The sequence below is a fragment of the Dermacentor andersoni genome, chromosome 2 (genome assembly GCF_023375885.2).
Source record: "Dermacentor andersoni chromosome 2, qqDerAnde1_hic_scaffold, whole genome shotgun sequence".
Lineage (NCBI taxonomy): Eukaryota > Metazoa > Arthropoda > Arachnida > Ixodida > Ixodidae > Dermacentor > Dermacentor andersoni.
Genome location: NC_092815.1, coordinates 250,859,428 through 250,920,375, shown reverse-complemented (window position 1 = coordinate 250,920,375; position 60,948 = coordinate 250,859,428). Strand labels below are relative to the sequence as shown.

At 45.4% G+C, this 60,948-nt stretch overlaps 1 protein-coding gene and 3 long non-coding RNA genes across 6 annotated transcripts; 3 read left to right on the top strand and 1 right to left on the bottom strand.

The window, feature by feature from the left end:
* The first annotated feature begins 430 nt into the window (after window positions 1-430).
* Window positions 431-15,985, top strand: LOC140216244 (uncharacterized). Its single transcript, XR_011892940.1, has 2 exons — window positions 431-1,588; window positions 15,640-15,985. It is a non-coding gene; the product is annotated as an uncharacterized lncRNA (long non-coding RNA).
* A 5,633-nt stretch (window positions 15,986-21,618) lies between these two features.
* On the top strand, window positions 21,619-26,891 carry LOC140212780 (uncharacterized). Of its 3 annotated transcripts, XM_072286646.1 has the most exons (4): window positions 21,619-21,885; window positions 23,460-23,645; window positions 25,073-25,158; window positions 26,681-26,891. In XM_072286646.1, exons 1-4 carry the CDS (start codon window positions 21,627-21,629, stop codon window positions 26,768-26,770), a joined length of 621 nt encoding a protein of 206 aa, XP_072142747.1. In that variant the 5' UTR covers window positions 21,619-21,626; the 3' UTR covers window positions 26,771-26,891. The 3 variants fall into 3 exon arrangements, 2 of the variants coding, with proteins under 2 accessions (XP_072142747.1, XP_072142746.1); XR_011892937.1 differs by having other exon boundaries at window positions 21,622-21,885; window positions 23,460-25,158; XM_072286645.1 differs by having other exon boundaries at window positions 21,622-21,885; window positions 23,460-26,891.
* A 2,013-nt stretch (window positions 26,892-28,904) lies between these two features.
* Window positions 28,905-32,160, top strand: LOC126519642 (uncharacterized). The gene is made up of 2 exons (XR_011892939.1): window positions 28,905-28,939; window positions 31,594-32,160. It is a non-coding gene; the product is annotated as an uncharacterized lncRNA (long non-coding RNA).
* Window positions 32,161-32,505: 345 nt separating this feature from the next.
* On the bottom strand, window positions 32,506-37,765 carry LOC140216243 (uncharacterized). The gene is made up of 3 exons (XR_011892938.1): window positions 37,303-37,765; window positions 37,068-37,236; window positions 32,506-32,671 (listed from the first exon to the last, which is right to left on the bottom strand). It is a non-coding gene; the product is annotated as an uncharacterized lncRNA (long non-coding RNA).
* Between the last annotated feature and the right edge of the window lie 23,183 nt (window positions 37,766-60,948).

Sequence of the window (60,948 nt, the reverse complement as noted above, 5' to 3'; positions counted from 1 at the left end):
GCTGCCACTTGAAAGTGCGTTTAGCTAGCAAGCCAGCAGTAGTGTCTGCGCTTTCAAGCATACACTTGATAATACGAAGATAATGAGACAAAGTGTAAACACATGAATGACAGATTCAATATTTCTTGACACTCGTAAATCTTCAAACCTGCCAGTTGTTCGTTAGTGCGTGAAAAAGTGGAATTTTGTGATGTTTAAAAGCAGACATTGGGTCATCCAAACGTGGCTTTGCCTAGGCCGTCGCATTGTATGAATGAATTATCAAATGCATGGGCATTGGAGCAATGAGGTGATGTAGCTGAAAAATGCACCTTTGTTCTCTTTTCACTTTGCCTCATGGTATTCTGTCTCAAGTTTAGCTATTGTCAAAGCAGCAATTTCGACTGACACAGCAACGCTCATCTGAATGGCATCTGTCAATGTCGTAAGTTGTCATTGCTCCTTTCAGCACATATGTTACATGGTCTTTTACATCTTCAGTACGACCTAAATGTGTTTCACAGCTGTGATTGCCTCAGTGCATATAGAAGCAACGAAGTGATCCCAAATACTTTTGCAGAATAACTGAAATGTGGGCAAGTTCATTCGGATTCATGATTATGGCAGATTTGAACCCAACACTGTGTAACACTACTACACAGACTGGCGTTTCGGGTAGTGGAGACAAGATTCCTATTAAAACCTCGTTGAGATTTGACAAACTGTTAGCTAGGTGGGATAAAGTAATTGTGATTCAGAATGGTAGCCTCAACATTGAGCACAAGGCAAGAGGTGAGTTTTTTATTGTGATCATTTTCTACAAGCATGCACATTAGCGTTACAGTAGTACGAGCATCTTTGTAGCACATCCTTCCCTGTATAGAAAGGGTCATGTTGCTTACTGCTTAGCTGATGTTATGCATTGTCCACTTCTATGGTGTTGATGTCCAGGATCTCTACAAAACGGAACCTCTTTGCTACAGTCGTGTGGCTGCTTGTGTTCTTCTCCCCTAGCCAGAGGCATGAAGGGGGGTTCACGGTCACTGACCAAGTCTCATGTATAACCCGACGTTTCGGAACTACACACGGGTTCCTCGTTCACTGAGTTGGACAGGAAATCGTCGTCACCTATGTAGCCAGCATGTGACGTAATGAACATGCGTAAATGGCAGGCATAGTCCCTGGTGTCTGGTTCATCGTAGCTGACGTCAATTGAACGATTAGCGATTCTAGCAGCCGCCGGGATGACATGTTCTTTTCTTTGGCAACAACAGTGGCATTGTCTCAGTCACTCTTGTGACTATGTTCCTGCGCATGCTCGGCAAATAATAGTCGTGTGACTATTATTTCTTAGATCATGTTTTTTTTTTTTTTCGTTTCCATGCCTGACCAGCCGAACTTTCATCGAATCCTAGATTATGCAGCCAGAGGCAGTGGCACTCGTTGTGTCCTGTTTGAGATGACTGGTCTTTTTGTCCGTGTCTATCCACTATCACCTGGGCTTATCTCCTGGCTGCTGAAGTGTGCCTGCATTTTCCAGGTCAACTACTCGGACATTAATGTCTGGATACAAATTGGGTAGATCTTGTATGCCATGCCCAACATCAGAGTAAGTTTTCTGTTTCTGCCAGCACTTTTGCTCATGCACTTACATTTCCCTCCGGTCCGGGAGTTGTGGAAAGAAGCTGTCTGCAGTAGCTGGAAGTGTAGTCCTAAGCCTTTGGCTCGTAAGCATTTGCACTAGCGAGGAGCTATTTTTCAGAAGGCTCAGTCTATAATCGTGTGTCTTGTAGGCATCACCTGACGCCTCAAGGGAGTTCTTGGATAAGTTTACGGTGGCTTCTGTGAGACCATTGCGCTGTTGGTAGCGTGGACTGCACGCCATTTGTTGGAATTCTTATGAATTGTGCAAACAGCGAGCTGCGCCCTTTTGCAAGCTACAGTTTGTTGCGGTTCACGACCACTACACTATTGCACGCCTTGTGAAAACAAAGAGGCATTAAGTCGCAACCACAGGTCCTGTCAAACTAGCCAGTACTAGCTCAGGATACCCTTACTAGTATTTTGTGACGATGAGCCACCACACCCCTCCAATAGAAAATATGTCCATAGTGAACTTCTGTAACAGCTTTTCTCAGAATCCTAATTGCAGGAGTGTCACCCTTCTCTTAGCCCTGTGGTGCTAGCATGTACGACATGACTTGAAGACATTTGCTGTTTGTATGTATTTATGATGCAGTACTTTGACGTCTTGCTAGGCATTTATTGATTCCAAAGTGGCCTTCAAGTGAGAAGTGCTGGGTGGGTAAGCTCCTGTAGCTTCTTGGGCGCGATGGTTTTATTGCCAAAATATCAACATGTCTTGGACTACATTGTCCTTGTAAAGCCAGAATTCTTTCAGAGTTTGCAACACCTTGTCCAGCTCTTTCGAGTGAAAATGCAAAGTTGGCAGCAGCATTAATCTAGCACTTGTTCTTTCTTCAGTTCTTGTAAAGAAGGTGGGGAGAGGCAGCATGCATAGCCTTCAATCTTGGTAGGCCCTTGTGGTGCCTGTTATTCTCCTTCACATGAGAACTTCACAGTGTATCAGCTGCGGGAAAGTCTTTGCCTAAGATGTACATTATGCCTCATAATGTATCAATCATGTGCACACTTATAAATTGGGAAACAGATTGTTGCCCCATTTATAGAATTTATCTGGAGCTTGCAAGAAAGAAAGCACTTCTTTCTATATCTGGGCATAGCCAGGCATTCTGTCTCTGCTAAATATCTTGAGGCGTATCTAGTAACCATGGTAGAGTGTATAAGCGCGACTGGACGAGGACGAAGAAAGAAACAGATACACAGACACAGCGCTTCACTTTCAACTATAGATTTTATTTTCGCACGCGTCGATAAATATATACCGTGCAAGCGGAAACAAACGTGACAGCAAAAAAAAGAACATTGAGTGGTACATTTCGTTGAACCGGACACGTGTGCAAGACAATGGAAAAAAAGAAAAAACATGTACTACAATCGTCACAAAGACAGACCAAGGAATCGTATCTCCTTTTCCGATAGTGACACCGAAGGCTTGCTTACGCACTTTTGCTCTAATTTTGCTATCTCTTAGGCCTCTACAATCTCCCTCGTCATCCTGCTATGAGCCTTATACAGAACGGAAGTGCTTTCAAACATGGGCTTGCAGGAACAATCTCGGCAGTGAATACCCAAATGGCCCGAGATTACCTTAGTGACGTTGTATTGATGCTCCTTTAATCTCTCGTTGATGCATCTGCCGGTTTGACCAATGTACGTACTTCCGCATGAAAGTGGGATGGCATAGACAACGTTATGAGTACAGGTTACAAATTGTTTGCGATGTTGGGTAGAACATGAGTGCCTTTTGTTATTTTCTGTGTTAACCTGTTTGCACAGCTTCTGTAGACGCTCAGGGGCAGAGAAAACCACGTCCACTCCCGATTTCGCCGCTATTCTTCTGAGATTATGTGAAATGTACCACTCAACGAAATGTACCACTCAATGTTCTTTTTTTGCTGTTACGTTTGTTTCCGCTCGCACTGTATACATTTATCGATGCGTGCGAAAATAAAATCTATAGTTGAAAGTGAAGTGCTGTGTCTGTGTATCTGTTTCTTTCTTCGTCCTCGTCCAGTCGCGCTTATACACTCTACCATGGATTCTAACCAACTAGCCCGCCAACGTGTTTGACACGTCACTTGCGGAAGGCCGAGTCCCTGATGACTGGCTTACGGCAAAGGTTATACCTGTGCACAAATCTGGAGATAAACAGATCATTGAAAATTATCGTCCGATATCGTTGACCTGCGTTTGCTGCAAGCTCCTAGAACATGTTGTAGCGAAGTCAATTTACACGTACATCGAAAATGCGAACTCATTTTTTCCCAAACAACACGGATTCCGACAGCGCCTTTCCACAACAACACAGCTTCTTGAAACAATCCATGACTTTGCCAGCACATTAAACAATAAGAAACAGATAGATGCCATCTGTCTTGATCTGTCGAAAGCATTCGACAGAGTGGCACATGCAGAATTGATTGTGAAATTGACTTATATGGGAATAAACGCGAAAATAGTAAAATGGATAAGCGCGTACCTCCGGGGCAGAACCCAATACGTAGAAGTGGAACACATTAAATCAAAGCCGTTGAACGTAACGTCTGGTGTCCCACAAGGGTCTGTGTTAGGTCCTGTACTATTTTTAGTTTATATTAATGACATTTCCTCTGCAATTGACGAAGGTATCACGGTGCGACTTTTTGCCAATGATTGCTTACTATACAAAGAAATTAATAGCACAGAAGATCAGACATTACTCAGTGACGCTCTTAGGGCTATAGAAGAATGGTGTGACAAATGGAAAATGAAAATAAATGAGAGTAAAACTGTTGTATTGCGCATGACGAATAAAATACATCATATTTTTGATTTTAATTACACAGTGAATTCTTCGGCGCTTTCCTCAGTTGACGTGCTCAAATACTCAGGCATACATATATCCGCAAACTTAAGCTGGTCGAACCATGTTACAAAAATATGCCAAACTGCGGAAAAGAAGCTTTGGTTCTTGCGACGAAAATTGCAGTTAGCCTCACAGTCAGTAAAACTAACAGCTTATTTAACGTACGTTCGACCCACGTTAGAATAGGCCAGCATAATCTGGGACCCTTATCAGTCGGGGTTAATTGAGAGACTGGAAAGAGTTCGACGAGCAGCAAGGTTTATTCTATCGCGTTATGCTCGCACAGATTCAGTCTCCGAAATGCTCGGTTTGCTGAACTTGCCTACGCTCGCGGAACGCAGGCGCATAGCTAGGTTAAAATTCTTTTTTCTTCTCACTAAAAACGCATTCAACATCAACAGTGAACAATATTTGATAGCACGACAAGGTAGAACACTACGGAAAAGCAAATATAATACTTTTCAAATACCTCAGATGCACATTAACACTTACGCATTTTCCTTCTTTCCAAGAACCATTAAAGAATGAAATGTATTACCGGTGTCCACGCGAGAAAGCATCAATGCGGAAGAATTTGAGAAAAACTTAAAGCAACATTGAAAGATTCACGCACGTATACGTGCTTTTTCTCTTTTTTTTTTGGAGGGAGGGGGTGTATGACCTCGTTTATTAACACTGCATTTATAATCATATCAATAGGAGTATCTGTAGAATATTTCGCTTATCTATATTCTTTGTTCACTTATGTTCACCTATTAAAACACTATTCATGTACTGCCTTCATGTACTGTACTAATTGCCGAAATACTGCTATTTACTTGTTTTATTTTTGTGCTATATGTATTATTTCAATACCATGTATTGTACTAATTGTTGAAGTGCTGCTTTGACCCACCCGGTAACGGCCGACAGGCCAACAGTATGAGTAAATAAAAAAAAAAAAACACGTATCTAGTAACATGTTGCCCATCGTCTTGCTTTTGGCTGAGCACTGCAACTAGACCACAGCACAAAGCATCAGCTGTGATTAGCAGCTGGTCTCTCATTTTGAGGAGCACCAGCCAAGCACTGGATCTGAAGAAAGTATTTCTTTCCATTTTGAGAATTCTGGAACCTGTGTGGGTTCCAGACAAACCATGCTTTGAAAACAGCATGCTGGACAATGGCTGTAGTGTTTGTCATGTTAGGAGCAAATGAACCTAGATAGGTGGTCATGCCCATTAGCAGCAGTAGTTCTGGAGGATGGTCTTGGCATGTCTGTGACGGCTTTGAGCTTGTTTTCGTTCATGTGCCCCAAGTAGGATATTATTGCGATGCCAAACTTACATTTCTCTTTGTGGATGGCAGCTCTTGCACAGTGGGTGCCCTCAAATGTACTGCAGAGTTCGTTGTGTTGCTGTTTAGTTGAGCACCAACTGATAACCTCGACCATATGGCAAGCAACACATATAAGTTCTGGATGAATATCATTCATATACCATTGTGTTTGATCTGGGGCACACCAGATACCAAATCGCATGAGCAGTTATAGCGAAACCAACGGAACGGTGCTGTATAGGTGGTCAAGAACTTCCTGTAATTTCTCAGGGATTTGCCAAAACCCTGAATTTGGGCATCAATTTTTCATACACCAAGCTGTGACTCGTAGTATCTGAAGGGTATGCTCTACTGCAGGAATTGGATATGATGCTCATAGGGCTTGCTTGTTCAGTTTTTGTGTAATCCATAAAAGTGTGGAGTGCTCCTGATGGCTTCGTCACCACTACCATAAACGTGCACCAAGGAGTTGGCTCTGTCATAGCTGTCGTAAAACCAGTCTTAAACCTGGAGAAGTTTGGCTTTCGTCTTCTATAAAGGTAGCCATACAAAACAGTGAAATATTAGTGCACAGGACACAGGCTCCAGTTTCAACATTGTCATGCAAGCTGCGCAAAGTATTTGAGGATGCGGCTTTGAATCTGCACAACCATTAACATTCTCAATCTGTCTAAGCACTCGACTTCAGCTTCACCATCACCTCTGTGACCTATTTAGCAAATTTATTTGGAAATAGCAGCATTCTGCCTGATGCACGAGATGGAACTTTATGTTGTGCTAGTCGCCTTACACACTGACCACTGTAACTTGGAGGTCACCACCTTCTCGAAATATCACGAACCACATTGTTTTCAGGGTGAGACGAGAAATCGTGTCTAATTATCATGTGACAAAAAGAAATAACTGATGCCTGTGGCAAGGTGCCATTCAAGTGGTTGAGTTCCTCCAGGAGGTAGGGGGTGATACGAGTGAGAACCCTCAAAAGCCAATTATGGCCTTAGCCAAGCAGCCCCAGGTGACATAGTAAAGCTTTTTGGGCACAATGTCATTAGGCACCACCCTATATAATTTATTTGCTTCCACAACATCTTCATGGCTCACGAGTGTCCGGTGGTAAATTTCTGAAGCCACATCAACCTCGATGTAGCATCCCTAATTCCAAATACTTCAATCTGCATGCCACTATGTATGGTGGGGGTTACTGGGAAGGAGAATAACGAACAGCTACACATAGATAAAAACTCCCTAAAGGCTGTTATTGTGGAAGCACTGCCCAACATCAACACACGCTATATGATACAATGTTGCTGCTATCAAAGATGAATTCAGTCAGTAATTGAGGATGAAGATGGTTTTACTCAATAGCCTTATAAAAAATCGTAAAAGAAAGCTAATAAATTTGGAACTCATGTTTCGAATCTTGTCTGAAAAAAAAAAATCATTAGTATGTCTTCAAATATCTCACGCAGCCGGTAATACTGTTCTACTTCTTCATGACCTTCAGGTATGCTAGAGAACTCTTTCTCATCATTGGGCTAAAAAATGTAGTTGAGCAAAAGGAGTAGACCTAGGTGGCTGACAGGATGGCTCTTCTTTAAGTGCTTTGCGTAGAAGAAAAAAGCATGCAAACATGGGCACTAACATGGGCATGCACTGTAATGGGCACTAACTGTTAGGGATGAAACATGAAAAACCCTAAGGAAAACATTTAGGTTTGGTGGATATGTAGAAAATACACAGAGACTAAAGACAGTGAAGGACAACGAAAAATGTTGGTGTAAGCTTCTTCACCAATGCGTTTGTTGCTTGTAGACAACACCAGGCAGAACTCGGAAAGCGACCTTCACCCCAAGTCGACGTCAATTCTGCGTGCAATTTGTGCATATTGACACAAAGGTGCGGGGCTCCTGCATTGTAGAACAGCGCGCGCAAAGGTCGGCGCCACGAAAGATGATGAAGTGCGTAAGTTGCACGCTCTTGTTCTGCCCCGCTATTAAAGAGAAGCATACATTTTGCAAGACTCCGTCTCCAATCTACGTTAAATTTTTCTGGTGAAGGTGTGGGGTACGTGCTACCACTCCCAGATCGAACACCGTCTACAAGCCCAGTACAAAGTCCGGTCGAGCTGACTCCTGTGCAGGTACGGAAAGCTGCCGACTTCAAGGACTGCCGCCTGAGCACGAGCCTCTACGCAGTCAAGTCGGATGGATGAATACGTTGGTTCCACCTTCTTTCTCGACCGCCCCGACCGAGGTCGTCCTGAACCAGCCGCGAATCCCCACGTCCTTCCATGGGGACACCTTTGAGGATGTAGAGGACTGGCTCGATCACTTTGAGCGTGTCGCAGAATTCAACGGCTGGACTACAGAGCGCAAGCTACGCAACGCCTACTTTGCCCTCAAGGACTATGCACGGACCTAGTTTGAGAACCGTGAGGCAGGGCCCTATCGACATGGGACGAATTCCGACGGCAGCTAATCGGCACATACGCCAGCCTCGATCGCAAGGAGCGAGCTGAATCTGCAATTCAGGCGAGAGTACAGAGGCCGAACGAAAGCATCGCAATGTTTCTCAAAGATATGTGCCGACTTTTCCGACGCACGGATCCGTCCATGCCGGAAGAAAAGAAGCAAAGGAATTTGATGCACAGTGTCGAGCAAGAGTTATTCGGTGCCCTAATACGCAACCCACCAAATATTGTTGCAGAGTTTCTCGCGGAAGCCGTATCGATGGAAAAGGCACTGCAGCGGCAAACAAGGCAGAACCGCGACGTGTCGACCCTATCGCGTGACTCTCGCTATATCCCTGGACAATATCAATGCCTTGTGGGAGCTCATTAGGCTTATCGTTCGGGAAGAGCTTCAAAAGCTTCAGGTTTCTCCAGCATCAGTACAGCGACCTGCTCTGGCTGAGGTCGTCCGGGAGGAAATCAGGCAGGCAGTCCAAGTCCCAGAGCGAAGTGAGACACCACAGCACAAGGTACGGAAGCCACAACCTCGCATGTCGTATACGGAAGCTGCACAAAGTTCGTTGTCCCTGATTTTTCGCGAGGTGAGCGACGTCCTGAACCTTCTTGGTGTGCGCGCTGTTGAACAAGCCACTCGCCTCGTTGCACGCCATTCATGGCTGAAACACACCCACCTTGCAAGAGCGACGTGTGGCGCTCCGCAGACCGGAGGCCCTTGTGTTTTCATTGCGGTGAAGCCGATCACCTCTACAGAGCGTGTCCCTACCAACGAGCTGGGCTCCGTCAATTTTCACTCAATGCGCCCTGTAGATTGAAGCATACCTCGCGGATGCCTGGACCTCGTTTGCCCCATGATTCCGTGAACCCCGGTCACCGTCATCCGCCCGAAACAGGTCTTCCAGCCCCTATTCAAGCTGAGAGCAACAAGACGTCACTCACTCAGCCCAGCCTCCCGGGAAAACTGAGTCCAGCGACCTGCGGAGGTGAGGTCGCTGATGTTGCGAACGCTGAAGATCCTCCACTGCAACGACCGCTATACGACGTAATTTAGACGCAGAGAAGGCAATGTAGTTCCGTGTCAGTATCCTGCGACGTACCAGTTACCACAGATGACCGCGAGGTCATGGCGTTAATCGACACGGGTGCGGACACGTCTGTTATGAGCCAGAATCTCGCGCGTATACTGAACGAAGTTTCAACGCAATGGACCGAAACTCAGATTCGTACTGTAGGAGGGCATCTCATAACTCCAATGGTCCGGTGCACGGCACGAGTCAACATTCGGGGCTTCACATACATCGGCGACTTCGTCAATCTTCCTGAATGTTCAAAGGACCTTATACTTGGCATGGATTTCCTTCAGGCAGACGGTGCCATTATCGACCTGCAAGAGTCTAAGAGTCAGCTTCACTACTACGCAAGCCATAGTGAACAGTAATGACAATGACCGTGACATCACGCTTCGCGTAACTGACGATCACATCATGTTGCCACCCAAGAGCAGCGTGCTTACCCTTGTCCAATGCGACATGGAGGATGCCGCCGAAGGAATTGCTGAGGCAAACATGCCCCTGCTTCTTGAGCACCACATTTGTATAGCCAGAGGGTTTCTTCAGGTGCAAAACAAATGTTCAGTTGTTTTGCTAACAAACTTTAGCAACGAGTATCGGCATGTACCGCGAGGAACGACATGGCTGAACTGAGCTCATTTCTTCACGAAATCACTAATGTTACTGACATTGCCACATTGGAAACCGCATCGTCTCAGCAATCTGGGTTCCCCAGCCTAAAAGAACGGATTCACGTTAACGCCGCTCTGCCAGGCCATCAGAAAGACCGTCTACTGAGTCTCGCGAATGAATTTGTGGACTGTTTTTCAACGTCATCCAAAGTGCGGCGCAAGTCCATCACAAAGCACCGCATTATTACCGACGAGTCTGCACGTCCTGTCCGTCAGCATCCTTACAGAGGGTCTCCAGTGGAAAGGGAAGCGATCAAGCATCAGGTGAAAGAGATGCTCCAAGACGACGTGATCCAGCCATCCACCAGCCCGTGGGCCTCCCCTGTAGTGTTAGAAAGAAAGACAACACACTATGCTTCTGTGGAGATTACAGAAAGTTGAACCGTGTCACCAAGCGTGATGTTTATTCATTGCCACGCATTGACGATGCATTGGATAGTCTACAACATGCCAAGTTTTTTTCTTCGTTGGATCTTAAATCAGGATATTGGCAAATCGAAGTTGATGAACAGGGTCGTGAAAAAACAGCAGTTGTGGCACCTGATGGGCTTTATGAGTTCAAAGTTCTCCCTGTCGGTCTCTGTTCCGCACCTGCCACCTTTCAGCGGACGATGGATACCGTGCTTGCTGAACTGAAATGGCAAACCTGCCTCGTATACTTGGACGATGTCATTGTGTTCTCGAGCACGTTTGACGAACATTTCGCATTACTCGAGGGTGTCCTCACTGCGATCCATACTGCCGGCCTCACCATCAAGCCTGAAAAATGCTACTTCGGGTTCCAAGAGCTCATAAATTTTTTTGCCATGTCGTTGGTCCTCAAGGCGTCCGACCAGACCCCGACAAGTTAGCTGCCGTCGCTGAGTTTTCACCACCCACAGACAAGAAGGCTGTCCAACGCTTCCTTAGTTTGTGCGCATATTATGGGCGCTTCGTCAAGGGCTTCTCAAGAATTGCTGAGCCTCTGACAGGGCTTACGTGCGATGATGCGCCTTTCATTTGGGCGGACGAGCAGCAGCAGTCGTTCAATGAATTGCGCAAGCGTTTGCAAGAGGCCCCGATACTTGCTCATTTCAACGAAGACGCTGACACTGAAATCCATACTGATGCCAGCAATGCGAGTCTCGGCGCTTGTGCAGTGGCAAGCTGGTGCGGAACGCCCCGTTGCTTATGCAAGCCGCAGTCTCACCAAGGCTGAGAAAAACTACTCAACCACATGAAAAAGAATGCTTAGCGGTTGTGTGGGCAATTGGTAAATTCCGACCCTACTTGTACGGTAGACCCTTTAACGCTGTCAGCGATCAACCACGCCCTGTGCTGGCTTGCCAACCTCAAGGATCCTTCAGGCAAACTAGCCCATTGGAGCCTTCGCTTACAAGAGTATGATATTACAGTTGTCTACCGATATGGCAGGAAGCACAGTTACGCTGACTGTTTGTCCTGTGCACCACTCCCTACGACCTCATTGGACCCTGACCATGACTTGCCATTTGTCGCCGCATTAGTTATCGACGCCATAAAGATGGCTGAGCACCAGCGCACTGACGCTGAGCTGCTGCCGCGGATCGAACACCTCCAAGGAGTTGAAGGTGTTTTACCCTGCTTGCTCATGCGCGGCTTATCATCATACTACTTGCACAACAACGTCCTTTACAGGAAAAATGGCGGAAGCGGCCCCAATACGTACTTCCTTGTTGTGCCATCGGCGCAACGCCACGACATCTTGCGAGCCTGCCATCATGAGCCATGCGCGGGACACCTGGGATTCGCCAAGACTTTAGGCAAGGATACGACAGAAGTATTACTGGCCCCGGCTTTATTCTTCTGTGCAACGGTACATGAAGACCTGCCATGATTGTCAGCGCCGCAAGAAAGCACCTGTTAAACCGACTGGCTTTCTCCATACTGTGGACCTTCCTCAAGCACCGTTCCAACAAATAGGAATGGATCTACTTGGGCCATTCCCAGTGACCTCTTCGCGCAACACATGGATAGTCGTCGCTACCGATTACTTAACCTGGTACGCCGAAACCGAAGCTATTTCGCAAGTAATTTTATATGAAGTGGCCAAGTTCTTTGCACGCCACATCGTCCTACGACATGGTGCACCGTCTGTTTTCATCACTGACCGCGGTACAGCATTTACAGTGGAACTTATGCAGGATGTTCTCCAGCTGATGCATAGCTCTCACCGCAAGAACACTGCATATCACCCTCAAACCAATGGATTAATGGAACGTCTGAACAGAACACTGGCTGATATGCTCTCCACGTATGTCGACGAGAGCACAAGACGTGGGACGCGATCTTACCCTATGTGAATTTCGGGTATAACGCTGCTGTACAGGAGACTACACAGTTTACGCTGTTCCAACTTGTATATGGGCGCCACGTCAGGTCAACACTTGACGCCATGCTACCTATGGCTGATAATAGCCCGACCAGCGAACACGTAGAAGAGTTCGTACAAAGAGCCGAAGAGGCACGCCAGCTTGCTTGGCATCGTATCCGGAGCCAACAGCATACCGCCACCCTTCGATACAACCAGGGTCGACGCGACATCAATTACAATACCGGCGGCTGCGTGTGGGTCTGATCGCCCGTCCGCCACTGTGGACTCTCAGAAAAGTTGATCCGCCGGTATTTTGGTCCCTACAAGGTTACACGCCGCCTCAGTGACGTGACCTACGAAGTGGTCCCCTGCAGTTCTGACCTCAGTTCACTCCGTCGTCGTCTTCCCGCTGAAGCTGTTCGTGTAGTGCGCATGAAACCATACTATGCGCATACCTGAATGCTGAGATGCACCTGAGGAGCTCCATTTCTTATGTAGCTGAAAGAACTTTTTGACGCAACCGAGACGGTCGCTCTTCTCATGGGAGGCAATTGACACAAAGATGTGGGGCTCCCGCACCGCAGGACGGCGCGCGCAAAGGTCGGTGCCACTAAAAACGGATGAAGTGCGTAAGCTGCACGCTCTTGTTCTGGCCCGCCATTAAAGAGAAGCGTATATTTTACAAGACTCTGTCTCCAATCTACGTTACAATGTAGTCGTTGTCGGGTGTACAATTAAGCTTTATATTGCGTGTTTTACACATTACTCATCTGATGCCTTAGCAGCGAAGGTTTTTCCTCTGCCTTTATTGTAAAAAAATGTTTGGGAAGTGCCCACGTGCATCTGCTTTTTTTTTTTTTTGTGCGTGGCACATGTGCTGTTGGCCTGGAACTGATTCACAATAGTATTACCAGCCATAGCGTTCAGGGCCCCGTGTTGCTGAAAATCCAGCAGTGGTGTTGGCGACCTTTTCCATATGAGAAAATTAATCCCGAACCATGCATCCCGATTGATACAGGCCCTCCACGGGGCATATAGGCGTTACTGAACTAATTAAAATTCTTAAAGTAGGATGTGTCAAAAATTCATAAAGTGTGACTTGCACACAACTTTGAGACATGATAGCGTTGGATTGTAATTTGAATATGCGAGAAAACATAATTCTGTTGCGCGGAAACTCAAACACAAACCCCTTTCCCAGCTGCCATTTCAGGTCTGTCTTAGGAGTGGCACGCCCCAGAAAGCTCGCCTTCGTGCATAGCGTTTGCCACCAGCATTTCCAGGGAAACATTACAGAAGCATAAGCTGCAGCTGCCCGGAAGCGTGAGAAGCAGCCAGGGCTCTTTTAATGCTATCGTGTTCCACTCTTAAAGGCGCAGCTTAAGTGTCCTCCAACCTTTTTTTTTTTCGCTGTTTGGGGACTGCCTTCTTGAAGGTGTTGCTTCGTTTCCTTTCTACTGTAGGGCGAATGCAATATCTGCTTTGAACAACAGCAAAGCCACGTTTTGATTGCACTTGATGCACTGGCACGGCATCTCTCCTGAACACTATCCAACAGTTCACTATGATGTTATCACTGAAATAGAATACACAGGACACCTTCGTGTACCACTTCATCTACCTCGAAGTAATATGCCATAGCTCTATGATCATATCCTTAACATCCACTACTTTCTTGGATTCATTTCAGATAGCTGGAATGTACAGACTAAAAAAGCTCGGAAGCGCTTGCACTCTTTGGAGAATTTTGTATGAGCATTTTCAGGCTGTTCTGGTGACACTAAAAAATACTGGCTCTCCTGTAATCGAGAGTAGATGTAAGCATGAAATGGCTGCCGACAAAGCAGATTGATTGTAGATGGTACTAGCCACAATCTTAAAATGGGTGTAGCGCACATTCGCAATGGCACACCCCACCCCACTGCATCACGCAACTGTACACTGGTCCATATGGAAGCAAGTTTCCTGTCAAAGACAGAACCCCATTGCAAGTCTCGTCTCGGTCCACCATATGTGCCGTGGACCTCGCGGACTGCTGGCATTGAAAAGAGCACAAGCAACTGTGTCTCAGTGCCAAAAAATGACAATCAAGTGTACAGTGCCTTGTATCTGCCTCTGAACGTCGCTATTAGAAGTGACAAATAAAACTTCAGCGTACTAAAAGTTACAGCTTGAGTGATATTGTGAGCAAATATTTAGAACTCAGAAGCAATATTTTTTGTAACATGTTTGGGAAGTAACTAGCATATGTATTGCAGTCTTGACTGTTTGCCCGGATGAGCTGGTTTGAGTGCCAGGATAATGGCTCTGGCTTTTGGTTCATTGAAGGTGGCTGACAACAGGAGCTAAAACCATTTCATGCTTAAAATGTCTGCAGCAGCGGCACTGTTCGGTTAGTCAAGGACCTCATTCTGACACCTTCGAACACTGTTTCTGCCTTTGTAACGCTTCCTAGAATTTATCCTTCAAATTCTTATGTGAAAGAACCATGCATCAATTTTGGCGTATTTCTCAAACTGTACGAGCAGAATTGCTGCTGATTTCATAAATACAACCTGTAAATCAATACAGCAGAATTGTTAGTCGAAATATGTAATCCAAATCAAGGAGCCATTCTCAAGACGATGTTCCCGCTGGCACTGATGCGTGGCATTCCTGGCTTTGGTGAAATCTTTATTCTACATTATAAAGCATGAAACATTCACAGGTGCTCTTCTTTCCTTCTTTTTTGAGCTTTGCTGTTTCAAGGAGCTTTGCCCTTTGAGTGGCAGCAGCCTGGTTGACATAACTTCTGACTCACGTATTTAACATTTTTGCACAGATTGGTCAAGGAGTAGCCAGATTTTGAGAAGTACATCTTTAGCAGAGTCTATAGGTGCTGGCTTTTGGTGTGGAGAGACAAGCAGCTTCATAGCTTCCCTCCTGTCTCTTTTCATTGCGTCAGCAAACTGAAATGAAAACTCTCGAAACAGTATATTTGTTAATGAGGAATCTTTGCAAGGCACATGGTGAAGCACATGCCGATGAATTGCTTCAACCTTTTACATTAAACAAATTATGCCATGTGCTGTCGAGAGGCAAATAAAGCTGTTCGCTTTAAAAATTAACAATAATCTCCACAGTTTGTGAAGTGATTGAGATATTGTTACCCAGTACCTTCAACAAAGATGTTATGGGAAACAGTGCAAGGAACTAGCATACTTACACTAATTGCAGGTATTTGGCAGAGTTGTATGGGAGACAAGATAGCCAACCAATTTTCCTTTAATGCATGTGAGCTTTGTCATCTTCATGGTGTAATGTAATCTTTTCAGGTAGCGGATAAAGAATGTGTGGCAACATGAAATGGCCGTTGACGACACAGGCGAGTAGTGGATGCCACACTTCAGTTCTAATTAAAGTTACATCAGCACAGAGCATGTATGCTACGACCAAGTTGGGTCCATACTTTGGATTACCATGTACAGTGTCACTCTCTTCTGCATTCCAGAAGATGGAAGCCAGTGTTTCTTTGCTGTTGCCATTTCAATTTAGTATATTTTCATGTTTTCATGCTCTGCAAAATACAGCCAGAGGTTGCACAGTCTTGAAATGAAGACTACTTTTTGTGTTTTCAAGATAAAATTTTAGCTATAATAAACGGAATTTCCAAAAAACAAATTTTATGTTTGGCCTGCCTTCTTTTGGGTGATCAGACATGGGAGCCATTGAGGCATCATGGCTCATACGTGCTGCCTTTATGCTTGAGAGGTGTGTGCACAATGCTCCTTGCATGTTGAAAAAAAAAAAAATGGAGACCATCCATAATTGGTCTTGGTTTGCTTTCTTAGCCACAAGTGTTATCTGAAAATATAGCTGCTTTTTGTTACTCTTTCTGGCGGTGCGTTTTAGATACATAAAAATTATGATGGACGTGCATGTTCAGTGTGATTGCAGGAACGAAAAACTTTACTGGAAGATCCTTTGCAAGAGATGCAAGTGCTTGCCCATTTCATGAAAAAAAAAGGCTTTGTTTTCATTGTATACAGTAATCTAAGGGTCAGGCAGACTTGATCACAAAAGCAAAGAGAGAAATTGGTTGACAGAGAAATCCAAAGCCTGCTGACCACATCGTAACTGTCTAGCGCATAGATGACACCTGCACGTTGGCCAACAGCATGGGAAAGGAGAAGGGATGGAAAGATGAAAGAGATTGCCATGAAGCACATGTGGTGAAAAGGAGAATGAAGCAAAAATTCGTAGCATTCAGAAAAAGCTAGATATTCTTGATGCGAAAACTGAAACATTGGACAAATAATTAATAGCGACCTTTATCAAGTCTTACCGCCGTATTCAGCAATACATATTGAAGCTCATGCTTGACTTGATATAAATGACGCATGGTGTGAACGCGCCCAAGATGCTCATTGCGTTACTTTTGGTGTGTTCACGACAGGCGTCATTTAAATCGAGTCAAGCATGGGCTTCAAGTTAAGATGCATTTATGAATACGGGGGTTCGTGTTACGGCATGGTGAGGCTCTCTGGAATGAAGACTTCATGAACTAGAGAATAGATGGGCCCGTGAGAACCTACTTTTACGTCTTATCGCAGACATCTGAATCACAGGAGCAGTCTGAAGCATGTGGTAGGTTTGTGAAGACTTTCCGAGAAACCTGCATAGGTTTTCTCTGTAGCAGTTTGCTACAGTCGGGTGTATGACTCATTTTACATTTCCTGATCACCTTGCATATTTCCGCACAATGCTTTCGTCATTACTGTTCAGTGGCCAGTATTGCCTTTTCAGTGGCACTGAAAAGGCAATACAGGCATGAATGTCAAAAGAGGCACTTGTAGGCAGGATAAATGCAAGATTACCTTGTTTACATGTCCATAGTTAGTGCTTACAAAGAAGCCAGGAAAAAATAAGCATTTCGTCTGAGGTTCCTCTCATTATGAAGCTGTTTACAATGATGAGAGCTAAATACAAAAAGTGTAGTCCTAATGAATGGACACGTTCTCCCAGTTGCAACTCATAGTTTAGGATATTGAGGGACTTCAATCGCACCTCAAATAGAAGTCCATGATCAATAAACAGTGCAGGAAGCCAGTATCACAGTTTTCATTGACAGTGAGTTGGCCCTAGGATATGATCCAGTTTGCATCTTCAATAAAATGGCTATTGATTGGCTACTATTGATCTGTAGCACGCATACAGAACAGCACGCAGTCCCATTTATGCCTTGGGCCTCACTTATACCATGTTAAAATTGTGGAAATACAACAGATTCATAAAACCAGCTCTCTTTATCACCTTATCTTAGGGAGGGACTTGTCAATGTTACAGTGCAGAGCACGAACATTTCCTTAGGAGAAGCCTTCCAGTTATTTATGAATTATATGGTAGAGATTCATTACCTCTTGAAAACTGTTCTGCATAACACTCGTGCTTCTTCACACATCTATCATGATCCGTCAAATACGGGATAAGTTGCGTGCTGCAGATAAATGGTTCTTGCAGAGCCTAAAGCTACAGCATCAATAGGTAGCTAAATTTTCATTCTTGATGTTTGGTCCAGTTCTCTGAAACATACACATAGAACTGAAACTGTTCAATCTGAGTACCAATATTAAATGTGTTATTTTGGGGCTTCAATGATTTGCTGAACTTGATGGAAAGTGAAGGACTGTATAGAAAAAATGGCTGTAAGGTCAACTATCATCATCTGCGCATAACCTTTCAGATACTGCACTAAATATAATCTAAAACACATAAAAGTTTTTATAGAACAAAGTACAGCCACACTGGATCACACTAGCATCATTATCATATGTCACTGGTGTGGCACTTCAACACAATGTGGGAACTACCATGGCTCGTACAATGCTCCGAAGGATACATTGCAATAGCGCAACTATGCTCAATGGCATTTGAACTGTTTCTTGCAATTTACATCTTCTAGCCATGCACTTATTCATTTATGACTTGGATGGTCGTGAAGCCTAAGTGCTTTTCTACCTAGCAATACTGCAAGCTTGTCTGCTGACACTAGCTGCACAAAAGAGCAACAGTAGCTTGTGCTCTAGCAGAACTTGAGGGCGGGTTACAAGTTCTTGCCACACTATAGCTGAGAAATATGAACATACTCCCAAGCTTCAATATCTTAGCCGGTGTAAAGCTGCAATACAGGTACTGCACTTCCTTAATTGCACTGCTTACAGCTGTCAAACTATACCTCTGGTGCTATGCACATTTTGGGGATGGCAAGAAGTTCCACTAGACAAGGCATCAACCACACAGGCATTTAAAACATTGAGTTAAGGGTGTTTAAGACTGGCTAAACACAATTTGCCCCGTGGCTTGGATCTCGATTCCTTTCCCCTCTAGTGTCATTGACTGAAGAGCCACAACAGGAGTAGAGTAGCAATGCTTTGTTGTCTTGCCTGTTTACTAATAGCAAGAAACTACGCTCTAGCGCTGTAGCATAATCAAAGAACAAAAGGTCAAGTTTATTGAGCAAGCTTGATCAACCAGCTCTCCAGTAGTCTGGGCCCCACGTCAGAGGGTATCGTCGTATGGTGTCATGATTACAATAGTGCATGAAGACTACTAGAGGCTGCAATTTCAGTAGAAGGTAGGGGATAACCTTTAATTAAGGGTAAGCCTTTGCTTTTAACAATGATCGCCAAATTTAATCACGATTTCCCACTTCTCCGCCGGTGCAGAAATGCCATCGTCCTTTTAAGATTGACCACATTACAAAAAAGTACGTACGTACGTACAGTCTGTTTCACACTTAGGGGAAAACTCGGAGCGCGTGGCATCGGCGATGCGGCGAGCGCTGGAGTCGCGCGGCGGAAGCAGCTCGCGCAGGCGCAGACGCTCTAGGGGCGGGGTCGTGATCTGCGTCGTCTGCTACGGCGGCGCGCGCTGGCCGCATTGTCGGGAAGACTGCTACGGTTAGAGGCAGTGTGCGTATTCCAGTATTACTGTGGGAACTGAGCCGATATTCCTTATTAAGCGTTGTGCGACGCCAAACTCTGAGCTTTCATTGGCCACATTCGAGTTCTACGAACTTCTTTTGACGACATGCTTCTTTCGTTCTTTCGAAAGGCCGGGGTACTTGAAGCGAAGCGTGGGGGGCGTCCACAGCAGCCGCAACAATGGACAAATCCTCCTCGTCCGTTATGGCCCTTGGTGGACGTCCGCGAAGGGCATCCTTGATGCGCCCTTTTTTCTTGTAGGCCTGCAGTATCCTCTTCACAGCTTTAAGCGACCGTCCTGTCATGGCTGATATCTTCTTTTGAGCATAGTTCCTAGAACACAGTTCAATAATATTCAGTCGTTCTTTCTCCGGTACACGGGCCATGTAAACAAGGCTAACGATTTACCACCGTCCTGGTCAGATGAAAAGGCTGAAATTAAGACCGACAAGCGCCAGCTTTATTCAGATCAATCTTGAATCCTCTAAACCTTCCTGTATCTGTAGAGAGCCGCACCGTTCTTCGATCACCAATGAGCGAAGGAAGGAGACGACGCTGCATTGGCTTTTCAAGGTCATTTACATTTTATCTTCAGTAGTTTAAAGAGCGCCAAATCACCACAAAGTCGACCATCGTCAGCGAGTGGGACGTGCTGCGAATGAACACATGACTTACCGACTCAATTTGCAACTCACTGCCCTCTAGAATGAGCGCTGTCATCGCTGCCGCTGGGGACATGACGAATTACTAAGTGATGTTCGGAGCGTGACGCGTGCATTTCCTCGTCGGCTGGCAGAGCCTGTCTTGTGTAATGAACTATTGTCGAGAAGAAACACTTTCAGCTCAATGCCTTAACCTAACGTATTCTTTTATTCTTATCCGTTTGTTTTATCGTGTTCGACTCGCATAGTCATTATATTGAGTGTGTTGTTTTCCTTTTGCGTCAAATAAAGACCGAGCACGTTGCGCGCACAGTTCGGTGTCCCTTTCTTATTGCAGCGTGTTACGGTAACACATACAGCGAAGAAATATACGTGCGCGCACAAAGTACCCCGGCCTTTCGAAAGAACGAAAGAAGCATGTCGTCAAAAGAAGTTCGTAGAACTCGAATGTGGCCAATGAAAGCTATGAGTTTGGCGTCGCACAACGCTTAATAAGGAATATCAGCTCAGTTCCCGCAGTAACACTGGAATATATATGCACACTGCCTCCCGACCGTAGCACTCTTCCCGACAATGCGGCCAGCGCGCGCCGCCGTAGCAGACGACGCAGATCACGACTCCGCCCCTAGAGCGTCTGCGCCTGCGCGAGCTGCTTCCGCCGCGCGACTCCAGCGCTCGCCGCTTCGCCGATGCAACGCGCTTCGAGTTTTCCCCTAAGTGTGAAACAGACTGTACATGTCCTATACACTGCGGCTGGTCGCGTCGCAATCCCGTGTTACTCTAGTTTTAACGCCCGCGCAATACGTATGTAGCACACAACAATCGGTTTGCTCTGGCGCAGTTTTAGAAGACGATCGTCGTCGTGCTGTTTGCGCATCACAAACGCGTCACACACAACTCGATTGTGCAACACGCGCTGTTCCACCTTGCATCGCTTCGTTCGTGGTCGTGCTGTTTGCGCGAACAAACGCGTCACACACGCAACTCGATTGCTCTGCGCACACCAAACGCCAAAACGCGATGTTCCACCTTCGTTCGTGGTCGTGCTATTTTGCGCATACACATTCGTCACACACGCAACTTAATTGCTCTTTGCACACACCAAGCGCGTCACACACACACACACACACACAGCTTCGATTGCCGTAAAACTCGCTGTTCCACCTTGTATCGCTTCGTTCGTGGTCGTGCTGCTTGCGTGCACGCGCAATGAACCTCCCACCCTGTTGATTGTCTGCTCCGGCGAGTTGGCACAAACCCTGCGCTAGCGCATATTTCTATGGGCCCCGCGCGCGCGCGCATGGGGACTAGGGCATTTCAGGAGCTAGGCGCGTTTTCTACACGACGACTAGGGACCTACGCTCCCCTAGGGCGAAAAGTTACCTAGATATATAGTTCCCGTTGGCGCCGCGGGGGCGGCGCTGCAGTCGACCGGCTGCACAGGCGAGCGAATGTAAATGCGCTTCCCACATGCGTTACCCCGCAGGCCGGCTGAGGCCGGTGAACAATAGAAGGCAGCATCCACGTGACCCTGCGTTCCCGGATGTTGGTTCCCTAAGTTGGTTTCCAATTGTCCCTATGGGGCCACTGAATACCTAGTGTGTCACGTGATTGGGGAGGTTTCTTCCCTGTATTGCTGCCGGATTATCCAACAACCCTAGTGCGTGCAATGTCGGAATGGCGCACGTCTGTGATCGAGCTGCTATCGGCGATGACGATCGTCGCTGCGAATTTTGCAGCAAACTATTCATACTGAGGAAGAACATGCTGCAACACATCAGGAGCGTTCACAAAATGGCCGTGGATGTCAAGAAATTGATGAAATGCGACGTATGTGGCACTTCCCTGCCTACAATGGAGAAGTATTCGGTGCACCAGATCGCTGCGCACAACTTCGAGGCTGATTACGTGCACCTGGTGTTCCGGAACAATAAGGGTGAGGAACAGTTTTATTAAGTTTATTCTCAGTCATCGTGAGCAAATGACGTTTAAACGCAATATTATATCTTGGACTTTTTTTAATTTCTTGTTGCGCAGTGTGCCTCCAAAAAGGCAGTTGTTTATGCTTTGCGGACCTTTGTTTTCTCTTTCTCTATCTGTTTCGCGAAGAGCAGCTTTTGCGCAGGTGCCTAATTTATTTCCTTGGGGTATTTTGAAGTTTGTATCCTCGTTAAATATAATTTGTTTGTTTATCCATCTATAGTATAGTCATGTGTGCGCGCTCCCAGCGATGCGCTACATGACATACGTTTGGCATTGTCTGCCTTCCTGCACAGCAAGTGGAGTGAAATTTGACGTTTGTACATCTTATTTTTTTAAGCGACAGGAGTAAGCTGTTCTGTGTTCTGACGTTGCTCTGTGCCACATACGTGCGTGGCCTAGTCTTCGCGTCAGTGCACGTTGCAATGCGGCAGAGACGCAGAACCGGTACCATACATGAATTTGCGGATGTCGCCGGGATGGTTTCACAGCGTATTGTGGGCAAACTCTTTAGCAGTACATTTCATAGAATAGAGCGAAATGTGACGCTCGCGCAACCCCCCCCCCCCCCCTTTTTTTTTTACTTAAACGAGAGGAGGGATTTGCTCTGCGTTCTGACGTTGCTCTGCGCTACTTGCGTGCGTGGTGTAGTCTTCGCCTCAGTGCAGGCCGCAATAGGTCCGAATGCAGGCCGACGTAGGTCCACGACCACACTTGCAATTGCGGCTGTCAGCGGCTTGGTCTCCCGGCGTACTTTGGGAAAATTCTTTAGTAGTACCACAGTCCCTCAATAGAAGGACTCTGGTTGTAGATTTCATAAAGTAGAGCGAAATTTGACGCACGCGCAATCCTTTTTTCTTTAAGAAGAGTGTGTTAGGAGGCTACTTGGTAAGACATCTTTTTGTGAACTTAAACTGCGCTTGAGAAAAGACACCAACGTAGAAGAAGACAGGACGAACGCAGACTAGCAACTGGTTTATTGAAATCACACATAATGCTGCCTCTTCGAACCAGGCGCATGCCCAAGCCAGATCATAACCGCGTGACGATGGAACACTCCCTCGCCAAGCCCCTATCTACAGTAAAAAATCAAGTTCTTGAAAAGAAAGAGCTTTTCAAGAAGAAACTGAGAGAAGGGATTCACACTGTTCTGGGGCGTAGCTTGCACCATGTGCTCTCAGTTCGTCTTTGTCTTATCGTAACAGCATTGCTATGAATGTACAGTCTGATTCAATATTGAGGAAGGAGTGAGCATAGATCATGCTTAAGTTTCATATTTGTTTCTTATTAAAACAAAACTAATATGATAAATTTTTTGAAGTTATGGCGCATTGCATTTGAAATTCAATTTTAACATAAATTTGAGCAATATCAAGGGTGACCTCATGACACAGTAGAGTTGAAGGTGAGGGAGTAAAATAAATGCTACGTTAGCCCGTGTCCAAAGCCTTCAGAGTGATTATTTTTGTTTGCATCTCTCTCCCAATAGTACTTGTCACTATCTAATGCTATTTTGTGCTTTTATTACAGAATTTCATGAATGGAAAGCAGAAGAAGAGGGTAGCCAAAACTTCTGGTTCATTTTGCCCAGGGACCCCAAAAAGCTGGCCAGTGGAGAAACAAGGATCCACTATTACTGTAATAGATCAGGCGAGGCAAGGAAAAAGGAAGGTCATAGTGACCGTCGGGAGAAAAGTCAGGGGAGCTGTAGGTCTGGTAAGATATGTCTTTCATTTATTACCGTCACAATTACCGTCCGACACCTGAAGGCACCACCATAAAAGTCAGGTATCAAAGAAACCATTACGGTCATAAACCAGAAATTCAGCACTTGAGAATGAGTGACAAGGAAAAGGCCAGCGTAGCAGAGAACCTAGAAAGGGGTGTGCCCATGAAAACCATTCTAAAGCGAGTAAGAACATCTGTGGCATCCAAGCTGAGGCCCGTGCACTTGGCAGAGTGCTCAACCCTGCATAACATCAAACAGCAGTTTAACATTGCTGCTCCTAAACATTGTCACACTAGTGACGCTGTCAGTGTAGACATGTGGGTGCTTGTGATGAAAGAAAAAGGTGAAACACTTGTCCGCCTGTACAAGGCACAAGGTGCAGTGGACCCAAGTGGTACATTTCCTTCAGCAGACTTTGCTCTTGTTCTGATGACAGAGTCTCAGAAGGAGCTACTAGAAAAATTGGGCTCTGCAGGTACTGTATGTCTTGACTCCACACATGGAACTACAGAGTACCAGTTTGAGCTGACCACTCTTCTGGTGCTAGATAAAATAGGATCAGGTGTAGCTATAGCTTATTTCATCTGCAACCGGATGAACGAGCAAACTTTGACAGCATTCTTCAAATATCTGGAGTCGGCCATGGCCAAAAAAGTGGCTGCTAAGACATTGATATCTGATGATGCGTCGCAATTCTACAAAGCATGGTCCATGGTCATGGGTGCCGCAAAACAGAAACTTCTCAGTGCCTGGCATATGGATAACAATTGGCGTAAGAAGATACTCGAGTGTGTAGAGAAACAGCTAAGGCCACATGTTTACCATAGTGTGTGGCTACTATTAGAGTTCCTCGCGGAAAAGGCATTTGAAGATTATTTTAAGCAATTCCTTTCTAGTGAGGAAGAAAAACTGAGGGACTTCCTGAAGTACTTCAATGACCACTATGCAGTTAGGCCGCAAGAGTGGGCCTATTGCTTTAGGATTAGAGCAGCTGTCAACACTAACATGCACCTTGAGAGCAAGCGCAGGACGTTAAAGCATACTATGCTGGAGAGAAAACAGAATAAGCATGGTGACAAACTTATTTCTGCCCTCATGGACTTGACAAATCATTTTTTAATGAAAAGGGCTATCCAGATGATGAAAGGGGCAAAGGGTAAGAAGCTGAGCAGAATTCAGAAGAACCACAGGTCTGGCAGGGAAATGGCAGCTTGTGCCAAATTAAATGAAGATGGCTGTGCCAAATTAAATGAAGATGGCATATAGACTGTGCCATCTCAGTCTATTAAAGGGCTCTCATATAAAGTGTCAAAAGTGGGAGATGGTGCTTGCTGTCCTTTGAGGTGTAAGGAATGTGCAGTGTGTGTGCATACTTACATGTGCACTTGCTGTGACCATCTTATACACTTTACAGTGTGCAAGCACATTCACTGTGTGGTCATCGCTAATCCAACTAGCAGCAACAAGGCCCATGAGAGCTCACCCGAAGAAGCATGTGAGGCAAGTCGGGCATTGCACATTGTACAGAGTATAACAAAGCTGGAAGCAGCCAAAGCAGTGTAAAGCTCAGCACTCTTAAGAGCAAAAATGGACTCGGTCAGACAGGCAATATCAGATGGTGAAGTCTCTGAGGGTGTGGCTGAGAAGGCAAACAATTTGTTTGAGCCAGTTTTCATGCTTGTTGAAAGTGAAAGTGACCCAAAAAGAAAGATGCCAGACCATTCAAATGAACCAGCCAACAAAAAAGTTGTGCACCTGTTAAGATTTCACTCTACAAAAAACCCTAGATTGTCGCAGCCATCATCTAGCCTTTCAAGGCCCACTGAAGCTCAAAAGGAAGTCCTTAAATAACAGCTTAGGGACAGCAACATAGAAACAAGAGATAACCATGTCAGCAGGGCACGATTACTGGTAACAAGCCTCCAGTGCAGTTAGGAAGAGAGAAGTGGTGCAGTAGTGCTGTGCTGTCATGCCTGTCAAGACTATGCAGAAAGCTTTAGGCCACTCTACATATAAGACCAGTTTTATATTGCATCCCTTATGGTGCATCTCTTACTTGAGTAGGCATAATAACAATTGGCAATGCTTCCTTACACATTTAATATTTTTCTTTTTTTTCTTTTGGAAGAGTAGCCTTCGAAGAATAATCTACAACAGTGCTCCTACCTTCTCTTTCACTGTCTCCCCATTTCTTTTCTACACTTCAACTTCATTACCCCCCGTGGTTGCTCAGTGGCTATGGTGTTAGGCTGCTGAGCACGAGGTTGCGGGATCGAATCCCGGCCACGGCGGCCGCATTTCGATGGGGGCGAAATGCGAAAACACCCGTGTACTTATATTTAGGTGCACGTTAAAGAACCCCAGGTGGTCAAAGTTTCCGGAGTCCTCCACTACGGCGTGCCTCATAATCAGCAAGTGGTTTTGGCACGTAAAACCCCATCATTTAATTTAATTTTTTTTTCAACTTCATTCTACGCACTTTCTTATTCTCCTCTTCATCCTACATTGAGGGTGTGGGAAAGTGAGCTAAGCGTGCATAAAGATTGCTGTGCCGAACTTAATTGCGGCACTGACGAAAACAAATCTTTGTCAAAAGGTTCACTCCAGCTACATTCCCCCTCCAAACACTGTTTATCACTTCAAGCCTTCATATTCCTGTGAGCTTTTGTCTTGTTTAACAGTTGTAACAGTCATACTATTTATTACTATCAATAGCCAGCATACATTTAGCACTGCAAAGGGCTGTTTAGAAGATGTGCGAGTTTCTACTTCCCTTATGATAAATACTCCAGACATTCAGTCTTTATTTTATGAAAATCTTTCAAACATTGCCAGTGATGACCACCATATAGGTTAATGTCGGCATGGGACTGAGGCTTTCCCGCAAAAAGAACAGTTATGTTGTGCTCATATCATGTGACTGGCAGTTTCTGCTGTAATTTTTGCACTTGTCAACTGCACTGTGAAGAGTTCATTTCTGTGAATATGTGCTGGCCTGATTCTTCTTGTTCACGCATTTCAGATCTTGTGCTATGAGATGAGGAGGTGTAAAATAAAAACACCGTGTAGATTTCACAATGCCTTTAAGAAACCACGCAAAGCTTGGAGATGAAGCATTACATGCACCTTGAACCAAGTGTCTGGACACAGCGAGTGAAAGTTGTTTTGTCATGAGCGAGGGTGTCGGTGTTACTTGTAACTACCTTTAAATAAAAGTTTGTTTCAAAACAGTGGCTCAACTCTGTGTTTCCCCGGTAAAAAACAAAACCATTGGGATTTACAATTCGCTTTTTAAACATAATTGAACAACATGAATAAAAAAAAACTTGATGAATCAAGATATAAGCTTGCCATACCATGGAAACACTTGAAACTCCTTTTGAGAAGCTTACTCATACACGAACACACTATAGCAATTATTTTCAATCGTATACCCACAATTTGCCGTGTCACCACGTCAAGTTTCAAGGCATTTTTTTAGACTCCAGGAAGCTATATGCCTAATTCTATCCATTGTTTACTGCATTGCATTTGATTTTCTATAACAAATAAAATTGAATTCTCCATTGATTGCGCCGACGCTCACGTTATAATTATATGCTATTATTATTGACTAGTCATATATTTTCTTGGCGGGTGGGGGCTGCACTGGTGGCGTTCTACGAATTTGCGCCGCGTGTTTGTGCGGGTAAGCTTAAGTGCAGAATTTTTTTTGCGCGTTATGAAAACAATGCACTGCAGGTATTTTAATTAATGCAACGAGCTGTATGAAATATCGGTCTAGGGGTTGGAAACGTCGTTATAGAGAATCCCGACGATTTTTCTTTTGCGTGTGTGTATTTGGAGTTGATTCACAGTTTTATTTGTTTATTTTGGCAACATTGCGCCAATTGCGCTTCCATAGAATAAAGAAACGCGCTTCCACGCGCTTGCCGACTCGATCGCAAGGGGACAGCCTGATCAACATCAATATCAGCAGCAATGGCGGATTTGCGCTTGCCATGGCGCTTGCAAGGTTTTCAATAGTTTTCGACTATTAAGTGATGCTTTTGCTATTTTAACGTGTGGAGGTTCATTGTACGTCTGTTTTTTCAAGTTTGGCATGTGTTTTAACACATGTGAAGGTGTAGTCTTTTCTTCTTCAGCGGATATTTGTACAAGACCCCGTTCACCGTCTATCAGGTAAGATGTGTACGTATGCTACACGCAATCGTAGTGCTTCACTAAGCCACAGTGCACTACAAAGTTAAGCATGAGCGGTACACAAAATTCACAAGTTCTTAGTATTGCCAAGAACAACCATTGCTTGGTGAAGTTCTCACAGGCGTTGTAGAAGTTGTTGGGCGCGGCAGTGCTGAACGTAGCGTTAGCGGCTTAAATCGTGTTTTTTACTAGTAACAACGTGTCACTATTTCATATTATTGGCGGCGTCTCCAGGACACCAAATCGGTAACGGGGACACCAGAGCTAGAACGCGGACTCGTCCATGGGTTGGGGCTCGCCGAGGCCTGCGCGTGCTAGTAGTATATCTTGATGTCTGTAGGCTGTGTGTAAGTCGTACTTTCCGAATTTTCTGACGCATTTTAAGATCAGCTGTCCGCTTTCGCGGACAAGGCTGAAGTCAGGGTGGTCCGTGAGTTGGGGCAACATAACCTGCTTCCAGTTTGGGACCGCCCTGCTTCCAGTTTTGATCCCTCCGCTGCCCCTTGGGTACCCTGCCGCCTCCTTGATTATAATCTAATGCTCTCCTGAGGCCTCTGCCGGTTACATGTGCCCTCCTGGAGCACTACTTGTAAATGAATCCGATCTATCGTCGCAACGAAAAAAGCGCCCCGCGACTTCTACAACACCAGTCAGAACCTTGCCCATTGGTTTACATATGTGTGGCCGCAAATATCTGAAACTTAATGCCAGTTCAACAGGTTTGTTGGCAAGGGTGTCAGGTCGTTGCTTTGTGTTGAATCGGCCTTTTCTCAATTCTTAAGAATTTAATTGGAATGCACTTGACCAGTGCTGCTTTGTGGTGCTTGCCACCAGTCCCTTGGACAGGGAAGACATATGAGAATCCCTGTGCATACACTTTATCCGCAGTAGTGTGACCGCTTCCTTTGGGAAACTACCACGTTAGCGATATTGTGAGCGCAATGTGACTTTCCTTCATCTTCCTCATCCGTACGTAGTGTGTCGCTTCTTCCTCGCCATAGCTCTAGCTCGGCAAGAATAAAGCGGTTCCTTAGAAGTGGTAAAGGTGCTGGGGTTCTGCATACCAAGGACGTATAAGGTAACAGTGTTTGTGCCTTTAATATGTCTCATTCAATCATTTTGAGACGTGGTGGTGTTCATGCGTTAGCACAGTGCAAGGACATCCACAATGTAAGAGGTACATGATTCTCGAATTGTATACTCTCTCTGGGCTTTTCTCGCGACCTCAGCACAAGTAGTGGGAGCATCAAAAAACTGACAAAGCTGGTGCATGAATGTTGCCCAGTGTTGGTGTTCCTTGGTGTTGAAATTATCCTTCCTTTCTCTAAATCCAAGGGCGAGATCTTGCATTCTGAATGTTTGCTTGCGCTCTCATTATTCGCCTTCACCGTGCTTTCGTCAGCGGTCGTCTGCTTGGTGAAGCGGGAGCGCCTATTGAACACTGCCTACTCACTGATGTAGAAGGTGAAGCAAACAGTCAGAAAGCTAGAAGCTTGCGCAATCTCATCCCAGGTTTTTAATCCAGTTTGACATTGAAGCATCCTGGTAGTATTAAAGTACTTTAGAAAGAGGTTCCAGAAGCATTGCCAAGTTTGCCACTTGGTGAAATTTGTAGTTTGGAAACAATTTAGGCTCTTAGCATGATTAGTAGTGAACAGAGGTTTTCACATGGCGATTGGTGTTGTCCAAATGCATGAAGAGGTCACAGTACGAGTACTTAAGCTGATAGTGTCGGGTAACCATAACCATAACCAGCAGGGGCCCCGTAACAGTGTCCCCTTTAACTTCAGATATGCTTCACTGCATGATGCTAAATATGCTTCGCCGCATAACACGACTCTGCTGCAGTGAAGGTGACTTAAACCGACAACAGCCGAGAAGGTGCAAACAGCACTGCGCTGCCTGGTTCTTGCTGTTGGCCTTTTCTTCTTTTCACAGTGTCCTTACTGTAAGTGCACTCCAGAGTTACAATGCAGGAATATGCATGTGTGCATAAGCTTTCATTCAAGAGTAACTCATGATCATGAGTTACGTCATCATGGTTTCGTACCATGTCACGGCATCATAAGTGAGACATAATAAAGAAGCCCTCAAAGTCTGCGGGAGAGACTAATCTTTTGTGCGAGATTGTGCTATCCTTGCTGCACGCAGTGCAATATTATATGACTCTCATGTCTATGGTGGCATTGTCGATTATGAATGTTTCCTTACTGCGTTAAAAAAATGTGTAGTGCATCTTTCAGATAATAATGGCATTATAGCTTCAGAGTTGTTCAAGTTTGGGGTACTTGTTCACTAAAAGTACATTATCAGAAAAGCTTTAGAATGTCTAGGTCATAATTGCATTTGAAGAACTAAGTCTTCCTACACATAGCAATTGGTAGCTTACTGTGTAATGTTGAAGGTGGTTTTTATTCATAGGCCCTACGCAGAGAGCAGCAACACAATGCCTGGCATGTGACCAGGGTTCGTCACAGTGTTTGCATTTCCAGTGCTCGTAACTGATTCCAAGCATAAATTTGCTTTATGAATTCTTTGTAGACAAAAGGTGCTTGAATATTGGTTGCATGAAATGCTCCAATGCACACTGTATATGTACAGGGTGTCTTTTATTACCATACAGATTTTCTTGTTTTAAAGTTATGAGCGCAGCAAATGTGGCATTCTTGCAGAGGAATTCCTCTATTTTGGAACTCCACAAATTTGGAGGCAGTCACATTTTATAGCACTCTCATTTCTTACAAATCTTGAAAGTTGCACCTAATTCAAGATATTCATCATTGAATTTCACTGGTAAATCGAGGCAATATTGGAACCGAGTGTGCTGGGAGCGCAGAAAAGAAGGTCCCGCTACCTCATCAGATGGAAACACCCCCGACAACAGGCTCGAGAAAGTCTGAAACAACATCTTGGCCAGTCATTGTAGCAGCTGATACGACACACTTTGCCTGGCAAGCATGTGCATCAGTGTGCCGTGTCAGGCTATCATTTAAGCTTTGTCCCACACTTCTTGACAGGGCACTGCCGCCTGATGTGGAGCAGGATGCACCAAGTTTCGATTGTACTCAATTGAGCGCCATAATGAATATTTAAAGATAAGTGCAATTTTCGAGACTTTGCCTGGCAAGCATGTGCATCAGTGTGCCGTGTCAGGCTATCATTTAAGCTTTGTCCCACACTTCTTGACAGGGCACTGCCGCCTGATGTGGAGCAGGATGCACCAAGTTTTGATAGTACTCAATTGAGCGCCATAATGAATATTTCAAAATAAGTGCAATTTTCGAGATTTCGAAAAAGAAAGGGTGTGCGTTCACATGTTACTTCCTCCAAATATGCCATTTAGAAGGTTGCCGCCAAGTTACTAATAAAAAAGTGACTGAATTTTTTAATATTAATTTTCTGAAACTCGCATTAGCAGCAAAGTGTGTCCTCGTCACCCAGAAACTCCTTTGCAAGAACGACAGGCTCTCTGTGCTCAAAACTTTTTGCTAAATAGCTGCATGGTTAAAAAAAAAACTAGATATGCATAATTGTTAATGTATGAAAATCGTACACTATCACTTTTCAAAATTTTTGTCCTATGCAACACCAGAAAAATTGGAAATAGAAGCTTCAGGTGACCTATCTGATGTGGAAGTTGCATGGCCATATTATTGTTTAAATTTTTCGCTATTACCTTTTACTGTGATGTCGCCACTGCAGCAGCTCGATGGCTGTGGCTTTTCATTCCAGGTCACAAAGCTGCACCCAGGTAGAGGCAGAATCCAAAAATGCTTGTGTACTTAAGTATAGCTGCACATTACAGAATCCGAGGCCCTCAAGATTTATCCGTAGCCCTCGTGTAGTCCACGAGTTCCATATTTTTTATTGGGATTGAAGAGTAACGTTTGTGCTGTATCCCTCCATTTCAGACTAAATAATGTGCATGCAAAATTATATCTTCATTACTTTACACCATTGCATCAATATCTGTTGTGCGTTGATTTTCTGATGTCCTTGCATTTGCTATAGCAAGGATTTTTAAAAATCAGCCACAAAAGAAAAAAAAATGGTCAAGCAACGAAGTGGTGTGTAGCAACTCCCTTTTTTTGTAATCGGCGGCAAGTTTTGCACTCGTGTGTTAGCAACACTGTTTCGCCAGTTGTGTACTTCAAAAGAAGTGTTACCTTTCTGCTTTGGAACTTTGTGGTTTTGTTCTGCCAGCTGCTTGACCAACACAAGCAAAATGTACTTTGGATATTCCACAAATTCATTCTGTATGCATTTGGTACAATAAAATTTGTTTCAAGAATGGACAAATGCAGAGATGGTTAATTGAAAACTGCAACATGCCGAGTTTCATGCTTCATTAATTTTCTCAGCCCCAAAGAAAGCATGCGAGGTTTGAAAATGTATCATGTGACATTAGTGCACTCGGTCTAGAGGACTGATTAATGCTGCACATACAGTGAACATGGTGGCCATGACCATCCCTCATGAATTGGCATTCCCTGCCTAAACCACCTCACCAAGACAGCTTGTTAACAGCAAGAAAGCTGACGGGGCTTCCAAGAATTTCTATGCACTATTTATTACGATCGCCCTACTGGAATTGCTCCATTGCTTTGCTGACAATTGTCTTGACAAAAGTGGAAGCCGAATCGGTTGAGGTCGATCAGTTTTATTTACATACAACCTATTATAAAGTGGACCTTTCTTCGCCTCTTCAACTGTTCCCACAGCTGCTGCTGCCATCTTGCACGCCACATCGAGGAGGAGGGCAATGTACATGGCAGGTGCATGGGAGGATTTTCCAAGGAACGCTGGAAAGCTGTAATCAGATTGTGGGCAAAGTTAAAAACTTAAATACAAAAAGGGTGTAGAGTATTGTAACCTTGTACATGTTGATCACACCACATGTTTCAGCTACAGCTATAAGTGCCTTGTCTCATCAACCAAGCTACAGTTCTTGCAATGTTACACTTTGTGATACTCAGTATGAATTGATAAGACTAGCTGCTATTCTAGTGGTTGTGCAGGCCACAAGGGAACAGTGCCTGGCCTTTGTGCTTGTATGTGTCAATTTCTCTCTTTCAGTCTCGCCCAAGCCACACCAAAATGTTATCCACAAGTGTCGTGCCAAAATGGCCTGGCGACATTTCGTATTAAGCCATTTGACCCATTTATTGCACTGATGCACACAGTGCAACCAAATGAAGGAAATGACATCGCCTAGGTGATTATTAAATTACCCTTCTAAAATACCACAAGAGGAATTTTGCTGTGGCAAGAGCCTTAGCAAAACCATAAGAGACAAAAATGAAGGAAAAGCGACACCTTCAAGTTCCCGCACCGACTCACCATGAGAAGCACGAATTTTGGCAGTGTCTGCTTGAGCTTAGTTATTTGGAGATGCATGCAGTTGAATGCTTTTACAAGCATTGAGATGCCCCACTATGCTAGCTTGCCTTTTATGGCTATAGAAAGTTGTATACTGCCACAAGTCTGCCTATTCTTCCAATTGGAATCTATATTGAAGCTGCTTTGAGCAACGGGCAGTATTCTATTTCAGCGCTAATGATACATTGACAGTAGTGTGCCTGGAAGGAATAGACAAAAGCATTGCAGAAGCTGCAGCACTTTGTGCTCGCTGAATGATCATACGAGAAGGTAAAGATGCCATCAGAAAGCATCCTTCGTATAGAGTCTCTTTAAAAGAAAAATACTACATCTAGACATGGTGACAGTTGTGGTGGCAAACTAAAAATATTATAATGATAGTTCAAGGTGTGGTATGGCATGTTTATGCTATTTCTGAAAAAAATAAACACGGCAAGTGTGTCCATGCCAACAATTGAGACAGGATGTGCAGATGCAAAGCTGCAATACAGCACCACGGCGTCAAAAGGACAGTATGCAAGTGGTGGTCCAGCATCAAAACTTCAATGTCCCTACACTACAACACTGGGAGGCCATGCTGCATGACAGAAGCCTGTGTGGCCAGCATGCGCTGCTCTGTCGGGCACAGGACGTGGCAGCAACTATTTCTCCTAAGGATTCAATAAACGGATTTCTCTACCTCACCCGCCATGCGATGCGCCGTGTGAGGGAACGACAGTGCCACTACTCTCACAGGATATGGATGGTGCACAACACCACCTTGAGCATCGGAGCGCACGTCTGCCTATGAGCTCTGTGTACTACGAACACAAGTGGTGCATGCAAGGTAACATTTAACATATCACTGCCAAATGCCATCAATGAACACAAGCAGCAAAGAAAGCTGCTTACATAATTTTCACAGTGTGTCGGATCTGCATATTTTTTACATCCTGTCTGCATGCCGCATTGTTCATTTGTTCGTCACTGCTAAAAAGTGCATAGTTGCATGGTACTTTTTTCGATTTTGTGCACTTTCTTTTGTCCTGAAAAAATAACCACAGCAGCTATCTTCATAAAAATAAAGCAGTTAGATGTTTCTCAATGAGCCGTAAGTATTAAAGTTGCTCAATAGGGTAGTCTACTGAATTGATTGTATTTGAGTACTGCAGGTCTAGTTGTTTCTTTGTGCCTCGGCACTAGTTAGCTGAAACACCCTGTATACTGGACGGCTTGCCTGGCTGCCCGCACCGCCGAGGCGGAGCATCTAACGTTTTCGTGGCGCACTTGTCACCGTCTCGTGGCACCGGTCGTCCATCCTTATCGTGCAGCACACGCCAGCGTCGTCTGGTGTTCTGATTGGCCGCCGCAAATCGGACAGCTCTGGCGGGCGGGAAAAGTCGTCCGCAAGCGATCGGGCTTGCCGCCTCGTTTAACGCCTACTTTTATCCCCTGGCCAAGAGCTTTGCCCGGTTTAGCCGCTCCGTCTTTGGTGTGAACGTGCCTTTAGAGTAAAAAATCAACAGCTTACGCTTCCACATTTTTTGCTTGGTAGCTGCATTCAATTTGCTTGCTCCTCGTCTTTTAGATGTCTAGGCTCCCCACATTTTAACGTGGCTGAATAGTGCACAAATCAGAAAGACGAGTTTCTGTGGCCTAGCCTTCTCACACTTGCAAGGATACCAGCCAAAGTTGACCTATTTTTCTTATGGGGTGCCCACTGATTATGAGGATGCTGACATCGAAGGATCTCAAGTGGTTCTCTAGCATTTTGGTGACAGAATACAGTAATGCCGAGCTACAACGGACTTGATATCTGTCAGCACCAATGAACGCAGTAGTTAGTAGTCTCACTAAATTGAGAGTTCAGCCCAACAGCAGATGGACACCAGTGGTTTGAATCCCCATGTTGGCAAATTTAACTGGCTGAAATCAAGCATCTAAATGACACGCACTTAGTTCCATCCCTTCAATCTGTGAGCATAATGAAGATCAAAGGTCAGGTTATGTGGCTGCAGCACCTTCTGTTCATGCAGCATACTTTACTTTTCTTTACCAAGACACTTAGCATGCACATACCTTGTGTGCAAGCCACATCTATTTACAACAGAAACAGCGCTTTCCAATCGTGAGCAAAAGTTTGGAGGTAAAATATGGTAGAATTTTTTGTCCAGCCAACGCATGCACGCTGAAATCCAAGTGGTACAGCCAATATGTGCCTGTTCAATCACTGCAATGCATTGAGACACTTCGAACAACGCACAGCTGTACCAGAAAAAGTTTAGATGTTTTTCACTAATGCAAGCTTTCGAGTAGCTCGAACGTAAAGTGGCCTGTGTGTTATTGCTATTCAGCCGGAGTGCATTAGGAGCCAGTCAAATTGGTAAAACATGAAGTCAATGTGCACACAAAGACTACGTGTACCCTTGCATGACACTTTGTGCCACAGGTAGCTAACAGCTTCCAATTCACAGTCCTTGTAATATGCTTGTGGCCGCCATCTACAGTGATCTATTTGATTTAATGGGGATGTGTATGTTGGCTGAAAACAAGAAAATATGCTAGAAAATATATTAACACCGATGGATGCAATATGTCCTTTCCGGTAGTTTCGCAAGGGGGAAACTGTAATTCGAACTTCATGGCAGCTTGCACCGCACAGCTGCACCTCATTTTATATTCTCGCGCATGCATCAGTGTTGCCGCAGCTGTCTATAGTGACACCCTCGCGTGCATTTCTTGTTCAAGCTTTGTTGAAGGGTTTGAAGAAATGAAGGCAGTACGGTGTTGCTCATTTCTCCTTTTAGTATCCTGCTGCTTGCGGAGCATAGTAGCACCTGCAACTCAGTTCTCAATGCGACCTTTGAATAGTGTGTGCATCTTAACCCTTTCATAGACGCAAGCAGAGAACAGGCCGCTTTGTGTCCGAGACATTACTAGTGCTTTTTTTTATGAAGCATTTTTTACATAACGTAAAATCTCAAAGCTGACTACGATTCAGTAATAGCGAAAAGTGGGAATATTACGTCCCACTATACAGCCTCAAGGCCCGTTTCTACCTACTCGTGGTCACCTGTAATGTGATTAGAAGCAGCCAGAGTACCCAGTACATTATACATTGTTTGTGCATGTTTTCATTATACTTACTGAGCATGCTTTGTATGAGAATCCTCAATCAGGGCTTTCCAATATCGCAAGGGTTCTTAGAAAAAAGATGCTTCTTGAAAATTCTTGAGGGCTCATATGTAGCAGCTCGCATATGTAGGAATGCGATTTGTTCGCGATGCTAATAATTTGATCAACTGTTTTGGTAGCTGTGGGTACGAGAAATTTAGACACCTAACCGCACCAAAATTCAGCTATGATGAAAACGCGGAATTTCGATAAAAAAAGTCCATTTGCCGCTGTGGTGGTTTGAAGGAAGGCGACAGAATAAACTAAACATTGTAGAAAGGGAAGTAAACAATCTGCGCAATCGCTCTATCGCGTTGTTTGACAAAGAAATGGACGAAAAAATGTGCTTAACGTGATTCAGAAACACATCTACACAGGAATGTTCAATGGTAGAAATTACACTTCACCGCTACATAATAGCGAAGTAGCCCTGAAAAGTGGGACCAATATTTTCCGACCGCCCAACAAAGGGTGAAATGCGCACAGTATGTACGGCAACACTTGCTTTATTCACCGCAGTAATGCCACCCTGTAATGGAGACACAACTACGACAAACGGTCCGCATTTCTTCCGCAGCGAGAAAAAGTGAAACATTTTTTACCGAGTCAGAAATAAGCCAAGCGTGTTCCTGACGGTATGTAACGGCATGCCGCTGGAAAAAGGGGGTCCATACCTCGGGGTTCACATTCCGCAGACACGGCATGCGCTTCAGCGTAGCCGTCAATTTGCGGTTGAGCAAGCCACGTTTTTGCATTTTCTATTCCGCATCAGCATCTTCTAGGCAGCGAGGGAGCACCTTGAAAACCAGCACGACGGGGGCCGTCTCGTTGAACAATCAAGGCCTAAAATTTAAAAGAAAACAACTATTAGCGCTTATTGTTTCAAATTTGTGATTTCAGTAGACTTACCTTGATGTTGTCGCACATTTCTTGTGGATCCATGTTGCTTTCAAGGTCGTTAACGCCAACATAAAGAACGGCGAAATCGACACGCTCGAAGCGCATCGTGGAGACAGCTCACGCCAGCCGCACTGCATTGTAGCTAGCAAAACTCAATGTGCAGGCTTTTATAGACTCAATTAGGCGCAGGCGCGACCTATTTAAGAATTTAACCTGACTCACCGACAATCACGCCGCGCAAGGACGGCATGACTGAACACGATCCAGCGAGGCGTAACAAGACCACGTGAACGAACCTACGTGAACCGGCAATGGCCGCATGTGGCTGGCAGAAACCACAGGGATTTAGCAGCAGCACCTAGCAGCGTCTTTCCCTAGGCGTACAAGTACCTATCTGGGGGCAGGGAGTACGCCACTGGCACACGTCACATCCGGTTTGCCTCCAAACCGGGTACAGCCAGCCTGCGGGGAAACGCTTCTTCATTCCCATGGTAGGACAGCGACTGCAGCGCCAGAGTTCCCTCTAGTAATTTTGTAGGAAACTCTATGGATGAAAGAACTTTAGCGTAGACGTACATGAGCGGCCTGATCGATCTGCACGGTCCAGACACTTGGTGCAGCGCTTAACCAGCCAAACAAAGTGCTAATATTGCTCTAACCAAGTGTAAAACATATTAAACATTTATAAAAACAACGTGTTGATGATTACACTCCTGCGAAAAATACACACCAGCAGCAAAGAATACATTTCGTTGCTGCTACTGTGTATGGTAGAGCTCTGTGCCACCAGGTGGCTGCACCGTGCAGACCATTCTATAACCCTTCAAAAGTAGCGCCATTCTTAGATCTTTCCGCCACCCCGCTCACCCTGGCGCGTCCTCCTCCACGCCTCCTGTCGCCCAGCCTCCTCCGCTCCCCCTTTGGCCAATCTGTGTCACGTGGAAGCAGGCGCCGCGCTTTTGTATATTTTTTCTTTTCAGCGCGGAGCAGGCGCCGCGCTTCTGTATATATTTTTCTTTCCAGCGCGCGCCCAGGCCCCGCACACTCTCAAGTTCAACAAATGGCCACAGAGGGCGAAAAATCAATCGAGGCGCGTTTCAGCATAAGCGCGCAAGTGGAGCTACTGTAATTTGGTCGAATAGTTTAATTTGTGCTTTCTCTGCTAGGGGCGCTGAACATGCTGAATTTTTTAATTTACACAAACCATTGACATGAACAATCGAGGTGTCTAAGGATGCTTTTTTACCTCAGACAAATAGGCAGTTGATTTTCTTTTAATTTGATTGTTGAAGCTGCTTTTTAGTCATAGCGTCAAGGTTTTTGTGCTCGATTAACCACCGACAGCCGACAGCCTATTGGTATCGATGTGTTTCCTGGCCGTTGGCGTTCGAATACTACGGCGGTAAAACATTTTCGAAAGCATGCTGGTTTCGTCTGCGAGTCATTACATAGACTTGCTGTAAGAAGGTCTACTCTTGGCAAAGAATAGTGCCTCATTTTGTTTAGGCGTTGACTATCATAATGAATGCGGCGGAGGTTGAGGGAGTACGCTTGAAGGTACGTTTTTATGCCGTTGATCTCCATAACACCGTAAGTACGCAAACCGATGTCGCAGAACACCCTATGCATCATTGTGTGTTCTCCGTCATCGCTTGTTTGCTGTATGCCTACTAATTCTTCATTTCTTCAAGTGTTGTATCCTCCTTTTGTCCTTGTTCTCTTGTGCTTCACTTACAGTATGTCGTTCCGTCAGCTGTAATGCGCATTTGCAAAACCAATACGTTTGATAAGACGCAGTGGTTATCATAATTTCACTACACGTGTATTAAGCTGGCACATGTGGTTCAGATACAGATACCTGTATGCGAACTTGCACGACGTTGATGCGGAGATTAGGATAATTATGACACCCGTAAGGAAGAGGCTGCTGACGGCCGTATAAGCTGTTGCGTTCTTTCCGCCAAACTACCCGGCCTGGTAGTGCTGTAAAGATGCTGTATAAAAGTGACACGCGGTGACAGGGAAATTAATATACTTAGCAGCCGACCGTACGTTTTGTAGCTTAGGTCTTCTTTCTTGTGCGTTTGTGCTACCCTTATTAATGAGCCATCTCTTGACTATGTTCTTGACTATGTAACCGCGTTTGTGTGGATGCGTAGACGTGTGCTTTTTGTTGTACTTGTAAAATGCAAATAAAATATTTTCAGGCTTACTCAATCTTTGGTGTCGTGTGCGTTTATTCCAGTCGAGGCCATCGTGCCACCTGGAAACCGCATTCTGTCAGTAGCCCTACACGAAATGCAACAGCTGGAGCGCGGCGGCACAACTCGCCGTAACGGCGGCGTAATAAACGAAAAACCGCTCGGAATGCCCTTAAAAGTCAGTTCAGAGTATGCCTTAACTCGATATGACTCAGCGCTACATGTATTCTGCTGCGCCTCGATCGTGCTCCCGCCAGTTTGGTTGCTGTGTGGCAAGCGTAGCGCCTACAAATATGTAGGCGCTACGTTTGCTACACAGCAACTAAACTGGCGGGAGCACGATCGAGGCGCAGCAGCCAGAAACCCAGTAAAGCCACAGAACACCTGGTAAAGCGTGTGCAAACCTGGTGAAGCGTGTGCAAAACCCCGTTTCCGTTTCCTGTTGTACAGCGCCACCCGTGGTCACATACTTTAGTTCACGACGCCACCGCTACGCTTATTTCCGTAGCACTGTGGAAGGTACAGTTTCCCTTCTCTAAGTTTGTATAGGTGTTCTGTGGCGCGCCGACCTCCATTGTTGGGCCTGCGCGACGAAAGTACGGCAGGCGGACTGACGGAGTGCGTTGGCGTAATAGAATGTGTAGGGCCAAGAACTTAATTGCGATGCCATGCTGCTGCGCCTTCGGTTGCCGCAACAGACACAGCGAGGGCAAAAAGCTTTTTGCTTTGCCGTCCGGCGGGCGCAACGCAAAAAGAAGTGTGGATTCGCAGGATCGGGCGGGCTGACTTCGAGGAAGTGGCGAAGAACGCACGGCTTAGTGGAGTAAGGGCCACGGCTACTCACAACCTCTCATTTTGAACCTAGTTCACGCCTTCTGCTTCGAAAAAGTGTGTGTTCATGCTCTGTGTGGTTTTTAGCGTGTTGTGTGACTTTTTTTTTCGAATGTGCTCTCTTTGTTTCATGTAGTTTCGTCTTGCGGTGAAATGCACGCATCTGAAGCTGGCCTGTGACATAAAAGCGACTTTATTCAGGGTGTGTTTTGAGCTCCACCAGAAGTTAACACATTCTCGACGCTTTTGCAAGGCTCACTATGACTTACAATGCAGTCTTTTAGCTTCGAATATACGCCCGCATGTATAAAGCTAGGATGCAGGTCGTAGTGGATGGCTCCCGATAACTTTATCTAGCTCGCCTGGGGATGTTTAGCGTGCACTGTGATCGTAGAGTCGTACGTGGGCCGGTAAATTCCTCGTTGGCGTTTCATAATACTCGCGCGGGCGCGCTAGCGCTGCTTTAGAAGTTGGCGCCTCGGCGCGATTGTATTTCTTCAATGGATGGATGGATGCAAAACTTTAATGAAGGTCCTGAGGTACGCGACTCAGTAAATTTTATTTACTAGTTGTAACACCTTGTAATTATTTCGTATTATTGACGGCGCCTCCAATGCACCAAAGCGGCAACGGGAACACCAAAGCTAGAACCAGGGCTGGATGGGGCTCGCCGAAGCCTGTGCATGCCAAGGGGGTATAAGATCGCGGACAGCCAGTTTTGTATGCGAACACTCCCTGCGACGCCTGCATTATTGTAATGTCACGTGCTCGTCAGAGGCCTCCGTTAGCCATTACATGCGCCCTCCTGGAGCAGTACTTGTAAACAAAAACAATATATCGTCACGATTACGAAAGCACCCCGCAATGAAAATTACGGCCCTGTTGCCAGGCATTGCTGACCGCACACAGCCATTCCGGCTGTGTGCGGTCAGCAATCTCTCTCGCGCCGGCCGAACAAAAGTATCCTGCAGGTACGTAAATCAACCTACGAAACCACGTACGCATACTTTCACCTTGTCATCACCTGAAACTTTGGTAATTACGCGCGTGTTTGAGTACACCGCGTGCTTGCGTCGTGTTTCAGAAACACGAACTCTCAACGTCGCGTGCTTTACGCCTTAAATACGCCTTGAATAATGTTCCTTTTCTCTATTTCTTCCGCAATTCCAACACGAAATTCTAAAGGCCAGTTACCGACTGACGAAGAAAGATCTCGATTGAAAAAAACTGCTCCGCAGGGCTCGAACGAACTTTTCTGCGGATTTCCTCCCGTAGCGTGTTAGCCGTCGTCTGCTACGTCAGGCCCACCACCGGCGGCGCCACCATCGAGGCCGCGCCGAGCGGAGGAGGAGTGAAGTGAATGGCGCTACTTTGGGAGATTGAGGGGTGTTAGACCCGCGCAACCTTGAGCGATCGGAAAGCGCGTTTCCCCCTCTTGGCCGGCGGAGAAGGGAGGCTTCGTTCCGGCCGCGAAGCTCTCCACATCTCTGTAAGGTGCCTTGTGGATGTCTCGTGCTGAAGATGCCCTCTCGGTGAGCGCATATTTCACCCCTCATCTTTTAAGAGGTTCAATACATACAAGCATTTGTCTAGCAAACCAGATTTTTTTTTCAAGGGAATTTTCCACGTCTCAGTAATTTCTCTCGTCGTATTCGAGTGCTGATTGCCGTGTTATAGTTTGTTAACGAAGCTTTCCCTCAAGTCTAAATATTTTAAGGCAGTTTTCCTAGCCTCTAAAGCCGCTCGAGTTCGCTCTTCTCCTTGAGCGGCCATTTTTCCTTGAAAGTATGCCTTCCAACTACTCGAAACCGACTATCGCGGACAACATGAGTCTCTTTCCACGTAAGTGTGAGGCTCGGAGCAGGAGCTGTGGCGCTTGAAAGTAGCCTGGGGCCTGACGAACCAACCGACTGAGCTATCTTTCCGGGCAACATCGAAGGGTCACGAGTTCAAATCACCTGTTATGTTCCTGTTTTTTTTCCGCCCCTTTTTCTTTCTTTTTTTTTCTTTTAATGTCTTTTCCTTTATTTTATCACTGTACGGGAACCCTCCTAAAAAAAAAAGATATATATCTTCAAATATGTATGGCCTCACACTCACATGTGCAGGTCATAAATACCAGGTTCTCTAGCCGAGTGCCATCCATGCGGTATAACCGAGCTCAGATTGGTCCACCTTGACTGACCAAGTAGGGCACCACTGGTAGGTTAAATGAGGCGTACTACTCCTGCGGGACCCGCCGTGGTTGCTCAGTGGTTATGGTGTTAGACTGCTGAGCACGAGGTCGCGGGATCGGACCCCGACCACGGCGGCCGCATTTCGATGGGGGCGAAATGCGAAAACACCCGTGTACTTAGAATTAGGTGCACGTTAAAGAACCCCAGGTGGTCGAAATTTTCGGAGTCCTCCACTACGGCGTGCATAATCAGAAAGTGGTTTTGTCACGTAAAACCCCATAAATTAATTTTTAATTTAACTCCTACGGGGACGGTAGAGTATCCGTCTCCAGTGCAAGAGGACCGTGATTCAAATCCCGGTGCCGCGCTATTCTCCACCGGAAAATACAAAAAAAAAACCGTGTGTTGAGAAAATTGCACAAACAGGCCTGGAGTGCGGCCTGATCCCGGTGACCAGAACCGGTAACGCACTCTCTCACCAGAGCAGGATTGGCCACCCTGGTGCAGTACTTGGCCACAACCTCCTATATGAATACAACAATCGAACCCCGGCCCTCAGTCCCCAGCAGCCGCGAAGCAACTGACCACGGCGGCGGTCAGATCTGTGACGCTGCAGAGGGTGCTAAGAATACCTGGCTCCGGACAGGCCGCCATTGGAATCTGAACCTGGCAACGTTTAACGTTAGAACGCTATCTAGTGAGGCGAGTCTAGCAGTGTTATTGGAGGAATTAGAGGGTAGTAAATGGGATATAATAGGGCTCAGTGAGGTTAGGATCGAGGACAAAAGAAGCATATACAGTGCTAAAAAGCGGGCATGTACTGTGTTACCGGGGCTTAGCGGAGAGACGAGAACTAGGAGTCGGATTCCTGATTAATAAGGAAATAGCTGGTAACATACAGGAATTCTATAGCATTAACGAGAGGGTGGCATGTCTTGTTGTGAAACTTAATAAGAGGTACAAAATGAAGGTTGTACAGGTCTACGCTCCTACATCTAGTCATGATGACCAGGAAGTCGAAAGCTTTTATGAAGACGTAGAATCGGCGATGGGTAAAGTCAAAACAAAATACACTATACTGATGGGCGACTTCAATGCCAGGGTAGGCAAGAAGCAGGCTGGAGACAAGTCAGTGGGGGAATATGGCATAGGCTCTAGGAATAGCAGAGGAGAATTATTAGTAGAGTTTGCAGAACAGAATAATATGCGTATAATGAATACCTTTTTCCGCAAGCGGGTTAGCCGAAAGTGGACGTGGAGGAGCCCGAATGGTGAGACTAGAAATGAAATCGACTTCATACTCTGCGCGAACCCTGGCATCATTCAAGATGTAGACGTGCTCGGCAAGGTACGCTGCAGTGACCACAGGATGGTAAGAACTCGAATTAGCCTAGACTTGAGGAGGGAACGAAAGAAACTGGTACACAAGAAGCCAATCAATGAGTTAGCGGTAAGAGGGAAACTAGAGGAATTCCGGATCAAACTACAGAACAGGTATTCGGCTTTAACTGAGGAAGAGGACCTTAGTGTTGAAGCAATGAACGACAATCTCATGGGCATCATTAAGGAGTGCGCAATAGAAGTCGGCCCTGTTGGCCAACAGGGCTCTGATTACGGCCCTGTTGCCAGGCATTGCTGACCGCACACAGCCATTCCGGCTGTGTGCGGTCAGCAATCTCTCTCGCGCCGGCCGAACAAAAGTATCCTGCAGGTACGTAAATCAACCTACGAAACCACGTACGCATACTTTCACCTTGTCATCACCTGAAACTTTGGTAATTACGCGCGTGTTTGAGTACACCGCGTGCTTGCGTCGTGTTTCAGAAACACGAACTCTCAACGTCGCGTGCTTTACGCCTTAAATACGCCTTGAATAATGTTCCTTTTCTCTATTTCTTCCGCAATTCCAACACGAAATTCTAAAGGCCAGTTACCGACTGACGAAGAAAGATCTCGATTGAAAAAAACTGCTCCGCAGGGCTCGAACGAACTTTTCTGCGGATTTCCTCCCGTAGCGTGTTAGCCGTCGTCTGCTACGGCAGGCCCACCACCGGCGGCGCCACCATCGAGGCCGCGCCGAGCGGAGGAGGAGTGAAGTGAATGGCGCTACTTTGGGAGATTGAGGGGTGTTAGACCCGCGCAACCTTGAGCGATCGGAAAGCGCGTTTCCCCCTCTTGGCCGGCGGAGAAGGGAGGCTTCGTTCCGGCCGCGAAGCTCTCCACATCTCTGTAAGGTGCCTTGTGGATGTCTCGTGCTGAAGATGCCCTCTCGGTGAGCGCATATTTCACCCCTCATCTTTTAAGAGGTTCAATACATACAAGCATTTGTCTAGCAAACCAGATTTTTTTTTCAAGGGAATTTTCCACGTCTCAGTAATTTCTCTCGTCGTATTCGAGTGCTGATTGCCGTGTTATAGTTTGTTAACGAAGCTTTCCCTCAAGTCTAAATATTTTAAGGCAGTTTTCCTAGCCTCTAAAGCCGCTCGAGTTCGCTCTTCTCCTTGAGCGGCCATTTTTCCTTGAAAGTATGCCTTCCAACTACTCGAAACCGACTATCGCGGACAACATGAGTCTCTTTCCACGTAAGTGTGAGGCTCGGAGCAGGAGCTGTGGCGCTTGAAAGTAGCCTGGGGCCTGACGAACCAACCGACTGAGCTATCTTTCCGGGCAACATCGAAGGGTCACGAGTTCAAATCACCTGTTATGTTCCTGTTTTTTTTTCCGCCCCTTTTTCTTTCTTTTTTTTTTCTTTTAATGTCTTTTCCTTTATTTTATCACTGTACGGGAACCCTCCTAAAAAAAAAAGATATATATCTTCAAATATGTATGGCCTCACACTCACATGTGCAGGTCATAAATACCAGGTTCTCTAGCCGAGTGCCATCCATGCGGTATAACCGAGCTCAGATTGGTCCACCTTGACTGACCAAGTAGGGCACCACTGGTAGGTTAAATGAGGCGTACTACTCCTGCGGGACCCGCCGTGGTTGCTCAGTGGTTATGGTGTTAGACTGCTGAGCACGAGGTCGCGGGATCGGACCCCGACCACGGCGGCCGCATTTCGATGGGGGCGAAATGCGAAAACACCCGTGTACTTAGAATTAGGTGCACGTTAAAGAACCCCAGGTGGTCGAAATTTTCGGAGTCCTCCACTACGGCGTGCATAATCAGAAAGTGGTTTTGTCACGTAAAACCCCATAAATTAATTTTTAATTTAACTCCTACGGGGACGGTAGAGTATCCGTCTCCAGTGCAAGAGGACCGTGATTCAAATCCCGGTGCCGCGCTATTCTCCACCGGAAAATACAAAAAAAAAACCGTGTGTTGAGAAAATTGCACAAACAGGCCTGGAGTGCGGCCTGATCCCGGTGACCAGAACCGGTAACGCACTCTCTCACCAGAGCAGGATTGGCCACCCTGGTGCAGTACTTGGCCACAACCTCCTATATGAATACAACAATCGAACCCCGGCCCTCAGTCCCCAGCAGCCGCGAAGCAACTGACCACGGCGGCGGTCAGATCTGTGACGCTGCAGAGGGTGCTAAGAATACCTGGCTCCGGACAGGCCGCCATTGGAATCTGAACCTGGCAACGTTTAACGTTAGAACGCTATCTAGTGAGGCGAGTCTAGCAGTGTTATTGGAGGAATTAGAGGGTAGTAAATGGGATATAATAGGGCTCAGTGAGGTTAGGATCGAGGACAAAAGAAGCATATACAGTGCTAAAAAGCGGGCATGTACTGTGTTACCGGGGCTTAGCGGAGAGACGAGAACTAGGAGTCGGATTCCTGATTAATAAGGAAATAGCTGGTAACATACAGGAATTCTATAGCATTAACGAGAGGGTGGCATGTCTTGTTGTGAAACTTAATAAGAGGTACAAAATGAAGGTTGTACAGGTCTACGCTCCTACATCTAGTCATGATGACCAGGAAGTCGAAAGCTTTTATGAAGACGTAGAATCGGCGATGGGTAAAGTCAAAACAAAATACACTATACTGATGGGCGACTTCAATGCCAGGGTAGGCAAGAAGCAGGCTGGAGACAAGTCAGTGGGGGAATATGGCATAGGCTCTAGGAATAGCAGAGGAGAATTATTAGTAGAGTTTGCAGAACAGAATAATATGCGTATAATGAATACCTTTTTCCGCAAGCGGGTTAGCCGAAAGTGGACGTGGAGGAGCCCGAATGGTGAGACTAGAAATGAAATCGACTTCATACTCTGCGCGAACCCTGGCATCATTCAAGATGTAGACGTGCTCGGCAAGGTACGCTGCAGTGACCACAGGATGGTAAGAACTCGAATTAGCCTAGACTTGAGGAGGGAACGAAAGAAACTGGTACACAAGAAGCCAATCAATGAGTTAGCGGTAAGAGGGAAACTAGAGGAATTCCGGATCAAACTACAGAACAGGTATTCGGCTTTAACTGAGGAAGAGGACCTTAGTGTTGAAGCAATGAACGACAATCTCATGGGCATCATTAAGGAGTGCGCAATAGAAGTCGGTGGTAACGCCGTTAGACAGGAAACCAGTAAGCTATCGCAGGAGACGAAAGATCTGATCAAGAAACGCCAATGTATGAAAGCCTCTAATCCTACAGCTAGAATAGAACTGGCAGAACTTTCTAAGTTAATCAACAAGCGTAAGACAGCGGACATCAGGAACTATAGTATGGATAGAATTGAACAGGCTCTCAGGAACGGAGGAAGCCTAAAAACAGTGAAGAAGAAACTAGGAATAGGCAAGAATCAGATGTGTGCGTTAAGAGACAAAGCCGGCAATATCGTTACTAATATGGACGAGATAGTTCAAGTGGCTGAGGAGTTCTATAGAGATTTATACAGTACCAGTGGCACCCACGACGATAGTGGAAGAGAGAATAGCCTAGAGGAATTCGAAATCCCACAGGTAACGCCAGAAGAAGTAAAGAAAGCCTTAGGAGCTATGCAAAGGGGGAAGGCAGCTGGTGAGGATCAGGTAACAGCAGATTTGTTGAAGGATGGTGGTCAGATTGTTCTAGAGAAACTGGCCACCCTGTATACACAATACCTCATGTCCTCGAGCGTACCGGAATCTTGGAAGAACGCTTACATAATCCTAATCCATAAGAAAGGGGACGCCAAAGACTTGAAAAATTATAGACCGATCAGCTTACTGTCCGTTGCCTACAAAGTATTTACTAAGGTAATCGCAAATAGAATCAGGAACACCTTAGACTTCTGTCAACCAAAGGACCAGGCAGGATTCCGTAAAGGCTACTCAACAATAGACCATATTCACACTATCAATCAAGTGATAGAGAAATGTGCAGAATATAACCAACCCTTATATATAGCTTTCATTGATTACGAGAAAGCGTTTGATTCAGTCGAAACCTCAGCAGTCATGGAGGCATTACGGAATCAGGGTGTAGATGAGCCATATGTAAAAATACTGGAAGATATCTATAGCGGCTCCACAGCCACCGTAGTCCTCCACAAAGAAAGCAACAAAATCCCTATAAAGAAAGGCGTCAGACAGGGAGATACGATATCTCCAATGCTATTCACAGCATGTTTACAGGAGGTATTCAGAGGCCTGGAGTGGGAAGAATTGGGGATAAAAGTTGATGGAGAATACCTTAGCAACTTGCGATTCGCTGATGATATTGTCTTGCTTAGTAACTCAGGAGACCAATTGCAATGCATGCTCACTGACCTGGAGAGGCAAAGCAGAAGGGTGGGTCTGAAAATTAATCTGCAGAAAACTAAAGTACTGTTTAACAGTCTCGGAAGAGAACAGCAGTTTACGATAGGTAGCGAAACACTGGAAGTGGTAAGGGAATACATCTACTTAGGGCAGGTAGTGACCACGGATCCGGATCATGAGACTGAAATAACCAGAAGAATAAGAATGGGTTGGGGTGCGTTTGGCAGGCATTCTCAAATCATGAACAGTAGGTTGCCACTATCCCTCAAAAGGAAAGTGTACAACAGCTGTGTGTTACCAGTACTCACATATGGGGCAGAAACCTGGAGGCTTACGAAAAGGGTTCTGCTGAAATTGAGAACGACGCAACGAGCTATGGAAAGAAGAATGATGGGTGTAACGTTAAGGGATAAGAAAAGAGCAGATTGGGTGAGGCAACAAACGCGGGTAAACGACATCTTAGTTGAAATCAAGAAAAAGAAATGGGCATGGGCCGGACATGTAATGAGGAGGGAAGATAACCGATGGTCACTAAGAGCTACGGACTGGATTCCAAGAGAAGGGAAGCGTAGCAGAGGGCGGCAGAGAGTTAGGTGGGCAGATGACATTAAGACGTTTGCGGGGACAACATGGCCACAATTAGTACATGACCGGGGTGGTTGGAGAAGTATGGGAGAGGCCTTTGCCCTGCAGTGGGCGTAACTAGGCTGATGATGATGATGATGATGAGACCATTCACATTTGCCCTTCTCATCTCATGGTTCATCCCGTTACGGCACATTCAAGCGGCCAGACTGTGTCCCCTTGCGCTTGCGTTTGCCCTAATACCGGACTCGCGAAACGCTATTGAGTTAGTAATCTTCCGGTGTAAAGTGACGGCCACAAACGCGCAAATCCTGGCGCCGATCGGATAGCGGCAGTCCGATGCGCAGCAGCCAGTTCGCTCGTACGCTGCCTTGCAGAGGGACACGATGTCGCAGCTTGACATATTGCCAGTCGCTACGTTTGCAGTCCACAAGGCAACAAAGTCGAATCATAGTGCTCGCGAAAAGACTAAGACCGACTCTGACTGCGAAGCTCGCGTCAAAATGGAGTACGTTGTAACACAAGCAGACGACACTTGCTGTGTGCCGGAAGTGCTTAAGTCTACTTAAAAATTGTTCTTGTGCATTCTCTTTACGTTACTTTCTTTTCATAAAAACAAATTAACTAGCATTCCAACTATTACGAAGATATTATTACGGTCGACGGAGTGGAAAGGGGGGGGGGTAAGCGTTATGGGGAACCAGCGCTGGATAGGCGGCGCGTCGAAAAGAGTGCGTTGCACGCCGCCCTGGCGACGAAACGCGGCATATTCCAGCCACACAACCAGACGACACACACATACGCAGCCGTATTATAGTTCGTATGTTTCCGTTTTCGCGCCGCTTCAAGTGGAGTTTTTGTAAAGAAGCTAGCGCCATCAAGTGAAGAATGACGAAAGAAGCTTTTTAAGCTTTATACATTTTTCACAGTGCGTCGCGGCGAGCACGTGTGTTTCTTTAACGGTTGCGTCGTGTATCGATGTCATGCTTGCGTGGCTGCCTGCCTCGCATATCTAGCAGTGATGGCTCCGGTCGTGCTGCGCTATGGTTTCGTAAGTATTAGTTGGCCTGAAGATATTCCATATTTCTCTGGCTAGACATAAAAAATTCTGATGTTACTTCGCCACAGCAGTCAATGGAGAAGAAAGCTTTATCGCATCAGCTTACTCGCGCAAGCAAAGGTTTGAGTGCTCGGCTGCTTGATCCGTAACAATCCTGGCTACATTTAGCACTAATTACATTAATTTGCCGGATGCATCTCAGCGCCGAGTCCTCATCCGCATGCACATTCTTATAAACACATAGGTGGCTTAGTCGCGCGTGCGCCGGCACTATGCGCATACAACTCGTATTACAAGGCAGCTTCCCTCCCACATAATTCTTGGCAATGAATGGATAATTTTTACCTTTCGTATCGTTCACTTGGTGCGGTGGCGTTGGAAGGGGCTTGGCGGTGGCATTGCGAAGGAAAAATGGTACATATGCCGGATGGTGCATGCTATTGCTCATTTTGTTTCCGACGAAATACCGACAGCAGGTTCTGCTGTTTGGTACTGTCTGCCATGGCTGACCGTCTTCACTATCGAATAAACCAAGGATACACGCGAAATTTGATTTAGAAACCAGCCCGACACCGCTTGACAGGGCGACAAGACGGGAGCTTACTCCGCTCGCCTGACTGCTTGGATACAACGCCGCCTCCGTTCTTGTTCGTAGGGTTTAGATGGAAAGACGCAGAAGGATACATCCTCCCTCATCCCGACTTAGTTGTGGCACGTGTATACGCAACAGTATCGTCGGCGCCCTTTTGTTTTCCTTCGACTTTAAGGGCACGCAACGCAATTTTCGTCCGCGGGGGAGGCTGCATTGTGCACGTTCTGACCGCCAGGGCGGCGCTGCAGGCGCCGGGAAAACTCCAGCGCTGGTTCCCCATAGTGCCCTGGTCGTTCGAACGCTTAGGGCCCGAAAGCGTTAGGTTTAGGTCGTGGTTGGCCGGCGTTGCGCGTACCCGGTGGTTCGAACGGGTGCGTTGCGTTCACCCAAATAGCCAACTAATACTGATTTGGCTTGGCTCCCGTTGGATTTTTAAAAGGCAGCTGTAGTGCGCTTTGGACATTTCTTGGATTTCTTGTGAGCGACTGTGAAACAGGGTGTAACCTTTCTCTATGGTGAAACCTTTACGAGGTGTTTCTGCGTTGTATTTTCGATTTAAGTGGTCTTCACTGCCGTGGTTAGTTTGTTTGGCTGGTTAGTACATGTGCAAACGCTCTCTTGTGATGTTCTGGAGTTGTGGAAGGTCGTCGCCCCTATTGCAAGTACTTGCGTTGTCGCGACATCATTCGAACACTATAGACCGTTTTTTCGTAGGCGCCGCCATATTTTGAACGCAGTGGCGCCGCCTATGAGCAGCACCATACTGGCTTGGGTGAAAGCGGTCTTTTGCATGGCAGGTATACGCTCGGCGGTAGGTTCTGGCGTTTGTTTTCGCGGTCGTGCGGTCTATTTAGTATGACGTGCGTCTTTTACGGGGTAAACGGTTTTGCGTAAGCTGTACTGTTACAGGTTAGAGCGTTCTGACATCTGTTTTCGCTGTAGCGTTGCGATTTGTAAACATCGTGTCTAAGTTTGTTATACTTGCCAATTTTTCCAAGTATGATGTCCTACATCGAAATTGTGCTTACTCTGTCGTCTAGAATTTCACGTTGCCTTTCAAACGCAACTTTAGTCGAATCGGTCAAGCGGCTGTTTCCCGGGAGCATTTCTGCATTTTACAAGTATCTTGCTAGGGAAATCCTAATTGGTCCAGTGCTGAAGCTTCCTTAATGTCAAGGTCACATCCTCAACAATAAAGTAACATTTCCCAGGCATGCAGCAGTGATGGCATTTAGCTATTCAGTCACCATCGCGTTGTACAATTTATTCATTAAAAGTGCAATGCGAAAAATAGTTTTCCTTCAGAACGCTACTCACCGTCGTAAAATATTCGCTTTCCTTGTGCCGGTCTCTCCATGACGGCCGCACCCACCACTTTCGTTTTTCTTTCCTCTTCTTCTGAATCAGAAGAACCTTCTTTTTAAGAAGAAGCAGTCTTCTGCGGCTGTCGAGGTGCAGCATTGCGAGAATCGCACGTTGAAGAAACGAACACACCAACGCTACTTGCCAAGCATGGGGCCCGCGCGTGCTGCGACTAGACCGCAGTTGCCAGCACTTCTATGTGAATCCGTCCAACTTTAGGGCATAGTTATGTCGCATTCACGAACTATTATTTATTCTGGCGAACCATGACATATTAGACTATAATGCACAAGAAGAAACCATAATTCTTGTGTTCGACATAAAAATACACGAGTTTATTAGTCTTGTTTCTGACATCAACACGGCGAACACCGAAATTTGTCAAGCAACAATGAAAGAGTAAAAATGTGGGCGGAGTTCAGCGACTAACGCACGGCAAAGCTATTCGTACCATGTGTCTCGAATCGCCGCATGCGGCAAGACGCACGCGACGCGCCGTACGACCGATCGCACGGAAAATCGCACCATGTGTCTCCCGCTTAAGGCGTCATGGCCGGAATTTCTGCTTGCGTTGAGGAGGACGGAACACGCAGCGCGATGTGTGAGCGCATACTTGAGCCTATATACATTCAGCCTCGGAGATCAATTGTGTATTTCTTAATGTTCCAATCACTAATGTGACCTTATTGCAGTATTATCCTCTATTTCTAAGCTGCGGTTTAGGAGCCATGAAACATGCGCGACGATCGTAACAGCGTGGGTAGCGTTCTGCTACGATAGGAGCTGTGCTGTTTGACAAGTGTTCAAACTGTTCGCTGCAGGTTACATTGCGCGACTACTTGGTTGGATGGATGGGGTTTCCACCCATGAATAAAATAGTTTTGGCTAGTAATAGCAGCATACCTTACAGTCTGAATTAAGCTTGCCCAGCAAAGCGACCGTTTACGAACTGCGCGAGCGTCCTAAGCAGTAGAAGGTGCTGGATTACAGATATCTTTGTTCTATATAGCGCATGGTCCAAGCATACGGAATCAGCGGTTATATATCTATACACGTTGTGCGGCGTTAGCCCGTTTTCTCTTGCTTGTTAGAGAAAGAGGATGATAAGCGAATTTTATTTTTCGGTTGTGTTCGTTGAGTTCTCTACGACGCACTCACACGTATTACGGAAATTTTGCGCTCAAAAATAGCCATGCATTCTTTTTATGCGAACCCTCTCATATATGGCTGTATACAGGCCAAAAAGGCAATGCCCTATCACACAGCTTATATATGTATCGTGCTGGCTCACCAACCGCAGTGATCGCTGTGTTGAGCAGCGCCATGGGCCCCATGCAGCAAGGCTAGCGTAGACATATGGTAATTTCAAGCGTACTAGACTTGAAATGCGTGAGAACGATGCCAGTGTATCACAAATATTTGATAGCGCCTGCCGCTCAAATGTTTCGTGGTTGCCTTAGGTTGGCCGTGCACGAGCATGCGCTCTTATGTTTTATGTTTTACTCCCTACGCCAAACGATCAGACAGTGAGCTGATTTACTGTTTAATGCTGGTAATACAGAGACGCCGGTTTTCTTTGTTGAATTAAAATCGATATAAGCAAAATAGTAAACAACACATACACGCACCGCGACTGATAATGCGCGTACACCGCGGCTGATTATGCGCGTCACATTTTTGCGCCCTCAAGACATATTTCTGCCTACAGTAGTTACCGATGCACCGAAGGGCTTCCCTGACGACCTTATATGAACGGACATTGCGTAAATTTCACAAAGTAAGATCTAAAACATCTCGAAATTGTTCCGCAGCACGCGACAGCAATACTTTCAAGCAGCGCCGCGCCGGATCGCCCAAGCCAGAGAGGAGGAAAGGCTCTCCGCGCGCTCTATCCTCCTCGCCCGATGAAACGGTCTATACAATCAGAGCAGAAACAAGTGCTATAACCTACCCCGGTGGTCGTGTAGGCGTCAGCTCTCGAAGTATTGGGCAATGCACGGTGGGAGCCCGTTTTATCTGCGGATGCGTGCTTGCACCAACTCTGACGAAACTCTGATCATTCGGGACCTATGAAAGCAGTGCTGTGCTGTTTTTGTTCCCTGCTTAGTTCGCCTGTTTACATACTCGCCTGAATGTGTGCTATTGTGATTTGTAAGTTTTCCCCCGTCGGTCTGTACCAGATACCTCGCATTCAGCTGCTTGTCACCTGTGGTCGTTTTAGAACTTTGCTGCAGAATTTTGTCCTTAAGTCGAATAAACTTGGGAAGGAAATCGTGAAGCTTTACTCCCGGAAAGCGCTTGTACGTCCATAGAATTTACAGTTCAAATGCAACACATATCCTCATTTAAATTTTAGAAGAATTTATGATTTCAGTAAATTGAAATTGCAGTTAAACAGAATTCAATAACTTGAAGATTTCTATATGCACACCAGATAAGTTCTGCAAAGTAAAACGGTTTGTTACATTAAAGTTCAATATATGGAGGTCTAATTGTACAAAATTGATTGATATAGGGGTTGATTGGATACAGGGTGTGCATATTCACACGCCTGCTCCCTTAGTCAGTCGTTACGTGCCGGTCTACTTGGGCAATAAACCAAGCAACAATGTTAATGTTGTCGAACTGTTCATATATCGGGAGCACACCAAGAAGGTGATCTAAAACCTCCAGGCATATGGTGACTTTCTGTTCCAAAAGAAAAAAAAAGTAATAGTAATAATGTGTACAGTGGCATAGCAGAGTAAACAAACAAAAAAGCTGTCTTTTTAAGGCAATGCTACATTTTTTTCCCTACTTACAGCAGCCGTGCAAGGTGTTCTAGATCAGTTACAATATTTGAAAATTCATTGTGATGGGCCAGTCTGTTTCCCTTAGTGTTATAATGGCCTCATATTCTTGTGAAGTTAATCATATTACTCCTGTATCCTTACCACATTGAACTCCTGAAATGTTTTATCCTGGCCACCATGCTTCTTCTGCTTAATAGTTCTCAAGGCAATTATATTGCCCTCCTCTCCCTATTATTAAGGCAAAGAAACAGATCCACATGGCCATCACAAACTAATTTTCACTTGCACATGCCCTGACATTCAAAACATTGCAGTTGAGCTAGAAGCTAGAGGGAAGCTAGAATTAGCACTAGTGAAATGTGAAGGTTGTTAGCAAAGGTGCCCACAGTGTGTGAGGCCACAGTTTATGCGAAGATAAAAGTTTTGAGAAAAATTATATAAATTTTGCGGTTGATATTGTTGTTTTATTAATGCTGCTCTTGCCTTTGTTATCTTTTTTTTTTGTCACCATATGTGTTAAATGTCACAGCATTTGATATTATAGCATTGATATACATCAGTGGGGGGGGGGGGGGAGGTCCTCATCTGGATAGTTCATTTCTAATGCATACACTTTGCATGGCTTGTTCGTGTTGCCAACACCTACTGTATTACTTTGCAATTAAAACCTTCACAATTGTTTTTCACACAAAAATAAAACAAGCAGTCTAAAAATGTTCCTTTGTATCATGCAATATAGCGCTACTCTCACCTAAAGCTGTATGTTCTCGAGACACAAGTAAACAGCTACATGTTAGCTGCAAAACCTCTTAAATTTGCAACAATATCGAATATATTGAGACAAAAAAAATATCTTGGTGAACATATTGCTGCAGATGCTGACCAGCACATGAGTAGTGCTTCTTTTATTACAAACATTTAATCACCTTGCAGAGAGTGTCTACCACTTAAATCACAATCATTTTATTGAGATATTTTTGTGTCATTTGTATGTGGCAGAAGCAGGAAATAGTAAGCTGACTCTGCCCTAAAGCAAACATATGCATGAGAGAGCGCTTAAAGCATTACTTGTTCAAACCGAGGCTTTGGTGTCTAGACTTCACGACGAAGAGAGTAAAATGTGAGGTCACTTACCCTGTATTCTGAAACCATCTATGACTGGAAGCTTCATTCCACTGAGCTGAGCGCAGTGCCACCCCTCGACTGAAGCCGACGCTGTGTTTCACAGTAATTGACATGAAGTTTAATTAAAGCTAAGCAACCACCTCTGTCAAGGAGCGGGGCTGCTGTGCATTTGAATCCAGGTGGAGTGGTGAGTGGAGAATACGGGAGTTAGTCATCTTTACCTATCCTCGAGCCTCTTAAGAGATTTCCTACAACATTTAAGCTCAGCCTTTCTGTTTTCTTACAGCATGGTTATTACAGGTGGTACAAAACATTCCATTGTACAGTTTCTATAATTCTTTGGGAAAACATCCATCACCTCACTAAACAGGAATAGGCTCAATAGGTTCACTGGTATCATCTATAGTGTCTCCATCCAAGACCTATTGCTATTACAAGGCATTGCAGACATTCAGTGACGTAGCCAGAAATTTATTTCAGGGAAGGATTCTCCACTGGCCATTACCACTCCCCCATCACCTCTCTCTCTCGCACTATATAAATGTGTGGAGGGTTTTACATCACACCAAGACAAACTCCTAGCACTCCCCGGACAGGAATGCTTTAGCAATGAGGATGCACATTTTTACGTTGCCAAAACAACTTTGCTTAACTTCTGACAAAAGTTTTTCATTGCTAAGGAATGCAGCCACTATGCTTAAAATTATGCTATCATCCTTTTGTTGTTTTTAAAAATGATTATATTAAAAATAACATTTTGTTTACAAATTGATGTACTTATATAATGTATATTATGACCTAGTTGGTACATTACTTAGGAAAGCGAACTGTGCTAAAAACATGACAGCGCTCTGTCTTGTGTCTTCTTGTTTGCAGCCCAGACTTGTTGCAGCCCAAGTAACAGTGGAGGTCAGCGTTACTTTCTTACCAGGTTTGCTAGTGAGTGGTTCAGCCATGGCTGTGTATGGAAGAGAGCGGGCACTATTTTGCAAGTCGCCTATTACTTAATTGCAGGCATTAGGGGCATGCTGCCCTGACACCTGGCTATTCTAAAGAATGCAGAGCAGCAAGCACAGCACATGCTATGACAGGGTAGGCAAATCTCGGCTAAGGCAACTGGCCACGGCCATCTGGTGTTGAGCGATCGAGCAGTGATGAGACAATCCCCCTATGTTCCATAATTTTTCACTTAACTTCATTCTTGACTCCCTTAATGCGCATCACCACCCTAGCCCCCTTACTTTATCCACCTCCCACTTCCTGGAGCTCTCTGAAACTCTTTTCAGCTAATCACTGTCGCACTTTTCAACATTCACGGGGTTGTTGAATGACACAGCATTCTCTAACATTCCTATATTTATGTTTTTGTGTGGACATCGAAGCCATTCACCTAGCTCCCCTAGTTTGTTGTGGCGGCTTCTTAGCTTCCCTGGTCCAGCACCCCATCCTTGATATAAATTGCCGCGCGCAAATCAACATTCTGTAGGCCTTTCTTTCTTGTCCCGTTTTCTCTCCATTCTTTCATTCTTAGCAGTGTGTACAAACTAGCCTGAGAGCAAGCTCTTCTGAAGTTAATTAACATACTGAAAGTCAGAGTCAATGGAAAGTAAAAGAAGAAAAAAAAAGGGGGGGGGGGGAGTGTTTTTTATGAGTTTTCTAAACAAGCAAGTTGTAATATAAGTAAGTTGTATAATAGCAAGCACGAAGTATGAAAGAATAAACAACACATTTGCACTTCTCGTCTGATGAAATTTACTGTGCTTTTACAGAAATGAAAATCATTGAAAAGGAAGTAAGTGTTCACGTTGAGATATGAGCACGTAATCTGTAAGCCTTGTAAGCTTATGTCAAGTAAAACAACATGAAATCCTGAGAGATTGAGCTTCTTAAGTACACGTTTTATAATAGGAACACCAACCTTCTTCAGGATGATAAAAGCACTGTAGATCAAGGTTCTCCACATAGTGGAAACATTGTTAAATCTGTTAAGATGTGAATGTGGGCAAGTTGGTAACAAATTTCTAACTTGCTAAAGCACATTACTGTCCTCATCGAACTAATAACTATAGTTTCTTGTACATGTGTCTTGATCACATTCAGCACAACATTATGCATTTTTATCTTTCTTTAATACATTCTGTAGCCCCTCAATGGATTCAAGATGCTAGAAAATTATGTTGAACCACAAAGTGCTTGCCATTAGAAAAGACAAGAAGTCAGTTCCTGTGTTAGAAATATGTATTAGTTAGAGAAAGGCTAAAATTTAGTATGAACATTAGCCATGTTTTGAAGTTTTCATCCTACTCATTTTACAGTTGAAGCTAGCTTGCTTCTCAGGTTACTTGTGCTTAGAATTAAAGCACAACAAACAGATGAATGGCTTGCCAGGGGATTATCCACAGAAAGTGGTCACTTTTCTCACTCTCACCGTAGTGTTTGGGCTGCTGCTGGTACTGTTGGCCGCATAGCAGCCAGTGCAGTGCCACTGAGTGTCGTGTGCCGATGTGCCAGTTTTTCTTAGCATGTGGACACTTCTCCCACGAGTTTCTTCGATGTTGTCTTGACGAGGGCCGAACAGTGAATGAGCAGTTCATCTTGAAATTTTATAATTGGCGTAGAGTTTCCTTCAAGCATGCCACGAATGTTCCACGCATTTATGATGGCACTTCCAACAAGCAACTCAACAGCTACCTTTCTGTACCACTTGAGTCCTTTTGTAAGGCAGTTGTGGTATAACGTCATTTGTTCACTATAGTCGACGCCCTTTTTTGCTGCATTGCAATCGAGACCGGCCTGATGTTTCATGATTGGTGCGCCGTCCCTTGTTTTCTTCCCACTGTCCACCAAAGTTGCTTCATATTTGGCGACAGATGTGAGTATCAGAACAGGCCTCTTGTCCATCCACTCCAGTGCCTTCGCTCCATTTTTGGACTGAAGTCCGGTAACACTGCCATTTGCAACCTTTACTTCAGTGAGATCTTTTGGCAGCCCTTTCCTCACTGAGCGAACTGTGCCACGAATGAAGGTGTCTTCCTTTAGAAGGCGAAGAGTGAGCGGCAAGCTCGTGTAGAAGTTGCCTACGTACAGCGGGCACACGACTTCCTTGTAATTTTGCAGGAGTTTCAAGCATACATCTTCGGCATGTCCGATGCCAACTGTTCAGTAACACTTTCCGGCATATATATCAACCTTTAGCCTGTAACCGTCTTTAGTACATGCCTTGAACAGCCTGACTGTGTAAGAATGAAATTCTGCCACGCCATGGCACTATTGTTTCATCTATCACAACCTCCTTTCCCGGCCCAAGCACAGTGGCAAAAATTTTGGTTCAATTTCTCTACCAGAGAATGGATCTTAAAGACATGATCCTGCAACTCTGCAACCAGTTAATTGTCCGCAAAATGCCGGAACCTCAAAAGTAGGGAAAAGGCGGCCACGGCTCATATTTTGACGAATGAGTTCAACACCATACAGGTTACTTTTTGCCCAGTAGTGACTCAGATAGGAAGATGGACGAGATTAATACAAATTGGTATTCCTACAAATGCTTTCGTTTGTTGGAGATTGGTTTCCATCCAATTTTTCAACCTTGATTTAGATGTGGGAGTAGGAAGACAGAGGAGACCAATACAAATCAGTATTCGAATAAATGCTTTAATTTCTTGGGCATTGGTTTCCGTCCAAATTTTCGACCGTGATTTAGATTTAGGAGTAGTTGACTTCAACACTTGTTGTGTGAACCTGTTTGTTTCATTGACCATCATTTGCCAAATGTCATCCGTAATAAACGGTGAATATTAAGGTGGGGCATAACGGCTAGATGGCAACTGAATGATAGTGGGCGGCCTAGAGTGCGGTGTCACACTAGGCGAAGCGGTTGTTGCCGGTGTCCATTTCTCTAGAGGTGGGCTGAGGGAAATGAGAGCATCGTATCCTGAATCATTCACCTCAGAATCATCAGTCAGGTCTGACTCTCCATTCGACATGCTGGCTGAGGTCTGTGATGGTTCGTAAACACTATCTTTGTCACTGATTTCACTGTCTGTCCACTGCTGAACATCTGACACTGAAGCACTTGACTCATCCGCTGGTGATCGCGAAGTTGCTGGTGCATTCTTCTGGCCCAAAACTAAGTTTATTTGTTTCCTCTGCATTGTGCTTTTTTTTTGCATCCGTAAGGGGCATGAGGATCTATCTATTAGACACGCTGAAAAGTTTGGGAGTATCAAGATAAATGCAGGTACTTATTCCAACGGCACGTATTTCAAGAACTGCGGCGAAAGTTTGCAAGAAACCCAACTGAGAAATGCGCCGCCACTCGACTCTCCGAAACAAACATGCCACCCCGTGTCCAATGCAATAAAAATATATGTTAGTTGCAATTTCAAACCTCAGATGGCAACACAAGAGCGAGAATTCTTGCGTGTGGGTCACTGGAGAGTCACGCCGCACACAGCATAAAACGTTTTCATTGAGTGCATCGTGGATTGCCAGTGGGTCATAGCATTTAACATCAGACTAGTAGTCTACTGGCTATCTATAACCTCACACAACAAAAATCGTACCTCTGAGTTCAAGTGTCATAATGTTATCGCAGCAGCAAGCAGATGAATGCCCATAACTTTGCTGCTGCGTAGGAGCACAGGCTGTGCTGTGATGTCATTCAGAGTGACACGTGACTTAGATTCAAGGCAGCATCAGTTATTTGTTGAATCTGTTGCTTCAGTGGACTAATTAAAGTTTAGAGAAATAATGAAAAATACAACCCGAATGTCTGGGTGCTTTTGTTTTACTTCGCACTGTAGCAATATGAATTTCCGTTTCGTCTCCTTTTTCCGACGTTTGCACGCGCGCAGAGAACGAAACTATACGTCATTGTCTACTGTGTTCCAGCATTGCGATCATGCTCCTTCATCCCCTCGCGTTTGCCTCAGTGCTGGGGCACTGACTTATACTAGGGTCCCTAGAAATACTTGCTAGTCTGACGTCCGCCGGCTGCGGCGGGGGGCTGCTGCTGAATGATGGCAACACAAGATGGCAACACAAGAGCGAGAATTCTTGCGTGTGGGTCACTGGAGAGTCACGCCGCACACAGCATAAAAACGTTTTCATTGAGTGCATCGTGGATTGCCAGTGGGTCATAGCATTTAACATCAGACAAGTAGTCTACTGGCTATCTATAACCTCACACAACAAAAATCGTACCTCTGAGTTCAAGTGTCATAATGTTATCGCAGCAGC

Bases quoted from the DNA above. Each gene is read 5' to 3' on its own strand.
- LOC140212780 (XM_072286645.1), top strand. From the start codon at position 23,653: ATGTCTTTCATTTATTACCGTCACAATTACCGTCCGACACCTGAAGGC.